General features: G+C 36.4%; 3 protein-coding genes and 1 non-coding gene across 4 annotated transcripts; 3 read left to right on the top strand and 1 right to left on the bottom strand.

Annotated features, from left to right (window-relative positions):
* Positions 1–20,422: 20,422 nt before the first annotated feature.
* On the top strand, positions 20,423–21,800 carry LOC127112073 (uncharacterized; the record flags this gene model as incomplete). Its single annotated transcript, XM_051046263.1, has 5 exons — positions 20,423–20,647; positions 20,730–20,780; positions 20,880–21,013; positions 21,111–21,205; positions 21,363–21,800. Coding segments are annotated over 5 exons (693 nt in total), but the record flags the coding sequence as incomplete, so codon positions are not given.
* An 8-nt stretch (positions 21,801–21,808) lies between these two features.
* Positions 21,809–23,757, top strand: LOC127112068 (ribonuclease 3-like protein 2). Its single transcript, XM_051046262.1, has 3 exons — positions 21,809–21,853; positions 22,082–22,458; positions 23,536–23,757. The coding sequence occupies exons 1-3, from the start codon at positions 21,809–21,811 to the stop codon at positions 23,708–23,710; spliced, it is 597 nt and encodes a 198-aa protein (XP_050902219.1). The 3' UTR covers positions 23,711–23,757.
* A 2,720-nt stretch (positions 23,758–26,477) lies between these two features.
* Positions 26,478–27,308, top strand: LOC127076397 (14 kDa proline-rich protein DC2.15). The gene has a single exon (XM_051018041.1). It carries the CDS (start codon positions 26,518–26,520, stop codon positions 26,905–26,907), a length of 390 nt encoding a protein of 129 aa, XP_050873998.1. The 5' UTR covers positions 26,478–26,517; the 3' UTR covers positions 26,908–27,308.
* A 19,819-nt stretch (positions 27,309–47,127) lies between these two features.
* On the bottom strand, positions 47,128–47,234 carry LOC127116063 (small nucleolar RNA R71). Its single transcript, XR_007801050.1, has one exon. It is a non-coding gene; the product is annotated as a small nucleolar RNA R71 (small nucleolar RNA).
* Between the last annotated feature and the right edge of the window lie 24,855 nt (positions 47,235–72,089).

The following is a 72,089-nucleotide window of genomic DNA, read 5'->3' as shown; positions in this document are numbered from 1 at the left end:
ACTTTCCGCAGTCGCACCAACCTCTATCTAATTCGACTATGTACTGTCCCATCGGCATGCCCTCATTGTGATCCATGAACTCGACAACACTATACCAACCTTTAGTGCAGTCAAACACCGTAACCACATGTGTGTTTGCTTTGGCAGCTTCATGTCTAATGAATTTCATTGAAGCATCACTGAACAACTGCCCAAATTGCAACACTGAACTCCATTTGGAACGTCTGGTCTCAAACAACGTCCCTAGCCTGAAATATGTTGCCTGCACCAAAGCGGTTATAGGTAGGTTAGAGATGCCTTTGAAGACAGAGTTCATTGATTCCACAAGATTTGTTGTCATGTGACCCCAACATTGACCGTTGTCGTATGCCCTAGTCCACTTCTCCAATGGAATATTGTCGATCCACCGTACTGCATATGCGTTTGACAATCTTATTTCTTCGAGGTAGTGTTTGAAAGAAGGTTCTGATAATGCGTAACCTGCGTTGACAACCTTCTTCCGCAACGTCTTATCTTTGATTTCCCGCATGAAATTCTGAGCAATATGTCTAATACAGAAGACATGCGTCGAAGGAGGATTTTTCCAGTCATTATCAATGTTATTATATGCATTGATGATTGAAGGGTGTCTGTCGGAGATCAAACATAAGTTAGGCTGAGGTGCAACGTGCAATTAGAGATTTCTTAGGAAAAAACTCCATCCCTCAGCAGTCTCCCCTTCAACAGGGCAAGAGCGATTGGAAAAATATTGTTGTTGCCATCTTATGCCACTGCCATCAGTAACGTTCCTTTGTGTTTTCCATACAACCATGTACCATCAATTTGTACAATAGGTTTATAGAAAGAAAAACCTATGATGCATGGTTGATACGCCCAGAAGAGACGGTGGAATATTCCATTTCCAATAGCACACGTCCCGTCTGGTGTATACGTGGGGAACGTTTCCAATTTGACAATAGTCCCTGGAGCATATTGTTTTTGAGCCAACAAGTATTTTGGAAGTTGTTTGTAAGACTCCTCCCAATTTCCAAACACTTTCTCAACAACCTTTGTCCTAGCTATTCATGCTTTCCTATATGATGGAGTGTACTGGTATTGTGCTACAATATTCCACCTTCGATATGGGCACTGGTCATGTAATGTTGTGAGGAAGACATTTTTTTAAATCTAACTTTAGTATTTCTTTTGATCTGTATGGGTAATGAAATTGAATGCATTGATATGTTATTCTGATGCACTTAAATAGCGTACACGTTGAATGCATTGATCACACAATTCATCTGCACAGACTTGACCATGCAGAGAAAAGAATGTATGCAGAGACAAGAATACACAATGCATGCGCCTGGTAGAATCTCTGCACACACAATGCATGCGCCTGGACACAAGGAATCTCACAAGAATATCTCTACCCTAATAGTCCAAACAGACGCCCATTCCCTAGGCGCATAAAGCAACCTAGGCGGCAAGACCATGGACACCCCTTCATGAAAAATAAACCAAGGCGCCAAGACCATATTTATTTCGTATATCTTTCTTATCTATGTTTGTCTTATATATTATTTCTTCTTATTGTATTTCTTACTTATGTGTTATTAGGACCCAAAATGTTTTCGATGCCGCGTACATGAATATGTACCCCACGATCCTTTGATAGAACCATATATTAGAGGATATGGATTTAGAAATCTCCTCAACATAGTCTCGTACTCCGTGGACTACAAATTCATTCTTGCTTTGTTGGAGAGATGGAGACCTGAGACTCACACATTTCACCTTCCTTTCGGTGAGTGTACCGTCACACTTGAGGACATATACATGTTGTTGGGTCTCCGTATAGATGGTAAGACCGTGAATGGTAGAGTTAACAAAGACAACTCTATCTGCAACAAATTATTGGGTGCCCCTTTGTGTGACAACCAAACTGAGGGAGAGTCATCCGGTCAAGCTAGGGGGCAAGGTATAAATTTAAAATATCTTAAACAATATTATGCGAGTATAATATTGTCCGAAGAATCAATCGAGTACGAAAAAATAATTAAAGCTCAGTGTTATATTAAGATTTTTTTTGGTAATTTTTTATTTCCAGAAAGTACAGGTAATTGACCGGTCACCATTTCCATTGAATTCCCACCATTAATTCGACGTATTTTCATCACTTTGGTAAGATCTGTGTTTGTTTATAGTTGTTTCAGAGTCATTTATCATGTTTTATTAGTTTGGTATCGCATTTCATTCTATTACATATTTATGTCAAAAAGGTCTCTTTTACGCTTCGTTTTGGTAGTGTTATTGTTACAGGCCGTTGCACAGGTTTAAAAGCACTAATAGTGGAGTTAGGGATACTCAGAAAGGCAAAAATATGAAAATACAACAGTTCAACACGGCACCCGTGTGCCACAACACTGCCCGTGTTGTTGGTCAGGCAGAAAAACAGAGAGTTAACACGGGCACCCGTGTGTAGGAACACGGCCCGTGTTGATGCCCCTGTAACTTAATATGAAAATAATCATGTTGGAAAGCACACACGGGCACCCGTGTGTACACACACGGCCCGTGTGTACACACACGACCCGTGTTGTTGGGCGCGGCTTGGAAACCTAAACTTTTGCTTTGTGAACCTATTCTGCTCATTAAGGGTAGTTTGGACCTTTTGCTTGGAGGAGATTCATCTGAAGCTATAAGAAGGCTTGGAAGGGAAAGGAAAAAACACTTTTTGACGTACGAAAGAAAACACGACATTGAGAAGATAGCTACTACGGAGGATTCGACGACGGCGAGATTCAAGGGTTCCGACCATTGAAGATCCAAATCTCCTAGTTCTTTGTAATGTCTAATTTTCATACTATGATTTCGTTTAATACTATGAGAGGCTAAACCCCCCAATGCTAGGGGGGTGGTCCTGATTTGATCTGATGTTATGAATTCTAACTATGGATTTCCTATTTACTATGTTACGAATTTCAATTCAATTGTGTGATGTGCTTATGCTTTTGTATCGGACAAATACAAATTGATCTATGACTATCAATAACAGGACTGTGATTGTTAGGGTTTTCACACAATTGGGTTTATAATTGTATCACCTAGGACTAGGAACTCTTGTAAATCACCGTAAACCTTGATATTGTTTATGATTAAAACCAATGATTAATTGAATGGATATTTGAGTAAGAATTGGTAGTTTAATAGTTTCTTCCTTAAGGACTTAAGGAAGAACATTCTGAGGTTAGGTGATTGAATGTTTCATATGTATTAAGGAAATTTTGACTGAATTCATAACTGGTTAAATCAACCACTCACCCTAGCATATTTTATCTTAATCAATTATTTCTACTATTTTTTGTGTTTACTATTATAAATTCCAAAACAACCAAACCATTATCTTTTTGTTCTGATAGAATCAAAGTAAAATAAGTATTTCCTACGCAATCCCTGAGATCGATACTTGGAAATAAAACTCCTTATTACTACATCGGTAAAAATAGTACACTTGCTATTTTTCCGATCAGTAATTCAGTAAATATTATGTATTTACCGTTGTTACACAACATTAATAAGGTAAACACATATAGTTGGGGTTCAGATGTGTTGACCCATCTATATAGTGAAATGTGTAAAAATTCCAAAAAAAATACTTGTACGTTTTTTTCATGTGCGTATTTGCTACAAGCATGGGGTTGGTCAAGAATGTTGTCACTCGTCTCGGTAAACGAGAACCCATTCATGTTCCCGTTTGCAACAAAGTAAGTTTAACACTTTACCATTTAATTAATTATACTTTATATCACAAAAACTGTAAATAATGTTTTTCAATTTTTTTTTATCTAGGTGGTCAGTAAGGGGGTTGAACTACAATAGGTGTTCGAAACACGCTATAATAGTCTATCCAATTTATTGGACCACATTGGAGAAGACGATGTAATACTCCTACACAACTCTATTTTAATTTAAAAATACTTATCAAATTATTTATCATCTAATCATGTCGTATTGTTGTACAGTTTATCTGGAGGCCATATCTTGGACTTGATCATCAGGTTAACCATGACGATGCAACAGTTTGGACAACAAAGACACCAGTTATCCGGTTTACTACTGTGGAAATGCACCAGAGTGATCGGGTAAAACTGCAGTTTGACATGCAACAACAGATTCCAGAACCTCCGACGTGTTTGGGGAATTGGCATAAAAAAATAGTTGATGTCCAATGGGATTATTCCGACTAGAGAGACTTTGCAAAAGAGATGCGTCGTCAATTGAGGAATCGATGACAACACATCTTAAACGAACCAGTCATTCATGGTGCAAGACCAACTCAACAATATATGGCATGGTTTAGGTCGGTGACAACGTAATAATTTGTGTCTGAGCCGCGATATTTGATTGATCCACGCCAACTAGCTTCATCATCGTACACCCAACAACAAGTCCCCGTCCAACACCAATGTCAAACCACCCAAACCTAACAACCGAGCTCACACCATAAACCTACCACATACACCCAACTACCAAACACCCAACTTCGCAACCCATTCACGCCATCCACCCAACAACCAAACACCCAACGTCGCAATCCATTCATGCCACCCACCCAACCACAAAACCAAGAATCAAACCCTACGTTGGTGTAAGTCCTAAAAGCAAATACTTTTGGTACTTGTATCGAATTATTTATTAATAATAAAAGGTTTTTTCTTTATTATGTTGGTTTAATAAAGTCCCTAGAATATCTAGTCCGTTTAATGTATCAAGTGTGACTTAATCACGAGATCCCATCAAACATAAGGTCACTATTCTTAAAGTATCCGTAGTCGAGCTTTATTGTAAAGTGGGATAACATTAAAACATCAAGACTATTATGTATATAGACTGATGATCACATCTCATGGATCATGGATAAGGAGTTATCAAGTCTTAAACATAGGTATGAATATTAAGAGTAATATTTATATTGGATTGACTCGCTATGAGAATACTATATAAAATGTTATGCAAAGTGTCATAAGTTATTCTCATGGTGGTAGTGGTGTATACAACCCTTCGACCTGAAACCACTATGGACCCTAGATGTAGAGTCGAGTGCCTTATTGCTGATCAAACATTGTCCGTAACTGGATGACCATAAAGACAGTTGATGGGTACTCCATGAAGCATGCTGAGGGACATGAGTGACCTAGATGAAATTTGCCCATCCTGCATAACAGGATAAATGTCTAAGGGCCCAATATTGAACTGGACAAGGATGGAACAATATATTCCTTGTGTTCAATATAGACATAAGGGCAAAAGGGTAATTATACACATAAATATAATCACAAAAGGATTTGTTAGATCACATGACATTTTTGTGTCTTGGGTAGCAGTGATGTGTTGCTAGATATCGCTCACTGTTTATTATGTTAAATACGTGATTTAATATAATTGCCAATGTCGCGAAAACCTACAGGGTCACATATAAAAGGACGGATTGATGAGAGATAGAGTAAATAAGGAACACCATAAGGTACGGTGCACTTAAGTGAATTGTAGAATATCGTAAGATACGACGTACTTAAGTAGAATACGAAATATGGTAAGGTACCATGCATCCCTTTGAGGATATTGCCTTCTACTTTAGATTATTGGCTTGTGGTTCACGTCTGACATATCCTCATCGTCCTAAGTGAATCATACGGTAGTTCAGACACATGTAGTATATTCCCAGAGACCATTATATGTCTGTTCTTCTCACTATGACATGTAGAGATATGGATGCTACGAGGAGGCACGAAGTAACATAATTCCTAGAGACTAGAGCTATGCAGACGGTTACATCTGGAGGTTCTTCAGGATGTCACGTCTTTATATGATATAAGATGATTCAGGAGATCCATTAAGGCCAGCTCATCAGGAGATACTAGAGGAGGAATAAGTTAGGGTATATCATGTTGTTGATGTGTTGTCTAGATGTTGTTGTATCATGGATATTGGGCATGTGGGTATTGATAGATGACTCTTTCCAGATGGATCTAAGGTTAGGGGTGTTGTAGATTCCATGATGGCAAAGGCACGAGAGACAATGCAGTACATGAGGCAACGTAGGAATAGGGGATCCCGAGTCCGAGTCCATCATATGTAGTAATTTATAGTATTTGTACTATAAAATTATTTTCGGTTTTATTTTATTTTTGACTTATTTCAACTTCATTGTGTACTATGAATTTATTACTTTATATGCCATTTTCTTCATATCGATTATCTGGTCTAATTCATCATAATATAACTTTAATATATTATCAAATTAATATGAGCATCACTAAAACACACTTAAATTGATTGTCTGGTGTGGTTACGGTGATGCATATTCAGATTGTATCTGGTGTGAATACGAAGATGCATCTCTGGAACAATATATGGAAAAAGGGCATTTCAGTGAGGGATGCATGAGGTGTATATTGGATTATTCTGGAGATGCATCTCTAGGTGAAATTTAAAAAATATATTGTACGTGGCTCAGTTTTTATGTTTTGACTGAACCGAATGGCGCGTCCGAAGATGCATCTCCAGAATCTGATGGGCAATTTCGGATTTTTATAGGGTTCTTTTCCACCACTTAGGGTGGGATTAGTAATTCCCTTGAAAAATAAGAAGAATTGGACGATTTTATATGGACTTACGGGTGATCGAGTCAAATTAGGGGTTTGAGTTGAATATTAATGGATGGGTTTGGGTAAATAAAATGTTTATGGGTAAATAAAATTTGTCGGGGTACATAAGCCTTCCTTAGTAGCTTGATATGAAAAATGGTATCCTTTACATTAGTATTAATGAATGGTTATACATTTAACCCTCTTTCGCTCAACACACAAAACATGTTTTCTCCCATTGCTCACATTCACCTTCCCTTATCTAAGAACCCTAGTTGCCATTCATTCACCACCTCTACCACGACCAATAACACCATCTAAGAACTCTATCATTGTGATTAGTATAATAAATAAATAACTATATGATATCTTGAGACACATTTAGTTAGGTCATGTTTAGAAGTTAAGAAATGAAGACTTTTGAAAAAGCAAGAAGAAAAATATAATGGAAGGAATTGTTTCGTAATGTTTGTGTTGTTGATTATTATCTGAGACAAAAATTATGTAGAATAATAAGGATGAATGTATTTGAACTAGGTGTTTAATTAAGACTTAAATGTTAATGAGTAATGTAGTTTTCCGTTTTTGATTAAGGCTCATTCATTATTTCTGTGACGGGTCAACCTAGTTAAAATCTACCTACTCAAAAGGTCAATAATAATGTTGGTGCAACAACAACAAATGCAGCTGGTGGACCTGAATTTGTCAATACTCAAGTTACATTGAAAAGGAAACCTAATGCAAATGGTCCCCAACAACCATTTCCTTGCTAGAAACTCTTTAATCAAATACCTGATGATTTAGTTGATGCACCAATTGCAACTTGTAAACACTGCCACAAAAGATACTTGTTACAATTATGATGGATAAGTAAGGAGAGGGATGAAACACGAAGAACAAAGGAAAATAAGATAAAACTAAAAAAGGCATGCAAATTTCATCACACCTCTATCTTACAATAACATGATTCAACTTCAAATGACCAAAGTGACGCGAGCACATGACAATGATGTAATCGAAACTTCTTTCCTGAAGTGAAAATATAATTCTAATATTAAAGTGCAGTGTTCCCATAGCACATAAACACGATCCCAACTCCGTGCCAATACATGAAAGCATTTTAGGCGATCAATCGCAAAACGACTAAGGCATGGCATGCTTGTGCAAATTCAAAATTTTACTTATAAATATAAAAACATGTTTAGTTAAGTTGAGTCTTATTTTAGAGTGTCTAAGGTGTTTTTTTAGCCAAAGGAAATATAAAATTAAGGCTATCATTATGAGTTTTTTCTTCATCATTTTAAGTATTTTATATTTTCTTTCCATTTGTAAAAACTACAAATATCCTTAGGATGAATGGCTAGGTCCCTTAGATTAGGTTCCTTCTAGATAATTCTACCCCAAACATGTGATTAAATGTAATTCTCCATGAATGCTTTTTTATTATTTTATGATTTTAATTATATAGTTTTATTTGAAATTAATGCTTTCTCACGTCTACGAAATTGAAAGAATTAATCTAGAGCGAAATGAGACTTAACAATAGTTTGTTCATTTGATTGGTGGAACCTTGAGATTGTAATGTTCTTCTGCATTGTGATAGGAATGTTCTCATCCATTAGTCTAGTTTTAGCCGATATATATTTTTTGTCTTAGCGATTGAAGACTCCCAACATTTGGGGCAATGTTTTAAAACCTGGACTGATGATCAGTCTGGTCAATGCACTAGGACATTGGGTTACTAGTTAGACAGGTGAGTCACTGGTCGAACCACACGGTTATTGATCCAATATATAAAAAAATAAAAATATTAATTGACATAAAATTAGGATTATAAAATATTTTAAAAAATATTTATAAAATCTATTTTTTTTTTCAATACACACATTAGTGTCAAACTCAATAACTAAAAAAATCTAATAATCAAATTCATGTAAAGTAAGGATAAATTGTTTTCTAATTGGAGGTAGCACAAAATTATTACTATATAGTCATCATTTCATATCCAAACATTTGATGGAAATTCTTTGATTGACACATACAAACATTTTTAACAATTCAAACATGTGTGTTCGTTCTACAACCCAACTGGTGTATCTACAAGCAATAAGAAATTATTATTGTTCCCGATAACATTGACTAGAAGATCTCAAGATCGGGTTGAGGCGGTGCCCAAAAAACCTATCACCATATGGGTGGAATAAGAAATATGTTTTTGGGAAGATTTTATTCCGTGAGCAACTTTGTTGTTCGAATGACTGCCATAATATAATTCAAACAAAGAGATAACGAGTCTCATTATTATGCATGGGAAATGTATAGATTAATGATTTAACATTGTCCTTTACATAACACTAATGATTTGGGGGAAGGTACAATACTTCACCAAAGGAACCATACTACTTTTGGATGCTTTAATAGGAGGTGCCATGTTGAACAAATCCATGACGATAATAAAATAAATGATTGGTAACATGGTGCATAATGAATTTAGGGCCATATTATACCGAGTTGCTAGCAGAAAAGGAAGCATATATATTAATACTTAGAATGCACAAGTAGATGAAGGCACAAATATACACACCAACCAAGAAAATGGAAGAACCCCAAATGGGGTATCATCAGGTAAAAAGGGTACATAAAACTCTGATGGGTGACTACTACATTGAAGGTCATAAAAATGACCAGTGTAAACCAGGAGGATATGTGGACGAATAAGTCAATTTCATGGGAACTTCCAAATAAATAATCCATTCTCTAGCACTTATACACTAGCATGGATAAATCATCAAAGTTTAAGATGGAGTGAAAATTCTGGTCAGGGTTCAAATCAAGAGAAACCGTACCAGAACTAATACCAAAAATAACCTTAACAAAATCAATACTCAAACTAACAACAACAACCATATTAAAACAACCAAAAAAAAATTTGAATCAACCAAAACAATATGAAAACCAACAACAATCATCACAACAATACTCTCGACCACCTTATATAAGACAACAACAAAGATACCAAAAAGATTAACATCAATAACAATCCCAAGAACATAATCGACAACCTACTCACACGAGGAAGTTTTCCAAAGGAAATGGAATTCTCATTCAATATGTATAATATACACAAGAAAATATCAGGAACATGCATCTAGCGTAAGATACTACCAATAAGAATACAGACAAATCCCTCAAAAATCTAAAAACATAAATTGGGATAATATCATAGAAATTGGAAGCTAAATCATCTAATGGTTGTGAAGGAAATACAGTTGAAAATCCCAAGAAGAATGAAAGATGATATTCTATGAATTTCATATGAAGGAGGATTGCCAAAATTCTAAGGCCCAAGCAATATAGAAAATCATCAATAAAAAAAATGAATTAGGAAGTGATTCGGAGGAGGCAGATATAGAACATAAGGTGAGAAGATGGAAAAAGGTGAGAAATAGGAAGAAGAGAATGAGGAAAATATTGGATAACAAGTAAATATAAAAAAAAAGATACTTGCATGAATAAAAAGAAGAGAGTGTGGAAAAATCACAATATGAGCAAAAGTCTTATAGTAGTATACTTATAAGGTTGAATATTAATAATGGTTGCATGAGTTTGACCAAACATGTGTTGATTGTATGTTATTTATTTATTATGTTAAATAAACTTGGTTGAATCCTCATAAATAAAGATCTATTGGAGCATGGATCAATCTAGTGTTGCATTTAGGCAACTGTTGTTCCTTTTTGATTGAGTGCATTTTGAAAAACAACAACATGGAGAAGTGTTCAAGTTTCCTCAACTAATTCAAGATGATTTTCTGGTGCAGAAGGAACACATGCTAAACGCGATGTCACAACATGTGGATACAACATCTGGGCCTTGCTCAACATGCCAAATTATTGTGTTTTGGTATGAATCTTCTGTTGAAGATTTAGTTAGATTTTATTGCTTTTATTTAGCAATATGATTATATGATTTGTTGGACATCTGTGAAGATTAAATCAGATTTAAATGTGATTTAAATTTAAATTTGAATTAAACCAAATCATATCTTTCAGTTGGAGATATTTAAGGAACAAATAATATTCAACAAACTGTGAAAAGATTATGGATGAAATTAAAGCTAAGATCCAAAGAGAAAAGCCCAAAATAATTTTTCTATATAAGGAGTTCAAAACTTACATGGAACACAAACAATACATTTGAGATATTATAGTGCTAGGATTTAGAGTACTTGTTATTGTTGTATATACACCAAACTATGTTTCATTAACTTGGAATAGTTGTAGGTTTGGTGTATATACAACAATAACAAGTACTCTAAATCAATGGGGTTATAGTGCTAGGATTATAATATCTCAAATGTATATACACAAGGAAACCCAATTATCAACAATATTGTTGTATATACACCAAACTATAGTTATAGTGCTAGGAATAGTTGTATGGCAACACAAGGAAACCGTCAGTGTCTCTTAACTCATGTTCCTCTTAGAGTTTCTTTTAGAAATGATTGGTATTTTTATAGTGGATGTTCATAACATGTGATTGGTGAAAGGAGCTACATTGAAGTGTTAAATCCCTATTCTAATAGTTATGTCACATTTGGTGATGGAAATAGAGAAGAATCAATGGGATAGGCAAGCCGGTGAGTCCAGATTTACCATGTCTTGATGATGTGCTACTAGTAGAAGGATTAACTTCTAACTTGATCAACTTAAGTCAAATATGTGATCAAGGTATGACTGTTAGCTACAACAAGTCAACATGTATTGTCTCCAGAAAGGATGAAATGGTGTTAATGAAAGGTTCAAGATCCAAATACAACTATTATATGTGAATTTCTCTGCCCTCACCCAAGGTTAAAAGTATGAAGAAGATCATATATGAAGATGGTGTCAAAACTAAAGATTGAAGAAAGTAAAATTCATGACACGTGTCAAGTTGGAAAGCAAACCAAGTTGTCATATAAGGTATCTCAATATCTTACTTGTGTTTCAAAAGTACCACTTTTGGGATTTATGAGAATCAAGCAAGGAGTTATCATTGAAGGGAAGGTTGATGGTCAGGCTAAAGGTCTATCCAACAATCAACAACCTATAGTGGTTCAAAAAAAGAAGATAAGGAAGATTAGTGATAATGGCATAATTTTTCATATAGGGGTTGGTTCTCATAATTCTTGAATTTTGATTATTCAAAAGCATGATTGTGGGTTTGGTGAAATTTTAGACAAGATGTTGGAATATTATGTTCAACAAATGCTGTCTGAAATTGAGATGAGTATTGTAGGAAGTTTTACTGACTCTCTTGGTCTACAAGTTAAGCTACTAAGAGATATTTTTACCAAAGCCTTAGATAATGCTCAAATTAAAAAGCTAAAGGGTGCTCTTGGTATTTGGATGTGTGAAATCTTATAGCAATTAATACAAGGGAGGCTTTCAAGAAGAAAGGTTTATGGAAAGAGAATTCTCGCTGCTCCATGGATAATGTGTCATTCAATTCTAAAATCACTGTTCAGAATTGGAAGTATGTCTTCCAAAGAAGAATTGCTTATGAAAGAGAGTTAAGTAAATAAGCTTTTGAGTGTAAAGATATCATGGAATTCATAAAAGTTGTTGGTTCTTGCTATAAAAAGATGGTCAAGGAATTCGTTCCTGAGTGTAATTTTGAAGGTTGCAAGGAGTATAGAAAAGTGTATGATAGAGGAAAGTGTGTGAAGCTTTCACCTCCAATTATTGATGATTATATGGGCAGAATCAAGGTTACCTCTCTTGACAAGATTATGACCAAGGAATAAGAGGAAATTGCAAGTGAGGATGAAGAAGAACATCACGTTGAAGTACTGAAGAATAATGAAATTATGGAGCTTCATAGTGATGCTCAGTTGTTGAAAATAATGTTGATTGTTGGAACATGTTTTCCTACGTCGATGAAGGAGATTTAGGTTAATAATGAATATATTCCTCATGGGTTATTGAATTTCAGTTTCAAGTTGAATGTTGGGAAAAATGTCTCAGACATTGCGTTAAACATCTGTGTAGTGAAACTGATATGTTTTTTGATGGAGAAATGTTGGAGATTTTTCACCTCAACCAGTTATTACTGTTATTACTATTTTGGTGCTCCTTTGATGATTGTGCTCTTGTGTTCTTATTATATGGTACTTGATCCTTTCTTAAGTTTTTTCGGATGAAGATATTCGCTGGTCTGATTGGTTGCTGTTCTTGTCAAGCTTTTATTTTGGATCCTGAAGCTTCTTATTTTGTTTATGGTTCTTTCTATGTACTCTATCTCTTTTGAGGTAAAGAGAGGGAGAAAAAAAAGAAAAGAGAACACTTCTTTGATAATGTTTATCTCTTGAACACTAGTTATGGTGCAATCTTGAAGAAGTCGTTAAATACGTGCTTTGCCTAAAAAATAGCCAAATGAGGAGATTGTTGTTTCTGTGGTTGGCTTTTTTATATAGGCAAAATGGAATTCAAGATGTCTAGAACATGTTATGGGATATTTTGGCGCGCAGACTGCTAGTACTGCATTTGGTTAGAAAAAATGTCTTTTGGATGCAGTTTGTTAATCCAAATCAGTTTGGAAAAAGATTTGGATTTATAATATTTGGAAGACTGAATATGCTTTGAAAGAAGACTTCTCTTCTCTAATATGTTTGGTAGTATTCCTATGGTTTTCTCTCTTTTCATGCATTTTCCAAATTGTGGCAAATGGGGGGAAAAATGGAGTGTGTAGTGGAGTGGCTAACTTAACTATTGACTTTGTGGTGTATAGAGTTCAAAATATGCTACTGACTATGATTTGTACTATCTGGTACAAACTATTGTGATAGGGACTAACTGTTGATGTTTGATATGATCCTGGTATGACTGTGTCCACACATGTTGGAGCATCGAGCAAGACATCTGGCCCTTTTGGAGTGAGATTTTGTGTTAGTAGTATTTTGCATATCCTGATATTAACTACTAACTGTTTGTGTTATGCATGACTGAGTATGTGAATGAATGCATACTTATAATTGTTAGATGGTAGAATGTATGCTACTAACTATGAGATGACTGAGTGCCATGCATAACAAAGTTGTGAATGATTGCATGAATGTATGTCTGATTGATTTTGGATCATTGTTTTGTGTCACATCTGTGATGAATACTACTACTTTTCCGCTTCTGTGCTACAACTCTGCTGAATGTTGTTGTTGAAATTGTATGCTCTGGTAGTCTTCTGCTGAATGCCACTTGTTCTGATTGAATGAGTGCTATCTATCTTGAAGAGTTATTTTTCCATAATTTACCAAAAGGGAAGATTGTGGTTCCTTTTGGATTGACTGCATTTTGCAAAATAATAACATGGAGAAGCGCCCATGTTTTCTCAGCTACTTCAAGATGATTTTCTGGTGCAGAAGGGACACATTCTGTATGCAATGGCACAACATGTGGGTACAACATCCGGGCCTTACTCAACATGCCAAATTATTGCGCTTTGGGACGAGTCTTCTATTGAAGATTCAATTAGATTTTATTGCTTTTATTTAGCAATATAATTATATGGTTTGTTGGACAACTGTGAAGAGAAAATAAGATATAAATGTGATTTTAATTTTAATTTTAATTAAACCAAATCATATCTTTCTGTTGGATATATATATATATAGAACAAATAATATCCAACTGATTATGCAAAGATTCTGGACGAAATTAAAGCTAAGATCCAAAGAGAAAAGCGCAAAATACTTTAGCTATATAAGAAGCTCAAAACCTATATTGAAACGCAAATAATACATTGAAGATGTTAGAGTTATAGGGTTTAGAGTGATTGATATTGATGCATATACACCACACTATGTTTCAGTAACTTGACATAGTTATAGGTTTTTCTATTTGAGTTATCTTGATCTTTGATAATTGGGTTAAACATTAATCACTAGGGTTTAGTGATTGAGAGAAAGTGATAAGAGTTCTCATATTTAGAGAGGGGGGGGGGGGGACCTAAATAGAAAGTCATTGGGTAGTATTAGAAAGAGGCATTGAACAACATATGGTTTGTTGTTGCTTGTAAAACTAATTGTACTAAGCTACTAATAGTTAATTTCCTTTCTTGGGTTGATATCCAACCCTCAAGACATAGGCACTGTTGCATCAAACCGTGTTATCAAATATGTGTTCTTTATTTCTTTTCTATTCCACCATCTTCTACAATTGAATATATGTTAAATGTGGTGATTCTGGTTTAATTTGTTGAACCCATTTTCGAGGGCAACGTGTTCGACAACTGTCCTCTGAGAAATATAATTTCAGCAACACAACGACTAATATGTATGATTACTAGTTTTTGAAATTTGTAATTTAAATATTTATTTTTTATAATGCTATGAAATCCCTTTTATGTGATATTTTTTTCATTTTAGAATTGAGTTTGCTCAATGGGAATTGTAGAAGACGTTGGAAAATAATATGGGTGATTTGTGCAAATATTGGCAAAATATGAATGGCAACATAAAGTTACAACTAGGAAATATTAGAACTTCTTTTTATAGGACTTTTTATGAAGTTGAACATTTAATGAGAAGTTTCTGGATCTATATCCTGAGATACTTTAGAACACATTGATGAAGAGTTTGAGAGAGATGAATATGCCGAAACCGATACCCGGATTTATGGTTGTACTCTTAAAAAAACATATGAGTTTCCTTATGCTTGTGCGTTAGGAAGATATATATTGTGTGGCAAATAGATACCAATAAATTACATATCTATTATAGTTTGACAAGTCCCTAAACAACAATACATATTTTTCCATTACAAGAGTAAAACTCTTATCTGCAAAAATAATACTCTCTACAAGCATAAACATATAACCCCTAATGACACATTTGAATCGACTAACATCACAATGCCCCTCAAATAGGGAATATAGACACTCTTGGCTATACTATGCCCCCTTACAATTATGAATTTGTGATTTGGTCTTATGTATGGTGAAACCCAATATTTCTAACATAAGTGCATTAACACTTTCTTCAGGGATACCCACAATATGATCATAAAACTCACCGATGATCGAAAGGTGAAGTAAACATGCAACATTATCATGAATAATTTTAATTTCACCAAATGACATGTGAAATGTGTTGGAAATGCACCATAATCTATGGAGAATTTCTATCAATCTCGATGAACAAGATTGTTATCACCCAGACAATGACAATAAAATAAAAGAACAATGGAGAAATAAAGAAAGAACGCTGGAGAAGAAGAATATTTTCTGCAGAGTTTCTCTCTGCCCACAACCTGTGGAAAACTTCTTATTCACTTTGCAACTGCAACATTATGTGAATACAATATTATGAATACAACATTCACTTCATTACAAAAATAAGGGTTACTCCCTCTATTTATAGATTTAGGTTAACTTGCTCCCTAAGCCAAAGCCCAAAATTATAAAAGCCTAAAATAGTTAACACTACAAAAAACAGGCCTAAGTCGAAATCCTGTGTGAAACAATATGCTTCGACACTTTGACACACTAATACAACTTAAGACACTAGGTGGTTCAACACTTCCTTGCTTCTGTCGAGCAACCTGCTTCGACACAAGGAATTACAATTCAACACACCACCTAATTCATTGTGTCTAAGCTATCCACATTCATCATAACTCTTAGTCTTCTAAATACTTCGACATGCACTCCATTCGTCATGATGTCTGCAATCTGATTCTCAGTTCTGCAGTGTTCCACATTCATCTTCCCATCTGCTACCTACTTTCAAAGATAATGGAACCTCATATCGATGTGCTTGCTTCGACCATGTGCTATCGGATTCTTTGCCAAATTGATAGCTGACACGCTATCGATCTTCATGGTAATTGCTCCATGACTCTTCGCTGTTATTTCTTTGACCAGATTCACCATCCATGTTGCTTGACATGCACAAAGAGAAGCAGCTATGTATTCTTCTTCGCACGATGATAGTGCCACAATTGGCTCCTTTCTCGAACTCCAAGCAATGAGTGCACAACCTAGCATAAACACATAACCAACTGTGGTTTTTTGATCCTCAACATCACTACACCAACTTGAGTCGGTGTATCCCACTAGTTTGCATTCTTTTCCTTCGTCAGCTGCAGGAAACAAAATGCCATAGCCGAGAGTTCCTTTCAGATACCTTAGTATCCTCTTTATTGCTTCTAGATGTGATACCTTTGGCTTATGCATGAATCTACTCACCATACCTACATTATATGCTAAGTCATGCCTTGTATGATAAAGGTATCGAAGTGACCCAATACGTCTTCTATATTGGGTTGGGTCGACATCATCTTCATCTGAATTTTTCGACAGTTGTAATTTGGGATCAGTTGGAGTCGAAGTTGAGTTGCAATCTCGCATCTCAAATCTCTTGAGGATTTCACATGCATACCTTCTTTGATGCATCTTCAAACCTCTACCACTCTTATAGAATTCGATGCCAAGGAAATATGAAATGTCACCCAGATCTGACATTTCGAATTCCTTGTTGAGATCACCTTTGAAGTCTTCGATCTCCTTCTTGCAGCTACCTGTTATCAACAAGTTATCGACATAGAGACATATTATAAGCAATTCACTCTTGCTTTTTCTTACATATACTCCATGTTCAGTTTTTCACTTCACAAATTCTTTCTCCCTTAGAAAGACATCTATCTTCTTGTTCCAAGCTCTTGGAGCTTGTTTAAGTCCGTACAGGGCTTTATGCAACCTGTACACATTTCTTTCTTTGCCTTGTTTCACAAACCCAACTGGTTGTGCAACATAAACTTCTTCTTCTAATGTGGCCATTAAGGAATGCACATTTCACATCCATCTGGCATATCTGCCAGTTGTTTATGTTTGCTAGACCAGCAACCAACCTAATTATTTCGATCCTAGCAACAGGTGCAAAACTTTATTGAAGTCGATTCATTCTTTCTGAAGAAATCCTTTCGCTACAAGTCTCGCCTTGTGTCGAGTCACTTATCCTTTGGGATTCAACTTCACCTTGTATACCCACTTCACATCGATTGCCTTCTTATATTGGGGAAATTCGACAAGTGACCAAGTATTATTGACTTCAGCTCTTTGTTCATTGCTTTCATCCACTTCGAATATTTCAATGCCTCAGCTGCATTGACTGGTTTGACATCTGCGTAGAAATCATAGTGTACCAGCTCACCTTCTTCATTGACCACATCATCTGATGTAATCACACATTCTTGCAACCTTGCAGGCATGTGTCTTGTTCTTTGAGGTCTGCTTGGGCCTGCTTCACCTCTGACTTCTTGTCGAACTTCTCTTTCGACTTCACTAGTTGATTCATCATATAAGATTCTAATTGAATCCTTCTTAACATTCTCAGTCCAATCCAATTCCTTAAGCTCATATATGATCACATCCCTGCTGATCACCACTTGCTTGTTCACTGGGTCGAACAACTTGTATCCTCCAGTTGAATGATATCCTATCAGGATCATCTGACTCAACTTGTCATCAAGTTTTCTTCTCAATTGATCCGACACATGTCTATGTGCTATATATCCAAACACCTTCAGATGAATCAAGCTAGGCTTGACACCAGACTAACATTCTTCTGGCGTGATTCCTTATAGCTTCTTCGTCGGACATCTCTTCAAGATATATGTTGTTGTCGACACAACTTCTCCCCATAATTATTTGGGTAAATGCTTTCCTTTTTCAACATAATTCTAACCATATTCATGATGGTTTTATTCTTCCTTTCTGCGAATCCATTCTTCTGTGGAGTGTAGGGTGGCACCACCTCATGCACAATCCCTTCTTTCACACATAATGCGTCGAAGTCTTTCGACACATATTCTCCACCACCATCAATCCTTAGAATCTTGATCTTTCGACTGCTTTGTCTTTCGACCATATATTTAAACTTGGCAAATACCTCGATCACTTCACTTTTCTTCTTGATCAGGTAAGTCCAAAGTTTTTGACTGAAATCATCTGTGAATGTAACAAAGTATTTGTTACCTCCAATCGAATCCACCTGGATAAGACCATATACATTAGAGTATATGACTTCAAAATTTCCATCGACCTGCTTCCTGCATCCTTATTAAAGTTGTTCTTGTGCTTCTTCGCTTGCACACATTCTTCACAGAATTCGTTTGGAATGTCGATTTCTAGTAATCCTGAAACCATACTTCTTCTCTTCAAATTTCTGATGTCTTTGAAATTGAGATGGCCAAGTCTATAATGCCATATTCATTCATCTCTGCTGGCTGCTGTTGCAAGACACTTATGCTCCATCACATTTAATTCAATCTTGAAGGTTATATTCTAAGACATTGGAGCCTTCAAGATCAACCTTCCATTTGAGTTGAGAACTCTCATCATCTTGTATTCGATCAACACCTTGTAGTTCTTTTCGACTAACTACCCTATGCTGAGCAAATTGCTCTTCATGCCTGGTATGTACAACACATTTGAAATTACTGACCTCTTGCCATCTTTCCTCATAATCAGAACATCACCAACACCTTCAGCTGCTAGAGTGTTGTCATTTTCAAATTTCACCATATTCTTCATTGAGGGCTTTATGTTGACAAACCAATCTTTCCTTCCAGACATGTGTGATGAGCATCCTTAGTCCAAGTACCACTGGTCCTTGAATCTCTCTTCATCTCTTGTTGTAACCATCAACAACGTCTCATATTCTTCATGTTTCGCCAGCTTTACATAAGTTTCTTGATTCTTCTACTTTTCGGAATAATCACTAGAATAGTGACCATACTTCTGACAATTGTAACACTGAATGTGACTCTTGTCTTGCTTTTGACCACCACCTCTTCCTCTACCTGCAACACCACCTCTTTGGTTGCCTTGATTCCAGGGTTTTCTCTTATTCGACCAGTTTCCTTCTTGCTGATTTCGATCAGTCGAATTGTTGTAACCTCATATGCCTTTGTTGCCAGTCCAACTTCCTTTTCCTTTCCTTTCTTTTACTGATTGCGCCTGTAAAACCATATCACTCTTCGACTTTCCTGCAACTCTTTCAACCATTCTTTGTTCATGAGATTCAAGCGTCCCTTGAAGCTCTTCCTTTGTCAGTTTTGATAAATCTTTCGACTCTTCTATGGCTACTACCACGTGTTCGAACTTTAGAGCCAACGACCTCAAGATCTCTCCAACGACAGATCTTGATGTCAACACTTCTCCACATACCTTGATTTGATTCACTAGTTTCGTAACCTTGGTGAAGAAATCAATTATGCTTTCATTGTCTTCCATATGAAGCAATTCATACGTCCACTACGCCAAAAATGACTTTTAACAGCGCATCTTAGACAGCGCTTTTAAAAGAAAGCGCTGTCTAAGGTTAAAATAAAAATAAAACACGGAAAATGTTCAAAAAAATAATGAAAGCGCTGTCTAAGGGGGGGTCTTAGACAGCGCTTTTGTAAAAGCGCTGTCTAAGACCCCCCCTTAGACAGCGCTTTTAGAAAGCGCTTTTAAATATAGACCTTAGTCAGCGCTTTTGAGAAAGCGCTGTTTAAAGTCTTTCAATTAAAAAAAAATTATCATAATCATCCCACATCATGAACTCCAAAGCCACAACTTTTGTTTTCTGCTTATTTCAATCTCCGAATCTCACACACAACACGTAAAGAGAAGATGAAGATGGAAGCTTCAGTTTCAGCAGTGGAGAAAACTCTTCGTCACCGTGTCAACCACCAAACTCCACAGAGATGCTAACCTCCCTGCGTTTTCAACCTTCAAACCACCCACCCGTTTTTCTAACCTAACCTAACCTCTCCTTCACTAAACCCACCATCAACAACACTCTCTCACTACAACAACCTAACCTCTCCTTCACTAAACCCACCGCACTTCCCAAACTCATCTCTTCTTTCTCCTCCCACTCGCCTCAACCGCCACATTACATCTCCACCGTCGGATCTTCGTCGCTCAACCCCTCCCACTGGAACCTCACCCAACGCCACCTCACTCTCCTCCAAGCCTTCGCCCTCGTGGTACCTTACCCTATCTCTCTCTAATTACAATTTCAATTTGTCGATTCCTCAATTGATTTTAGTTTTTTTTTTATCGTCTCAGACGGCGATATTTACAACGTGGCTTTTTGGTTATGCAATTCCCACGATTCTGGTTTGTGTTTCTCTAAAGCCTTGTTTGGTAGTAAACAATTGTTTCTGAAATAGCTTAATTTAAAATCTGATATAATGAGAGTGATTAATAATAACACAGGCTTTCAAGAAAGCGGCAGAATCACTTGAGAAGGTTATGGATACAGCAAGAGAGGAACTTCCTGATACCATGGCTGCAGTTAAATTATCAGCCATGGAAATCAGTGACTTAACCACCGAGCTCACTGATTTTGGGTAATTTCTTTTTTTTTCTTTCTTAATGTAAATGACATTAAAGTTTAAAATTAGAATAACAAAACATTGGTTGGTTTTTGTTTCTGTGATGATGCAGACAAGAGATTACCCAAGGTGTTAGAAGCTCCACTCGCGCGGTTCGCTCGGTGGAGCAGGGGCTTCGCGGTTTGACCACTATGCCTTCTTCTTCAGGTTACTTACTAAATTATGAGTATGAGTCTTAACTAGTAGTTAGATTTCTATAATTTGAGTTTGTAGATGAATTGTAAAACTATTATATTGTGGCTGCAATTGCTGGTAATTTAAAACTATGCCTTTTAAGCAATGTTGTTCATTCTGTTATATATAGCTTCTTTGCAGGGAATGGAATACAGCCCCTATACTGAGGCTGATTCGGGTGCACTTTCGGTGGGAAGAAATGCAAGGGGCATGAAAGAGGGTATTATTAAGGGTCGTTCTATGTTGAAGATGTTTTTCTCCCTTGCCAAATTTTCAAGTTTTGCTCTCAACTTCATCACCAGACGTGGAAAAAGGTAGAGGTAGAGGCAGAGGCAGAGAAGTTGCTTGATTTCTTCAGTGGGAGCCCTGAGCAGCACCAAGGTTCTCTTCTCTATTGTGTTATATGAGCTTCTGTTTGTTGGCTGTGTACTTTTGACTTTTTTCTCTTGTTATGTATTGCAATAGAGATGTTTCCCTTTCATTGAGGCTATAGGGTAGTGTTATCAATAATGTGCATAGAAACCTAATAGGAAGAACATATTCTGTCTTTGGTTGAGTCAACGATGACATATTATCATGACCATTGCAAGTATGCAACTGATGTTTTTTAGGCACTGTTTGGTAAATATGTTTGGTGCATTTGAGTTAATGACCATGTTTTTTAGGCACATTTTGTAAATATGTTAGATGATTTTATGTTTGGTACATGATGAGTTTATGCATTATTCATGTTGTTTAAACTTGAACCTATTCTTGCTTAATATTGTGCACTTAATATGAAATTGTGTAGTTGTTTTGACCCAACAACTTTGTCACTGCCTGATAAATGCTTGTAATTTTTGTTGGCAGATAATAAGAGGTGTTTTGGAGCCGATAGTTACTTTGCAAGATCTGGAACAAAAACCGCAACCGGTGACAATGCTTTACAAGATCTGCCAAAAGAATGGTAAAAAAGTTGACATAGAACAACAGAGAAATGGTGCCAAAAGCACGGCCAATGTCTATGTTGACGGAGAGTTGGTTGCATCCGCTTCCTCAGACCAAAAGGATATTGCAAGGCTTGAAGCTGCCAAGGCTGCCTTGCATAAACTAGAACGCTTACTGCCTGCCACTACCATGATACGTGACTGTTATGTCGGCATTGATGGTACCTTTGAAGTTGAAGCTGCAAAGCAGAAGTTATATGCAATTTGTGGGATAAAAAAGTGGCCTAAACCAGTATACAGGTAAACACGGCTAGCTTGGCACTATAATTCATTTATAGTCTTGATTTCATTTTCTATGTATAAAAGTGTGTCTACCTGTCTTTTGGTTTCCTTGCTAGAATAACTTGAAGTTATATGGCAGGTTTGAGAAACCAAAAAATGACGAGGATGAAGAGTGTATTATTTTTTTAAAAATAGTGTTTTTGTTAGCTGGGACAGTTAAGTTATTGCTTGCATTTGAAGATTGCCTTCATATACCTAGTCACAAGGTCTAGGACACAGTAGAAACCTGCCTGTGGCATACAACTCAAATTGAAATATTATTGATCCCTTCCGGTGAATGGTTCACATCCATTTATAAAATCTGCCTTAATTATAAGAAAAATCAGATATTATTTCATCTAACCAAAAGGAGACAAACTTCAAATCATAGGATCAATAGTGAATTCTTCATAAATTTGGTTAATTTCTAAGTATTCAAAAGTAAATAAGAAACTTGATATATGCAACAATAATGTATATAACTGATGCTATTTTTTTCCTTCTTCAGTTCTTAACTGTAATAGATGATCAATGCTACATTGTTCTTTACTCTGAGTATATTGCTTAACACTGAGAGAAATTACTTTAGTCATGCCCGATATATAACTTGAGTACCAATCAACCTAATATTTTGAATTCATTCATAAGAAAAGTCTGTACTCCTTTTTAATCTGAATCAAAGTAGTTGTAAGCTATATAAACAAGATTCAATTATTCTTTACCTTAAATGTTATATACAGGAGGTTCTCCTAAACAATTTGTACTCTGATGCTCCTGGCCTGGCCTACATAACGCCTTTATTAGGTGTAATCCTAATTGGATCCTGGTGGCTGGGTGTTTGGTTCTCTACATCCTTATCCATGACTGAGAGATTTAGTTATGCCTCTGCCCTCTTTTGGGCTATTAGTTTTATACATCTACAAAGAGAAACTCAACAATAATTGTTTTGGGGAGTTGAAATTTTCTACTATCTAATTAATCTTCCTTGTTATTTAAGTTGATTTGCTTGTGTCGAGCTTGTAAACTGATTTCTTGCTTCTCTATGATGTTTTACAGCATTGTGAAAGATGAAGGTACTCCTCAAGATAAGAAATTTGTCACTGCTGTACAAATAGCTACTCCATCTGCCACACTCCAAATGTCTGGAGATGAGAAATCTCGGGTGAAGGATGCAGAGAACTCTGCAGCTTCTTTGATGATTCGGGCCTTACAACAACACAAGTATGTGTGACAATTGTGGCCTCCCAAAGTAGTGGTTCTAAGTCTATGTTAGTTTTTGATTTGTGAGAAATAGATACCTGAGTGTAGTTGTAATTGTAGTCTATGTATAGTAAAATTTGATTTTGAATTATTCAATTTTATAAAATTGATTTTATTTATAAAATTATAAATTTGTATATATTTTGATACATTTAAGGCAAAATTGGTTTGAATTGGTATATATATATATATTTGTTAGCCAAAAATTGGTAGAAAAAAGGCCAAAATGGCATATATAAAATGTGATAATTGTCTGTCAAAATCTGGTTGAAAACAGGTAGAAATTCTGGTTTATAAACCTGGAAAAAATGTGGTTTAAAACAAAAGCTTCAAAAATTTTCGTATACCTTAGACAGCGCTTTTGTAAAAAGCGCTGTCTAAGGGGGGGGGGGGGGGGGGGGCTTAGACAGCGCTTTTTGAAAAGCGCTGTCTAAGGTATACCTAAAAAATTTAAAATAAGAGGGTCTTATAAAGCGCTTTTGGCCAAAGCGCTGTCTAGGGGGGGGGGGGGGGGGGGGCTTAGACAGCGCTTTTAAGATTTAAAAAAGCGCTGTCTAAACCTTTAGCAGCGGAGGTTTAGACAGCGCTTTAAAGCGCTGTCTAAGGCTAAAAAAAGCGCTGTCTAAGGTCTTGTTTGTTGTAGTGGTCCTTTTGTGAGTTTGTAACCTCACCTCTTTCACCTTCTCCCCGCTTCCAAACGACTTCTCCAGAATTTTCCATGCTTCTTTCGCTGACTCTACATCACTAGCCTTTTCAAAGTTATCTGCATCAACACATTGATGGATTATAAAGAGAACTTTATAATCTTTCTTCTTCAATTCTTTATGTGCAGCATTTTCTTAATCTATCGCATTTTCTGCAAGCGTTGTTACTCCTTCCTTCACAAGATCCCAAAGATCTTGATAACATAACACAACCTTTATCTGCTTGCACCAATTCTCATAATTGTTGTTCTTGAGAATCAGAAGATTTGCTGAAAAATGCTCGTTTGGATGATTCATTGTCATGGTGATTTTCTTCCTACGAATCGTTTAAATTGGAGCTTTTAATACCAGATGTTGAAAATCCACCACAACCTATGGATAATTTCTATCAATCTTGATGAATAAGATTGTTATCACCCACACAATGACAATAAAATAAAAGAACAACGGAGAAAGAAAGAAAGAACGATGGAGAAGAAGAATATTTTCTGCAGAGTTTCTCTCTATCCACAACTTGTGAAAAACTTCTTATTCACTTTGCAACTGTAAAATTATGTGAATACAATGTTATGAATACATCATTCACTTCATTACAAGAATAAGAGTTACTCTCTCTATTTATAGATTTAGGTTAACTTACTCCCCAAGACAAAACCCAAAATTATAAAAGTCCAAAATAATTAACACTACAAAAAATAGACATAAGTCGAAATCCTGTATGAAACAATATGTTTTGACACACTAATATAACTTAAGACACTAGGTGATTCGACATTCCTTACTTTTGTCGAGCAATCTGCTTCAATACAAGGAATTACAATTCAACAAAAAAAATCTCTAAATGTGATCTCTCCATAAATGACGTTATAAGCTCAATTCTCAATTCTCTTCAAAATGATGAACACCATCCGATCAATCTTTGTATCATAAGGGTGATACTATGGGTGCCATATAATATTTTTCTTCCGTATTGATATCTTTAACTCCTTCTTCAAGTCACACTCTTGAAAATATTTTAAATATAAATTATAAAATAAATAAAGTAATTAAAAATTATAAAATTATAAAATAAATAAAAATGAATTACTTCCCAATGCCATGCCATAATCGGTGATCAACATGATACTCGAACTATGTTAAAAAAAAGTGAAAAAGTGATGTTGTTGCTCCTGAAGTATGGCTTGCTCCTACTGCTGTGCATCCATAACCTGTTGTGCTTTGAAATTGAAGATGATTTTGTTTTCAAGCACTTTACACTACACCACTGAAAACATATTGAAAAAACAATAAATACATTAAACTAAAAACAAATTCCTTTTTAATAATTTTAGTATACGAGTATATATATATGAAGAGAAATCATTGAAAAATATAGTGGTGAAGATAAAATTATTAAGGCATAGAGTAAAATTTTCCAAATATTAACTTATAAAATATAGTGGTGAAGATAAAATTATTAAGGTATTGGATAAAATTTTCCAAATATTAACTTTGTAATCACATGATAAGGAATAATAATAGCACAAACATATAATACTCAATATTAAAGACTTGTGAAAAACTTAATTATACTCTTGACTATTAATTTGACATTGAATGACATGGTTATTCTCTTTGCTTTTGCAATGGTAGTGGTCCAGCTAGTTTCTTTTTGATTTATGCGATTACTCTATCTTATATTTGTAACCTTCTGATTTATTAATACATATATCAAAATATTCATGTACTATATTTAATATATTTTATTCATACAGATTATTTACATATACCATCCAAAAAAACCTACTATACACATTTGATGCTACAGTTAATTTATACTAAACAACAAAATTTCACACAATTATCATATAACCTCGTGTTGCCTTACCAGGGTGCCAGCTTGATAATTAAGCATCTCTAATCTCAATTATACTCCACCATTATGTGTTCACGGGTTCACTTAATTAATTAATTTTTAATTAACATTTTATAATCCAAACACATATAAATCCCCTCTAACCTCACTAATTTTTCATCAGTCAAATTAATACTAATCCTCAAGCATATCTTATAGCAAAACTAATAGTTTTTTGAAATGGCTTCTAAGATTATTAGTGTTGCATTTTTCCTATGTCTCAATTTTTTCTTCATCACTATAGTGAACTCCAACTATGTTATCCCTGAAATTCCAGTGCCAATTCCAAACCCAACAATTGACCCTTATCCAAAGGCTACATGTCCTATAAATGCACTTAAATTAGGTGTGTGTGCAAATGTGTTGAACTTGGTGAAAGCTAAAGTGGGGTCTCCACCAACACTCCCTTGTTGCACCCTAATTAAAGGTCTTGCTAATCTTGAAGTTGCAGCATGCCTTTGCACTGCCCTTAAAGCTAATGTCCTTGGTCTTCACCTTGATGTTCCTATTGCTTTGAGTGTCATTCTCAACAATTGTGGATTGAACAACTCTGGTTTTCAATGCCCTTAGAATATTAATTTTTCATTGGCACCATATTTATAATTTCATGTGTTTCTTTGTCATATTTGTGTACTTTGTGTGTGTGTGTTTTTGTTGCAATATTCTTGACTTCTTACTCCTTCATTATTGTTCTTCTATTATATGGAAGATTATAAATCTTCTCCATCTGCTTTATCTATTGTATTAAAGATTTAGTACAAATAAAACTTTGTGGTTGACAAATTTCTCAATTGTATACCTTGGTTCTAAAGAAAATAAATTATTGTGAAAAAAAATGAAATTATAAAAATGTACTAGAAAAGTACATCTATGTATCTAATTTTATTAGCGAGAGAGCTAGTAAAGTTTGAATCGGATCCTCAGTGAATTTGTCTCTAAATAAATTATATATCTTTTTTTCTTTGAGATAATCTCCTTATATATAACTCCAACTCATTTCACATTTATTGTGATCTAGAATTGAATTTATTGGTTGTCTATTTAATTGCACAAGTTTGAAAAAACATTTCTCTTCAAAGAGATCCATTTATTTGGTGTTTCCTAATAGTTGTATCTAGAGTCTAGTTTGGCATGATTTGTGAATTTTTTAAAAGAAGAAAAATTAGGAGTCAAATATAATTTAGTTCAACTCTTCTAATTATATACTATAAAGATTTTCGTGGAAAACATGTTAAATTACAAAGACATGTATGATCCTATTGAGGAAAAGAAATGCTAAACTTAGTGATAAGTTTGATGTTGACTAGAAGAAGATTAATAGAAAGACAATTCATATAATTAGATCCGCATGTTGAAATCAAAACTAATACTAAAAATATATGGAATTAATTGAAAGAGTTATATGAGTGTAAGAACTTACGAAATAAAACATGTTTGATCCTAAAGTTGATTAATAGGAAATAGAAAGATGACAACTCAATGACATAACATACAAGTGTGTTTTAGAAGTCTGTGTATTAATTGATATGTATTGATATTAATTTGAATAGCATGTTGTAAGCCTTATTATTGCTTAATTACTTTTCTAATAATTGAGAAGTTCTTGTTGTAACATATAAAATTCAACTCCAAATGGGAAGATGAAAATTTTAAATGTTTAAAGATAACATGCTTAATGAATAAGCTAGAATAAAGTAGCATGATTTGATTGTTACTTATTTCATTCTAAAGCTCTAGTTACATAGTCATGAGAGCGAAGCTATACAAAAAAATTTCATAAGCTTAAAAAATCTCAGAATTACGACAAGTTAAGAACTAGAAAAGAAGTTACATTAGAAAATTATGACAAAGTGGAACACATAAAACTAAAAGGAAAATTCTTTAAGAGAGAATATTCAAGGAAAAGAGATGAAAATACAGAGAAGAAACCTAATAAAAGATACAACTGCAATTGCACGTGATAGTGAATTCTCCATTGTTTATGTTGATAATTTCATAAATCTCGCATGTTAGGATTTAAATTAAATTATTGATTATGGAGTCTCGTACCATATTACTCTTAGACGTTATTTCTTCTCATCTTGTATTGTTGTTGATTTTGACACAATAATAATAAGAAATAAAGAAGTTTTTAAGATTATTGGTATGAGAGATGTTTAGGTTAATATTGGTATTAGATGCAAGCTTCAATTGAAGAATGTTAGACATATTTATGATATTAGTGTCAACTTGATTTTTGTCAAAGCCTTAGGTGTTGAGGGTTATCACACTTACTCAGTCCACAAAAGGACCACTAGTGGTAGCAAAGGAAAAAACTTGCAGTATTCGTTAAACGATGCATATATAACTAAACCATAAACCCTAAAACTTAGTTGTACAAGGAGATACAAAGGAAGTTGAAGACATATCTAGTGATTTATGGCATACAAAGGTATATGCGGAGAGTATTGCAAATAACATTGAATAAATCTTAATAATACTGTTTCCATGACAGTGCTACAAAAAGTTTGATTATTTCATAAAGAATAATGGGTATGGTATATCTATTAGTGACTAGTGTGTGTTTGTGAATGAATTATCAAATGTTGATTCTTTTATTCTCTTGTTATATATTAATAACACATTGATTGTTGGTCATGACACTAAGAAGATTCAAAATTTAGAGAAAAACTTAAGCAAGTCGGTAGTAATGAATGACTTGGAACCTAGACAAAATATTTGGGGAGTGATGATTTATTATGATAGTAAGAATGGTAAATCATACCTGTCTCAACATAATTACATTGAGAAGGTGTTAGTGTCATACCCCAATTTCGTCCGGGTAAGAAAAATCTTTCACCAACATTCACAACCAGAAGTCATAAGGCATAAACTCTATCTTAGGGTTTCTCAGCCCTAAACTACTCCAAACTCCCCATCCTTCCTAAAGGCACATTCAATACTCACATGTTCATTCTAAAGAAAACTCCCAGTGTCATCAAACTTTCAACAATTCTTTCAGTGGCGTTTCATCTGTTAAGTTCCTTGTTCATGACCCAAAACATCTGTTGCGTCTGTCTCTTATAGCTGCTACTAAAGCATGGGATGGTATACGCATTTTTGGGACTTGTTGGTTAAAAGGCCCATTTTAGTTATCCATGAGACCTTTTGGTTTAAAAGCCCACTCCTATCAACATGTCCACAATTAATATTGCCAGTTCAAATCTTTTTTACACATACTAGTCCAAGTCCACTTTCTTATTAGCAAGTATTAAAAGCCATTTTTACTTGTGATGATCACTTGATTAGCCCAAGTTTGCAAGCCCATTTTTACATCCCAAATATTTGTGCCAAATCCTTCATAAGTGTCTAAATTCAAGTTGCATTTTTGAAGCATGTATATGATTGTTTTAATCTAAGGTTAATTATAGGAAGAAACTATTATGATGAATAACATTTTAAGGCTCTCGTATTTAGACCTATGCACCATGATCTTTTATTGGCTTCATACTGGAGTTAAGCTTTCAATGCTTTGACGTATGTTTCATTTTATTCCTTTGGTTATGTTTTTATTTGACCGATAATAGTATACAAACAATCACTCTTTTATTTTATAGTGGCCCAAACAGTTTTCAAATGAGATATTACTCTAAGACTTGAGCATTTTAATTGTTACATAAACAAAGTTCTAAGCTTAGGGCCTTACATACATTATAAGATAGTCCAAAAGTTAATACATATTATCAAAAAGTGTACAAGCATACATCCTATCCTAATGTATGAATAATCAAGGTTGCTGCAAATCCAGCTGTTGAAAACAGATTTTTCAAAGAAACCATTGCCAAAACCATCCTTTGGATTGAAGCGCCCTAATTCCAACTCCTTCATGAAGCTGGTACAACGGACTGTCCTTCCCACTTGGACGTGCCATTGTGACTTGCGGAAAACAATAGCTTAAGTCAGAAGTCTTATCACCGAAAGCACTTAAAAGCTGAAGAATAATTAATAATTTAATAAGGTAAACACTTTGCACAGAGGACCACAAGGAACACCAAGAGCGTATTCGTTACAGACAAACAAATTCATCAGTAATGAATTCACAAAATTTGGATCCCACGAAATCTGGGATAAGCAAAAGATATCCTGACGGATTTATCCTAGGATATACTAGCTTATCATTAAAAGGATAGACTTCACAATCTCACTATAAGTACCCAGCTATGAAACTAAGTAAAAGACGACCGTTAATTCTGCAAAAAAATCTAAATAACCTTTCCATTAACACAACCATCCATAGCATTCAAGAGGAGAAGAGAACAGAGGAAGACGAAGAGAGATTTAAAGAAAAGGAGGAAACTTATCTGAATCGCGCCGGAGAAAGCATCGCCGCCAGACTGGCTCCGACTGAGTAGTTTTCTTCTCTCTCCTTTGCTTGAAATCTGCATACCATCTCATTCGCCTTTCCAAACTGAGTAAAAACCCCCCAATATTTTCTTTAAATCGCAACTGTAGAGGCTTTAATTTTGGAATTAGGGTTTACTATTTGAACTGTTTTTTTGTTGTTATTTGGTTTTGTCTTGTTGGTTAGGATGGTTGGTAGTGGTAAAAGTTGGACGGAGAGTTGAGTCCTCATCTTATTGAGGGCGTCGATCCGGTCGGAGGAGGACTTTTTCGCTTAATCTGAAGTCGGAGTCCTGGTCACCAGCAAAATTTAGGTAGGGTTAATGTTTGAAGTTTGGGTGTTTAGCGGTGGTTCGCCGGAGAAGAAGGTGACACGCCGCCGTTAGCCGGCAACCACCACCTTCTCTGGCAGGTCGCGACCGGAGGGGAAGATTTTCTTTTTGCAGAGCGTTTTTGGAGTTTAGATTGAAGAGAGAGAATTGAGTGTACCATTTAAGCTCTCTCTCTCTGAAGGAGGGCTTTTATCCATCTTGGTTTGGCCGCGCATGCAGGCCATGTGGCTTGGCTTTAGGTCTGCCACGTGTGGTTGACCGGTGGGTCAACCAGGGGATACCATGCGGATCCCCCCACCGTATGAAGGTGGTCCTCAGGTCTGCTTGTTAGTTAGATTTTTTTGATTAGGTTAGTATGGGGATCGAACGGTCAGGTCCCATTGGTCTAGGTCAACATGTTTGACCAGGAGTTTTTTTGGTTTTTCCTTGATAACGGGCCTCCGAATTGGGCCTGGTTGAAATTTATTTCCTGCACCCCTTTTTCTTTACAGTAGGCGCCCTAATGGGCCTCATTGGCTTCAAGGGCCCATCCTCCTCTTTTTTTGGACATTTTATTCATTTCTTTTGTTTAGTATAGTTTTGATTTGAATTTAGTTAATTAAAAACATGATTTTATTTATGAGTTAAAACTTTATCATAATTAACTAATTATATAATTTTAATTAATTAATATGTTGTATTATCATTATTTATTATTTAACATAAATTTATTTACTTTAGGGATTTATACGAAATATTATTTTATGCTTGTTTATTTAGTTGTGCAAATTCCTGAATACATATGTATGGTGTGCCACAATCATGACAAGCCACCTCAATTTCACCGATTTAAAATCATTCAAACCAATTTCGAAAATAAAATCACATATTTCTCGATTCAACGTCGAGCCCATTTTTCACACCCTTGTAAGTCGATTGCTTTTAAAGCATCGCCATCAACCCCACATAGCTTACTCTTGGGCTTTCTTACAATGAGACCTATTCGATTCTTATTTAATCGAGTAGAAGAACAATACACTAAAATAAAATTCATTTCATTCATAAATACCAAATTCAAAACCTCGATCCAATGTCGAGTATTTTATCCAAATCAAATTAACGTATCCAATCACAATCAAATACCATTTCATTTGCGAAATGAAAAGGGAGATGGTTTTGAGTTTTCAACTCCTCTCCTCGATTATTTGAATACGAGTTCTCTTACTCGGTTAGTCAAATAGTCGTCACTTCCATCCACCTAAGCACAAACAAATCGAATCCTTTTACAATAAGAAACGAAAAGGGAGATGACTTTGAGTCTTCAACTTCTCTCCTCAATTGTTTGAATACGAGTTCTCTTACTCGGTCAGTCAAATAATTGTCATTCCTCTATAAACTTCCAAACTCTGATTAAATCAAAACACTTTCATAATAAGCTAAAATGAAAAGGGAGATGACTTTGAGCCTTCAACTTCTCTCCTCATTTGTTTGAATACGAGTTCTCTTACTCGGTTAGTCAAACAACTGTCATTTTTCCGTAAATCAATCAAAACTGTACGAATAGGAAGATGGTATTGAGTTTTCAATTCCTCTTCTCAAATTCTTGGATATGAGTTGTCTTATTCAGTCATTCAAGTACTTGTCGTTCATTCTAAAATATGTCAACCATACGCAAACTTATTTTCATAATCACTCAGATGAAAAAGAAAGCGGTCTCGAGTCTTCTATTCCCTTTCCCGATTATTAGGATACGAGTTGTCTTACTCGATTATCTGAGTATTCGTCATCCATTCAAAACACCTTAATTATTATCAAATCCTTCCTATAATTAAGGATGAAAAATAAATTGGTCTAGAGTCTTATATTCCCTTTCCCAACTGTTAGGATACGAGTTGTCTTACTCGGCTATCCGAGTAATCGTCATCCAACCAAAAACATCTCAACCAATCAAAACATCTAACATATTATTCCAACTTGTCACCCCCGTGTGACCAAAACTCTTTTCAAAAAAAGACGCTGTTTATTCCCTTCTAACGCGCATAACAAACTAGTGTTCAAGCCTCCGCCGAGAGTAGACAAGCCAACGTTTAACCTTTAGGACGCGATCTAAAACAGTCGTTCACTAAAATACACCAACCAACCGTAGTTCCCTAAACTACGAATGCTCTGATTTCCTTATTGCACCATAAGGATATGTAGGTAGGAGATTGTTGTATCTTCGCGAGCACACTAATAAAAAAACCTCCCTTTTCCCCTTTCTGAGGTTCCCATCCATCTCTATTCAATTTTATTATCATTCGAAGAAAACAAACAACATTAACTAACATTCAATATGCAAATTCAACTAAAAGGTTCCCGTTGAGTACAACGGACGTGAGGGGTGCTAATACCTTCCCCTTGCGTAATCAACTCCCGAACCCGAATATGGTTGCGACGATCATTATTCTATTTTCTTAAACATTTTATCGATATTTTCCTATTCCTTCGTTGGGATAAATAAAGTTCGGTGGAGACTCTGTTCGAACATTAAGTTTTTTCCACGACCATCGCGAGGAATCGTATTTTTCAAGATGCAACAGTTAGAGATTAACATGTTCGCTTCAAAATATGTTATTGGATTAAAAATAGATGTTGTAGTAATAATGCCAATAAAAACCACAATATGACAAGTTAAATTATCATATCCAGAAGGATTATATTAACTTCGTACAAGGACAAGGTGATCCAGCTTGTGAATTTAACGCAATTAGTGTGTAACGATTACATGGTATGTACAAAACGCGATTGGTTAGTCTGTGTGTTTGGTAGTAAATCTAAAAATGCTAACTAAGAGTGAACATATATAATTATAAAAGCAATTAAGTTTTCATTTTGAGTCATCTACCCATATATGTGAATATTCACATGACTAAGGGCCTGTTTGATTTGATTTTGTAAAACTGTTTTTTAGTTTTTAAAATTTGAAAATAAGAAAATTTGTTTGGTAGTCTAATTTTATAAAATTGTTTTTGAAAACTATTCTCTATTGAGAGTTTTAAAAACTAAAAAACTAAAACAGGTTTTAGAGGTTTTGGTTTTTGGTTTTTAGTTTTGGAAAGTATGATGAGGAAAAAACAAGGAAAAGTGGTACATTTTTTAAAACGATTTTTAAAAGTAGAATTACCAAACATGTTTTATTTTATTGTTTTTCTTCAAAACTCTTTTAAAATTGATTTATAAAATAGTTTTTAAAAACTATAAATTTTTCAATTTTTAGATTTTAGAAACCAAAAACAATTTCTCCAAACAAGTTTTTAACTTTTAAATTTTTAAAAAGATTTTTAAAAACAGAGCTACCAAACAGATTTTATTCCATTAGTTTTTTTAAAAACAATTTTTTAAAACTGATTTATAAAATCATTTTTAAAAATAAAAAATCAAAACTCAATCAAACGAGCTCTAAACCTTTAATGACCCCGTTTTAATTATGAGTTTTTACAAAACACATAATCACAATCTCGCAACTCACTATATACAAGGAGTCTGTAATTTCAAAGAGACTCACTTTGTCAGAAGAGACCTCCCATATATTAGGAGTCTCCAATCACAACGTCAAAGATTTTATGGTACATAAAATAAGAAGATAATTTCTTAAAATACAAAATTACAACCTTACAAACCCCATATACTAGGAGTCTCAAATAACAAGGCAACCTACTTTGTCTGAAGTAACCCTCCATATTCATGTACATTGCATCTCATTTCATGATCATTAATCATCATTAAATTTTTTTGAATTAATTCCTTTGGTGGGTTACGTTTTTTTCATTAAATACTTTTTTCTCATTAAAATTTGTTTGTTAAAAATATATTTATGTGTACATTGCTATTATGTTTGAATACTTTTGCTGGTAATTGGTTATACCCGTGTTTTTGGATATTTTGTTTGGTCATATGTGTTTTTTTTTTCTTTTGTTTATATCGTTCCTCTCATATCTTCTTATTCTTCTGAAATTGCTTGAGTGTTTATCTGATAATTGTTGAGATGTGGCATGTTTGAAATTAATGTGTAAAATCACATGTTAGTTATCCTTCTATATTGTTGTATAGTATATCATCCTCATATGTGCAATGTTGTTACATATCTCATTTTATTAGTCTCTTCCTTTTTTATTTTGTAAAAGGGGGAGAAGTTTTGTGAGATTATATCATGCCCATGAGCTTAGCTTTGTGATATGACTCAAATACGCATTTTTGCCAAGCTTTAAAAATGGGGAGATTGAAGTTGCTCATTTGATAAATGTGTCTGTTAAATTGTTATGATGCTTTATCATAAGTTAATTTTATCGTATCTGAGTTCCTCGTACAAGTCCTACACTCATACTAGTTCAAAAATCAATTTTCATGCATAATACGATAGTTTGACTAAAGCCAACTTTAATTATATCGAGTCAAGAATATTGTTGAATCGATTAAATCACTTTTGTCAACATGAATCGAGTGACACAATTATGTGAATTAAATTATGATAATTATATTTTCAAAGACTTAGGGCCTGTTTGATATGGTTTTGGAAAACTGTTTTTTAGTTTTTAAAAATTAAAAATTATAAAATTTGTTTGGTAGTCTAATTTTATAAAACTATTTCTCAAAACTATTTTTTATTTGTGAGTTTTTAAAACTAAAAATCTAAAATAGATTTTAGAGGTTTTGATTTTTTGGTTTTTAGTTTTGGAAATTAGGAAGAGGACGAAACAAGGAAAAATGGTACTATATTCATCAATGACAAATTTGTAACGTTGTTCAACTTTAAAACAATTTTTAAAAATTAGATTACCAAACATGTTTTTTCCTCAAAACTTTTTTTTAAAACTTAATTTTCAAAATAATTTTTAAAAACTAAAAACTAAAACTCATTCAAACGGACCCTTAGTTTTTGAAAACATGACTAGAGTCATGCTTATCATTGAATTGAGTTAAGTTAATTTTTATGAATAACATTTCAATTCGGGAGATGTGACTTGATTCAAGGTTAGCCACTAATTGATTCATAAATATATTTTTCAATTTCGTTTTCAGTTATGGAAACGTGAATGAGTTATATGATTTTATGAATCAAGTCAAATGACTTGACTCATGGCTCGAGTCACATCTTGAAAGATTTAGTTGTTTTTGTTACTTAATTTGATTCATTACATGTTGTTAACTCGAATCATTAATTAATTTTTACATTATTTTTATGTCTTTTCTCAAGCACATATAAAAGGCTTTAATGTCATTTTACTAAACAGTGAGATTTTACTTCTGAAAATTCTTATTCCTCAAGAATTGGAAACATTACAATGTTTGATTGTTGCGTAACTTAGAGAATGGAAACTTATGAGATGAATCACTAATATTATAATGTGTTTGTGAATTGTTCAAAGAAGAAGATGATTTAGAAATCTTGTGTTTGATTTTCCAAAGAAGAAAAACAAGTGTCTTCTTCACAAGTGTTGAAGTTTATTGCTTTCATCTTCCAATGAAGGACCTGATTTAAGGTTGTAGAGTAAAATTTGAAGATATTGTCGCTGCTGAAGTGGAGATTATGATCTTGAATGATTATGTTGAAGTTAGGGTCAAGAAAAGATCATGACTTAATTTAAAGTTTGGTTAGTTGAGTTGTAAATTGAAGAAGATCTCAAAAGAACACTAGATTTCTTAAGTGTTGAGTATTTTTGAGTAATTTATGTGATATTCTTATTGTAACCAAACATATATGTATCAAAAACTAAAATAGTAGAAGACAGTTTTTAATGATTATTCATCAGAGTCACGATTAGATTCCTAGCAAGGACGAAAACATTTAACAATATAAATTTTAGTGCACTAAGGGCCTGTTTGATATGGTTTTGGAAAACTGTTTTTTAGTTTTTAAAAATTAAAAATTATAAAATTTGTTTGGTAGTCTAATTTTATAAAACTATTTCTCAAAACTATTTTTTATTTGTGAGTTTTTAAAACTAAAAATCTAAAATAGGTTTTAGAAGTTTTGATTTTTTGATTTTTAGTTTTGGAAATTAGAAAGAGGACAAAACAAGAAATTAGGTACTATATTCATCAATGACAAATTTGTAACATTGATCAACTTTAAAACAATTTTTAAAAATTAGTTTACCAAACATGTTTTTTCTTCAAAAGTCTTTTTTAAAATTAATTTTTAAAATAGTTTTTAAAAACTAAAAACTAAAACTCATTCAAACGGGCCCTAAGTCTTTCTGTCTTTAATTTCTTATTTAGTTTTTGCATGTGGTCGGTTTTTTTTTATATGATTAGTGTACCCTTTTTAGATTTTTTTGTCTTGTTCATAGTAACTTAGTTCTTAAGTGCACGTCTTGTTAGATCTAGTATAAGAAGTTATCTATTAGATGATAAATCTATAAAATATGTAATATTAGATTGTTTAATAAACTGATATAAAAAAATCAAATTTCTCCATTTGAATTGAGTTAGATTGATATCCAAATTGCTACTTCATCATCACTATTCTTAATTTCAGAATCAATGTATTCAATGCTTTCCACGGTGAAAACCACTTTTTAAATGCTTGTATCAATTTAGCTTCCTTGAAAAGAATTATGTTTTTGAACTTTAGAAAATAGAGAATAAAGTGTATTCAACCTCCTTCTAGTCCATTCTACCACCATACTCAACCAACAATGAAAATTTAGATGATTGTAATGATGTCTTGCTATCAACTTTGTTATTAAATATTGAGATTCTTATTCATTTTTTGAACTACTTAATTCATACCGTGTTAGTTTTAGAAAAAATTACACCAGATGTCCTTTAATTTTTTTTTAATAGGTTGGTCCTTTAAGTTATTTTTGTAACAACTTGGTCCTTTAAGTTAACAAACGTGTTGAATTAGGATCTTGCTTTATATATTTCAGATGCTACTTTATGTATTTAGGATGCTACTTTCTCCATTTTAGTGCAACTTTATGTATTTTGGATGATTGGTTTAATCAAAGATTTAAGAAAAGGGTAACGACGCATACATTTGTTAAGTTAAAAGACCAACTTGTTACAAAATAAAACTTAAATAACAATCTATTACAAAAATAAAATAACTTAAAGGCCCTCCGACATAATTATATCTTAGTTTTATTTCCATATCTTTTAGTCTTTATTTCAAATATATTCATGAATATATATATATATATATATATATATATATATATATATATATATATATATATATATATATATATATATATATATATATATATATATATATATATATATATATATATATATATATATATATATATATATATATATATATATATATATATATATATATATATATAAAAGCCAATGATAAAATGAAGAAACTATGTGGTTGTTTTCTTCGATCACATTTGTCTTATATTTTATGAGTGTTATGTTATGTGCTTTTTGTCATGGAGCAAAAAGAAAACTTCAATACACTACTACAAAATATATATATATTTGTCAATATTATATTATTATTGCCGTTTAAGTAGATGTAGTAATAACTCATCTTAACGTGCCTAAATTTATTTTTATTTTATTAAAAGATATTTTATCACGGTTCATAATAAAAACCGTGATGATAGATGAAAGATTACATGCTTCGTTTCAACACCAATATTTTTTTTCGTTAGAAAAATGACTTGTCCATATACTCTTATAAATATATTAAAATTTAAATACATATCACCAATGTTAGTACCAGAAACCATTATGAGTAATACTAACATTTTATCACGGTTTTTATTAACACACACACACGCACACGCACACGCGCACGCACACGCATACGCACACGCACGCACGCACACACACACACACACACACACACACACACATAAGTGAAGTTATCAAACTTCAACAAAGAATAGTCATCTCGCTCAAAACATAATACCCTAACTCCTCTCTCTTCCACATCCAGCGAACTCGTCTCTCTTCTTCTTTCACAAATCTCATATTTCTTCTTCTTCATACTAAAAGATAATCAAGTTCAACATCGTTTCTTCTTTATCTTTCTTCTCGTTCTTCTTCTTCTTCTTCTTCTTCTTCTTCTTCTTCTTCTTCTTCTTCTAAAAGGTAATCATGTTATTCATTCCCTTTATTCCATTTTTTTGTATAGGTTCAAATATTCATACTTTTGTAGAACTTTCAAGGTACGTCATTCCTCCATACACTTTTTTCTATTTTAGTTTCTCATGATTTTTGTGTTTTTTAGGTTGTCTTTACTTGGATCTTTATTTTTTAAATGGTTAATTCGTGTTTAACAGATCAAAAGACAATTCACGCTTTTGGATCTTTGCTTACCTCAATTTTCTTATTTGAAACCCTCAAATATCTCAATCCAATTTACAATTCAATCAACCTAAATTGAACGTTAACAACCCCAATTCTAGATGACACTCAAACAAAGGATGATAATGTATAGTTTTTGTGTGTGTATTCATCGAATGAGGTTGAAAATGATGAAAATGCTTTGAAATCCTAGTTTCATGTAGGTTTACACTAGAAAACCCTGATAGAAATGATTCTTGCATGAAGTATATATATGAAAGCAAGTTTAAAGCAAAAGGAATGCAAAAGGAATAGAAAACAATGCAAAATTTCAAGAAACTATGTGGTTGTTTTCTTCAATCACATTTGTCTTATATTTTATGAGTGTTATGTTATGTGCTTTTTGTCATGGAGCAAAAAGAAAACTTTAATACACTACTACAAAATATATATTTGTCAATATTATATTATTATTATCGTTTAAGCAGATGTAGTAATAACTCATCTTAACGTGCCTAAATTTATTTTTATTTTATTAAAAGATATTTTATCACGGTTCATAATAAAAACCGTGGTGATAGATGAAAGATTACATGCTTCGTTTCAACACCAATATTTTTTTTCGTTAGAAAAAGGACTTGTCCATATACTCTTATAAATATATTAAAATTTAAATACATATCACCAATGTTAGTACCAGAAACCATTATGAATAATACTAACATTTTATCACGGTTTTGATTAACACACACACACACACACACACACACACACACACACACACACGCACACACACACACGCAGACGCATACGCACACACACACACACACACACACGCACACACACACACACACACACGCACACGCACACGCACACGCACACGCACACGCACACGCACATGCATACGCACACACACACATACACACACACACAAGCGAAGTTATCAAGCTTCAACAAAGAATAGTCATCTCGCTCAAAACATAATACCCTAACTCCTCTCTCTTCCACATCCAGCGAACTCGTCTCTCTTCTTCTTTCACAAATCTCATATTTCTTCTTCTTCATACTAAAAGATAATCAAGTTCAACATCGTTTCTTCTTTATCTTTCTTCTCGTTCTTCTTCTTCTTCTTCTTCTTCTTCTTCTTCTTCTAAAAGGTAATCATGTTATTCATTCCCTTTATTCCATTTTTTTATATAGGTTCAAATATTCATACTTTTGTAGAACTTTCAAGGTACGTCATTCCTCCATACACTTTTTTCTATTTTAGTTTCACATGATTTTTGTGTTTTTTGGGTTGTCTTTACTTGGATCTTTATTTTTGAAATGGTTAATTCGCGTTTAACAGATCAAAAGACAATTCACGCTTTTGGATCTTTGCTTACCTCAATTTTCTTATTTGAAACCCTCAAATATCTCAATCCAATTTACAATTCAATCAACCTAAATTGAACGTTATCAACCACGATTCTAGATGACACTCAAACAAAGGATGATAATGTATAGTTTTTGTGTGTGTATTCATCGAATGAGGTTGAAGATGATGAAAATGCTTTGAAATCCTAGTTTCATGTAGGCTTACACTAGAAAACCCTGATAGAAATGATTCTTGCATGAAGTATATATATGAAAGCAAGTTTAAAGCAAAAGGAATGCAAAAGGCATAGAAAGCAATGCAAAACTTCAAGAAACTATGTGGTTGTTTTCTTCAATCACATTTGTCTTATATTTTATGAGTGTTATGTTATGTGCTTTTTGTCATGGAGCAAAAAGAAAACTTTAATACACTACTACAAAATATATATTTGTCAATATTATATTATTATTGCCGTTTAAGCAGATGTAGTAATAACTCATCTTAACGTGCCTAAATTTATTTTTATTTTATTAAAAGATATTTTATCACGGTTCATAATAAAAACCGTGGTGATAGATGAAAGATTACATGCTTCGTTTCAACACCAATATTTTTTTTCGTTAGAAAAAGGACTTGTCCATATACTCTTATAAATATATTAAAATTTAAATACATATCACAAATGTTAGTACCAGAAACCATTATGAATAATACTAACATTTTATCACGGTTTTTATTAACACACACACACACACACGCACACGCATACGCACACACACACACATACACGCACACACACACACACACACACACACACACACACACACACGCACACACACGTACACGCACACGCACACGCACACGCACACACACAGACACACACACAAGCGAAGTTATCAAGCTTCAACAAAGAATAGTCATCTTGCTCAAAACATAATACCCTAACTCCTCTCTCTTCCACATCCAGCGAACTCGTCTCTCTTCTTCTTTCACAAATCTCATATTTCTTCTTTTTCATACTAAAAGATAATCAAGTTCAACATCGCTTCTTCTTTATCTTTCTTCTCGTTCTTCTTCTTCTTCTTCTTCTTCTAAAAGGTAATCATGTTATTCATTCCCTTTATTCCATTTTTTTATATAGGTTCAAATATTCATACTTTTGTAGAACTTTCAAGGTACGTCATTCCTCCATACACTTTTTTCTATTTTAGTTTCACATGATTTTTGTGTTTTTTGGGTTGTCTTTACTTGGATCTTTATTTTTGAAATGGTTAATTCGTGTTTAACAGATCAAAAGACAATTCATGCTTTTGGATATTTGCTTACCTCAGTTTTCTTATTTGAAACCCTCAAATATCTCAATCCAATTTACAATTCAATCAACCTAAATTGAACGTTATGAACCCCAATTCTAGATGACACTCAAACAAAGGATGATAATGTATAGTTTTGTGTGTGTATTCATCGAATGAGGTTGAAGATGATGAAAATGCTTTGAAATCCTAGTTTCATGTAGGTTTACACTAGAAAACCCTGATAGAAATGATTCTTGCATGAAGTATATATATGAAAGCAAGTTTAAAGCAAAAGGAATGCAAAAGGAATAGAAAACAATGCAAAATTTCAAGATTTTTAATGTATATATCGGCCTATGCAAGTCATGTGTCGACACATACGATGTATGTGCCGATCTTTAGAGGCGACACATCAAACATAGCCTACAAGCCTTAAAATTACAGTACATGAACCGACCTAAAAAACGAATATGTCGACCTGTAGAGAAAATTCATGTCTGTGTGTCGACCTATAATGCGTATGTGTCGACACATAGCTGTTTTTCACATAAAAAATAGTTTTTGATGCATAAAACCTTTTCTTTGATGCTTGAATATTTTCCAAACCTTTTCCAACATATTGTTATGCTTCATAATGCTAAAATGTACAAATACACAACTAGAGTCAGAGGATACCGTCCAATGTACATAAACGCTAAAGTATCCTAGTTTTGACATTATACAAAATATATCTAACGGAAAGTTGCACTCACATACTCTCCATTTTTTATGATGACAAAACTTTAGATGATACATTTCGTGTCTTCATGAAGGATCCCCCTGAATGTATGCATCATTGCTTCATAACTGCATATGCTTATCACCGTTTGGCAACATGAAAAAGAGACACAACAAGCTATTAGTAGTATCACATAGATACAACATATACAATATACCATACATAGGCGTTTTCAAAGATAAGAACATGCACTTACATACGTGAAGATATACAATAAAAATTAACATAACATAAATAACAATAAAACAACATTACACAATTGTCATCCAAGGAAATACACAAAGTAAAATCATTGTCTCATATTCAAACAAATAGTAACATTGTCAAGACATAACTAAAAGAAAAACAAAACAACAAACAACAATGCATGATGACTCAAAGAAATTCTCCACAAGACATGAGACTCAAAGACACAACACCATAACACTTCATCATCCTCCACGGCCCCTAGGCATTGGTCTTAGGTATGGCAACGGGGTGGGTCGAGGACGGTTTTTACCTCCCCCAAACCCAAACCCGAATCCCCAAACAATCCCCGTTCCCCGCCCCAAATCCAAACGAATATGGAGAATCAAAACCCAAACCCGTCCCAAACGGATTCGGGTATCCCCGCCCCGCCACCATTCATTTAGTGGAATCAATTTTTTTAATAAAAATATTTATTTTTTCCAAAACAAAATTACATTAGAAATAATAAAATAAAAAAGTCTAAAAAAATCCATACATATATTTTAAATAATAAATTCAAATTAAAATATTAAAATATTGACCACATATTTAATATTCTAAATTATCAAAAATAAATAATAACGTACATAATAAAATAAACGGGGCGGGTTCGGGGATGGGTTCGGGGTGGGTACTAGCGTCCCCATTACCCGACCCGTCCCCATATTTTATAATCGGGGAAAATCCAAACCCAAACCCAAACCCAGTTAAAGCGGATTTTCCCCGTCAACTTCGGGGCGGGTTCGAGTGGATACCCGCGGGTACGGGTTATGTTGCCATGCCTAATTGGTCTCACTCCCCTATGTCATCCTTGTTCATTATTACCATATGATGATCCAAGAAATCATACATTTCTCGGTAAAATTGAGCATAATGATAATGATTTTCATTTTTGGACGAGATCATATGGTTAATCCTAGCAATCATAGCTGCATGATTTGCATCCATCTCATTACGCATAGACACAAGACTTTCTGTCACATAAGAAGCAAAAGCTTCAAATTTTGCATCTTTTGAAGTCATGTGCTCTTGCATTATACATAATCTCTCCACTTGATAAGCCTCAAAGGCATCTCACCTCCTACAATCTTCCTCATAACGTTCATCTTGCCTCAGCTACATATTCTGAAGAATAGTCATGATGGAAGACATATCACCAAATCCAACACCAAAGTTATTACCATGAGCCTCCCCATGCGTAACATCTTGCATAAAAGCATAACCCTTAGGAACATCATGAGACGTACCAATTGGTTGATCATCATCCATATGTGTCTCAGCAGCAGCATCACCAAACTCTGCAGGATTATCGAAATTATAAATCTTCCTACCATTCTTACCCATACGGAAGTAGTACGCCCGATAATTTATGTCCCAAAAGTAACCCATGTTGGTTAGGGTATGTTGAGATAACTCTTGAGCCTGGCCTGTATATCTATACTGAAGATTAGGCATCCCAATTGTCATACCCCAAAATTTTCCCTACCTTTTTTTACCTAGCTTACAACTTTATTCATCTGCATGCATTTAAGAAGCATTCATATCATTCATCATGCATATGTTAGGTTTCATTTATTTCATCTGCATACATTGTATATTTCATCATCCCACCTTTATTTACCAAAGTCAGGTCAAAGGCTCTTTAATGATGATGTTTTTGCTTAAACCAGGAAGTACTTTGAATTTGGAAAATGGAAAGTAAATAGGTGGTTGAATTTTAGTTAATAGGGTCGACACTGTTAATCAGGCGTTTGATCACTATCTTAGACATTCCTAAACATATCCATCCTCCCTCTTTAATTCATTACATCGTGTACAAAAGGAAGGTACCATGTGCATGACACTGATAACACTAAAATTTACCATATTTTCGACTCTGATTTCACATGCATTCTAGTTGTTTTATTATCATTTTGTTGTGTTATTGCTATGTTTTTCTTTGTTTTCAGGTTTTTACTTTAATCGGAGCCCCGATCGAGAAAAGGAGCGAAAAAGAGCCAAAAACCCTAAAATTCAGCATTTTGTTCTTGTGGCCTACCCCATGGCTGGCGCCATAGACCCTGCCATGACGTGTCCAAGCTCAACTTCCCTCAACTTCCACGTTCCCCACTACTTCCACTAAGGCGCCTCTTTTGTGCTTGTGGCGGGCGCCATGGCCTTGTGGCGGGCGCCACAAGAGGAAAATAGTTTCCCTCCCATTTTCAAGTTGAAGGGCATCCTTGTCATTTCCATCTTTTTACTTGCTTATAAATAGAAACTCGAAATCACTTTTACAATCATCCAAATTTAGAGCAGAGGTAAACTCAGAGCAACTTCGTTTCACTTAGGCATATATTCAGTATTATAAAGTCGTAATCGCTTCGTATTGGAGTGTTACCACAATTGTGTAATCGAGTCTGTGATAGAGTCTGTAATCGAGTTTGGAGCACTTTGGAAGGAAGTTAGTCCTGCCGCCATTTTCATTTCCGCTTTGCAATTTACTCAACCCTCCGATTGGAGCAGGTTTTTATTACTTGTCTTTATCTTATTTATTTTCTCGCACTCGCTTTACTTTTATTTATTTCCTCGCACTCGCTTTACTTTATTTATTTCCTCGCACTCGCTTTACTTTTATTTATTTCCTCGCACTCGCTTTACTTTTATTTATTTCCTCGCACTCGCTTTACTTTATTTATTTCCTCGCACTCGCTTTAAATTATTTATTTCCTCGCACTCGCTTTAAATTATTTATTTCCTCGCACTCGCTTTAAATTATTTACTTTCCGCACTCGCACTACTTTTATTTATTTTAATGCACTTTTACTTTACCATGTCTAACTAAATTTATAAGGTTAGAATGTAAGGATCGTAATTGAACCGATAATCCCTACAATTGTTCGTAGAAACACTTAAGGGCTATTTTAACTTTCAACTTAAGTTTTCCCGCACTTCAATTCCGTTGGGTAAGATCGAAAGCCGTCCAACGTCTTTTTAAACTTAATTGTTTTTAACTATTTCAAAAACAGCGAAAGCGCTTTGTTTAGTTCATTAGGAGATTTTAACATTAAGAATAAAAGAGATTTTAAAACTATTTCCGGACGCGTTTATAAGTTTAGAGTCTGGTTCGTGAGAACCTCTTTTGGTTAAGAAATCCAAGTTATAATACTTTTCAACTTAGTCAAGATACTATATTTCTTAAAAATAGGTTTACTACTCTAACGTAATGCGCGCCTTTTTATAAGTGACAATAAGAGAGTTTGATTAGGGAGTACAACTCGGTTATGAATACGCGAAAGCGACAGTTCCTGTTAAATTAGTTCTTTTTAAAGTAGGAAACACTGCCCATAAGTAGCTCTACTAGCAAGTACTTGGATTATTAATTGATTACGTGAATTACATTCGACCCTGTCTTTATTAATTAATCTTTGTTCAACACTTTACTTTTCATTGCACACTCCAAAAAAAAACACCTATTTTGATTGCCTTTGATAAACACCATAACAATAGATAACGATAGATTGACACTTGGTCTCTGTGGATTCGACAATCTTTTATATTACTCTGACGCGTTCGTATACTTGCGAAACACCGCATCAAGTTTTTAGCGTCGTTGTCGGGGACCAATTTCGTCAAATTTCATTTTCCTGTTGTTATATCGTTTAGACTTAGGCTATTTCCCGCCGATCAATGCGAAGAACTCGCAGCACCGGAAGTTTAAGCTTAGTATATCCTCTGGCGGAACCTGAACGTTACGCTCGCGCACGTTTATTCTTTCATAGAATTAAGAGAGCTATGGCCGAAGATCAAAACCAAAGACCTATTAAGGATTTCGCTCAACCATCAAATGAAGAACCTAGTTCTATTATAGTAAACCCAACCATCCCAGCTAATAATTTTGAACTTAAACCATCCCTGTTGCAACTAGTGCAACAGAGACAATTCGCAGGTCTCGCTACTGAGAACCCAAACCAACATTTAAAAATATTTCTTCAATTAGCAGATACTTTTAAAACCAATGGAGCTTCTCCCGAGGCAATACGTTTAAGATTATTTCCTTTTTCCCTCAGAGATAAAGCCCTATCATGGTTAGATTCCCTTCCACCCAATTCCATTACGACTTGGGATAACCTTAGAAGAGTTTTTCTTGCTAGATATTTTCCCCCGAGTAAAACCGCCGTTCTTCGAAACCATATAACTAGATTTACCCAAAACCAAGGAGAATCGCTGTTCGAAGCTTGGGAGAGATATAAAGAGTTGTTACGAGCATGCCCACATCAAGGTTTAGAAAATTGGTTAATCATTCAAACCTTCTATAATGAACTTCATTACAACACAAAGATGACCATCGACGCTGCCGCAGGCGGTGCTCTGATGAACAAACCTTATCCTGAAGCTAGTGCCCTCATCGAAGATATGGCTCAAAACCATCAATCATGGGGAGTCGAACGAGCGACAGTTGAGAAGAAGGAAGCCCAAATAGGAGTGCATGAACTAAGCTCTATAGACATGATGCAAGCTAAAATGGATGCATTAGCCCTTAAGGTCGAGCATATGTGCATAAACCCGAATACTGTAGCCGCAGTTTCGTCAGATTGTGAGATATGTGGAACCAAAGGACACCAATCTGCAGAATGCAGTCTATTAAACGAAACCCACTCTGAGCAAGTGAACTACACCAAAGGGAACCCATATTCGAATACCTATAACCCTGGATGGAGGAATCACCCGAACTTCTCCTATAAAAACAATAACCCTATTCAAAATAATGCACCTCCGAGACCTAGTTATCAATCCCCTAGATCAAATCAACCTATGCAACCTGTACCACCAAAGTCGAGCCTTGAGAAAATTATGGAAAATTTTATCACCGCTCAAACCCAACAAAACAAGGAATTCATGAACAAAAACATTCATGTTAACGAATTGATTACTCAGTTAGGAACCAAGGTTGACCAAATAGTTACTCATACCAAGATGCTTGAAAGCCAGATCTCTCAGGTAGCTTTAAACCAAGCCCCTCATACTACACCTAGAGGACAATTCCCTGGACAACCTCAACAAAATCCGAGAGGACAAGCCAATGCCATTACCCTACAAAGTGGGAACGCTTATGATGAGCCACCAAACCCTAGATTGAGTGAACCCGAAACTTCTAAGGAATGTACCAAACCCACGGACGAAGTAAAGGAATCAGAAAACCAGGAAGGTCGAGAAGAAGGAGAAGAACCTAAAGATAAAACTTACGTACCACCCCCGCCATATAAACCACATATACCATATCCGCAAAGACTCAAACAAACCCAGATCAATAAACAGTATCAAAAATTTATTAAAGTTATAGAAAAAATTCATGTAGAAATCCCTTTCACAGAAGCCATCACCCAAATACCTTCTTATGCAAAGTTTCTCAAAGACATCCTTACCAACAAACGTAGACTTGACGATCCGAAGCCTTTGGAATGTAATGCTATTTCCGAGGACAAATTAGCAAAGAAAGATAAAGATCCTGGAAATTTCTCCATTCCTTGCCTTTTGGGTAATCATGTCATCGAAAAAGCTTTTCTAGACTTAGGAGCTAGTGTGAGCCTAATGCCTTTAGCAGTTTGTGAGAGGTTAAACTTAGGAGAATTACAACCCACTAAGATGTCACTTCAGTTAGCCGATAGATCTGTTAAGTATCCGATAGACATTTTAGAAGATGTTCCTGTTAGGATAGGTCAGTTATTTATCCCTACTGATTTTGTTGTCATGGACATCAAAGAGGACAATGATATACCAATCATTCTAGGTAGACCATTCTTATCGACTGCATGAGCCATAATAGATGTAAAGAAAGGAAAGTTGACATTTGAGGTAGGTGACGAGAAAATAGAATTTATACTTTTGAAATTTCTTATGGCACCTGTGATGAGAGATTCGTGTTATGCCTTAGATATCATTGATGAATGTGTTAGAGAATTAGAACAAAACAAAAATTATAAAAACAGTTAAGTTACCATCAACTCTCATAAGGGAAGACGATGACTTTAAGAAACCCTACATCGATGATAACCTTTACGAATGTTTATCCCTTACCCCAGATCCTATGCCATACCCTAAGAAACCAACCTTAGAACTTAAGGAACTGCCTAAGAACCTGAGATATGAGTTCCTCAATGAAAAGATGAACCGTCCAGTTATAGTTAGTGCTACCTAGAGCCAAGAGGAAACGAACCAACTTTTAGACATTTTACGAAGATATCCCTCAGCCTTAGGATATAATATCTCTGACCTGAAAGGTATAAGTCCATCCGTATGCATGCATCGGATTTCGCTCGAAGAAGATTCAGAACCCTCTAGGGAACATCAGAGAAGAATAAACCCTATAATGAGTGATGTTGTTAAAAAGGAAGTTCTTAAGTTACTTGAGGCAGGTATCATCTACCAGATCTCGGATAGTAAGTGGGTGAGCCCTGTGCATGTAGTACCTAAAAAGGGAGGTATCACAGTCGTGCAAAACTATAAAAGCGAACATGTAGCAAAACGTTTAGAAGGAGGATGGCGGATGTGTATAGATTATAGAAAATTAAATAAAGAAACTAGGAAGGACCCTTTACCATTTATAGACCAGATGTTGGAGCGTCTAGCCAGACACTCTTACTTCTGCTATCTAGATGGATACTCTGGATTATTCCAAATACCTATCCACCCGAAGATCAAGAAAAAACTACCTTTACATGCCCTTATGGAACTTTTTCCTATAGACGAATGTCGTTCGGCCTCTGTAATGCCCCAGCTACTTTCCAACGCTGCATGATGTCAATCTTCGCAGATTACCTAGATGGTATCATGGAAGTGTTTATGGATGATTTCTCGGTTTGCGGATTTGATTTCCACAATTGTCTTGCTAACCTTGAGAAAATCCTGGAGAGATGCGTGAAGGTGAACCTCGTGCTAAACTGGGAAAAATGTCATTTCATGGTGACCGAAGGAATAATTTTAGGACATATAGTTTCTGAAAAAGGTATAGTGGTAGATAAAGCTAAAATAGAAGTTATAGAAAACCTAAAACCACCAAAAACCATCAGAGAAGTCCGAAGCTTCCTTGGACACGCTGGATTCTACCGGCGTTTCATTGAAGACTTCTCCAAAATAACTAAAACTTTAACTGGACTTTTAATGAAAGATGTTGAATTCATTTTCGATGAAAAATGTAATGACGCATTTAATCTTTTAAAACAAGCGTTAGTATCGGCACCCATTATGAAACCACCCGATTGGTCGGAACCTTTTGAGATAATGTGCGATGCTAGTGATTATGCAGTTGGAGTTGTTCTAGGACAAAGGAAAGATAAAAAATTACATGCCATTTATTATGCCAGTAGAACCCTAGATGCTGCCCAACTTAACTACGCAACAACTGAAAAAGAATTACTCGCTGTAGTTTTCGCTATAGACAAATTTAGATCTTATCTAGTAGGAGCAAAAATTATAGTTTACACTGATCATGCTGCCATTCGTTACCTATTAAGTAAAAAAATGCCAAGCCCAGATTACTCCGATGGATTCTATTACTACAAGAGTTTGATTTAGATATAAGAGATAAAAAAGGCACTGAAAATGTAGTAGCCGGTCACTTTTCTAGGCTAGAACATCTAAAACCAGAACTAGTACCCATAAATGATGATTTTGCCTATGATAGAGTGATCGCTAGAGTAGAAACCATTGAAGATAATAACCTAGATCCTTATGAGCACTCCCAAAATTACTTAGCAATAAGTAACGTACCCTGGTATGCAGATTTCGTTAATTACCTAGCTGCTGATATAGTACCCCCTGATCTTGACTACCACCGCAAGAAGAAATTCTTCCATGATGTGAGAAACTTCTATTGGAACGAACCGCTCCTTTTCAAAAGGGGTAAAGATGGCATTTTTCTCCGTTGCGTTCCAGAAGAAGAGGTAAATAATATTATCGAGCATTGTCATTCTACACCTTATGGTGGACATGTAAGCACCTCTAAGACATACGCCAAGATTCTTCAAGCTGGCATATTCTGGCCTACCATGTGGCGCGATGTCTATGCTTGCATTGTCAAGTGTGATAGATGCCAATGCACTGGAAACATTTCAAGGCGTGATGAAATGCCTCTAAGAAACATTCAGGAAGTAGAACTCTTTGATGTATGGGGTATAGATTTCATGGGATCTTTCCCACCATCCGTAGGAAATAGGTATATCTTAGTAGTTGTAGACTATGTGTCTAAGTGGATTGAAGCTATAGCTACACCCGCAAACGACACTAGGGTAGTAATCAAACTATTTAAAAACTATATATTCCCTAGATTTGGAACACCATGTTTAGTCTTAAGCGATGGAGGATCACACTTTATATCGAGAATATTTGATAAACTTTTAAGAAAATATGGAGTTAGGCATAGAGTAGCAACACCATACCACCCACAGACTAGTGGCCAAGTAGAAGTATCTAATAGGGAGATAAAACAAATCCTAGAGAAAACTGTTTCTATTTCTAGGAGAGACTGGTCTCAGAAGCTTCAAGAAGCATTATGGGCCTATAGAGCCGCTTTCAAAACCCCTATAGGAACTACTCCTTATCAACTAGTTTATGGAAAATCTTATAACTTACCTTTTGAATTAGAGCATAAGGCCTATTGGGATATTAAAACTTTGAATTTAGAGTACCTAGCCGCTGAAGAAAAGCGTACCCTAGACATTCATAAATTAGAAGAACTTAGGCAATCTGCCTACGAGAATGCAAAAATATATAAAGAGAGGACAAAAGCCTATCACGACAAAAGAATAGTAAAGAAAGACTTCAATATAGGCGATCATGTTCTCCTTTTCAACTCTAGGTTACGACTCTTCCCTGGAAAGCTACGTTCAAGATGGACTGGTCCTTTCGAAGTATCCAAGATTCTGAGATCCGAAGCCGTAGAAATCAAGAACGATACCTGTAGTCCATTCATTGTAAATGGACAAAGACTGAAGCTCTACGAAGGAGGAGACATTCCAGCATACTACTCAAGCCACACCCTGATTGATCCACCGATTCCTACAACTACAGGTGTATAAATTCTAATCGTCAAGCTATTGACGTTAAACAAGCACTGCGTGGGAGGCAACCCATGGTTTTTCTTTCATTTTACTTTTTCGCGTTTATTTAATTTTATTTTTTATTTTATTTTATCATATTTCGCATTGAGACTAAGATTTGAATGGTTTGTATTTTCAGGATCACTTTCTTAACTTTGACAGGATGCAAGATTTTGATGACATGTACGTGGCCTATAGAGATAATGCTCAGAAGGAGCGCTACATCGCTCTGTATCAGCGTCCTATGGCACCCACACAATATCCTGATCAGCACTGTATGAAGGCACTGGGTATCGAGCCGAGTATCCGATTCCTTAGCCACCAGCTTCACTGGGACGAGTTTGTTGATGACTTGAGTAACACCTACAGGAACCTGACTTTGGAGTTCCTGAGTTCATTCGACTATGACCCATACTCTGGACCAGATGGGTATGCTGCTTTCAGGCTTTTCGGAGTTGAGTACTCCTTCAGCCAGAAAGAGTTCAGCGACTTATTGGGTTTCCAGACCACTCCTGATGCTATCCCGGAGACACCTATGGGATATTTCCTAGGTAAGGAGGTGGAGAAGTTTTGAAGTGATATATCGGGTGGCGGAAGCCAAGATCTATCTACGCAGCTATCTCATGTCATACATAACCCCGCCTTCAGATGCTTTCAGATGATATTAGCACATTCCTTCCTAGGAAAACCGGATGCAGAGACACTACTGAGTGAAGAGGAGATCTTCCTATTATTTTGTGCATCCCAGTCTCGCCCAGTAGCATGTGGGAACTTTTTATTATACAGTCTCAACGGTATCTCCAGATCTACCGAAGGAGTCATTCATGTTGGCGGAATCATCACGCAGATTGCTGTCGCTTTAGGTCTGTCTCGCAAGCTGTTACATCTTCGGACCTACTGTGAGTACACTACCATGGACATCGAATTCTGTTTGACCAGAGGGTTGATGAGGAAAGCCTCTTTCCATCCATGTCAGTTCCGATTTCTAGTCGACAGTGAGGCTATCCATTATTTCACACTGCCATATCCTATGATGACCAGTGTGCATGATCCAGCAAATTAGAGTTATGCTCTAGAGGGACAGGGAGAGACCGTTGAGGAACCGAGATCACCACCCATTGCTGAATACACGCCTACACCACAATCTCCCAAAATCATTGTTTTCTCTAATAATCTTTCATTGCAGACACCTGACATCCGCACTCAGATTGCTGAGTGTCGTAGAGAGATCGCAGAGCTTAGACAGGAGGTGGCTGACCTCACTTTACAGATGGGAGTGTCTGATCTCACCCATGCTAATGAAGCCGACTGTCTATATCAGGAGATCGCAGAGCTCAAGCAAGAAGTAGCCATGCTCCGTGGTTCCTCTCAGGAAGATGACATCCCCACTATATGATCTCACCATTCCATCTTATTTTATCTTTCTTTTATTTTATTTTTCTCATATTTACATAACTCATCTTATATTATGGCATTTGGAATATTATATAAACTACATCTATACATCGGTATTTCTATTTTTATCTATATATGTCTTATTTTTGTTTTATTTGCATTTTAATTTTTCAGTTATTTATTTATTCATTAGTCTAATATTTAATTTTTTGTTTTTGTTTCATTTTTATTTTTATTTTTACTTTTATAAAATTATGCAAGCCAATGATGCTAGGAAAATCACAAAACAAATGCTATCCGGACCCCTCAAAGCCAAAAGACAAGAGAAGCCCAAGCCAAAGGACCAAAATTTGGCCCAACCATATTTTGCCTTGTGGCGCCCGCCATAGACCCTGTGGCGCCCGCCACAGCGTCTATAAAAGGTTGGGGAAGAACCCCTTTCTTCACCATTTTTGCAACTTACAACCTTCCAAACCCATTTTTTCACCTTGGAAAAACATCCTTGAACCCACAAAAAGCTCATACTTTTCTAACCACCACACCACACAAATCATTATTCCAATTTCCATTTTTGATTTCATCCGTCGGATTTTGTAAAAATCCAACCTTTTCACAAACCACTTCATCTTCTTCATCACTTTTCAAGAGCTTTTCAAATGGAGTTTAACGGATTCATTCTTCGAGGAGGGAAACCGGGGGATAGACAAAGAAAAATTATTGAACGGTTGCAAAATCGGGAAATCCTCCCGACAAGGTATGTTGATGACAACTGTCTCTACACTTTAGGTATCTATCATAGCATATTTCATTTATTAGATAATTTAGGTTTGCATAATTTCTTTTCCAATAAAGAACCTACCTATGAGCGGTTGACAATTGAATTTTTGAGTTCCTTAATTTATATTGTCAACCCTAACACTGCTAGCACAGTTGGTACTGTCAAATTTAGAATGTTTGCTGTTGAATACCAATTCAGTATCGACGAACTAGCCAACTTGTTAGGAATCCCTCATGGGGACGATGCTATTTGTGAGGCCCCTTTGGATTCCGAATGGTCTGTTGAGGTATTTTCCTTTTGGGAGCGTCTATCAAATACTTCCATAAACTCTTTTGAAGGAGTTCTTGCCTCAACTATCCATAACCCGGCCATCAGAGTTTTTCGATATCTGTTGGCATGCACTATTTTTAGCCGGGAGAATCCAAATAAGGTTAATGCTAGCGAGCTTCTATTTTTACAAGGAAGCCTCACAAATAGACGTATTAATTCGGTCCCATTCATGCTTGCTCATATGACTTTAACTTTGAATAAAGCGGGACCGATTTCTTTTGGTGGATTGATTACATCTATTGCTCGGGCGCTTAACCTGAACGATGAGATGGCTACCCTAGACCCCTTACCTCCTTGCACAATTAACCTAAAATTTCTGAGAGACATGAAATTGTGCCGCTCGAGGAGAGAAGGAGGCTATATGCTTATGGTTCATGGTGTAGCCATCCCATCTGTTGTTTTACCGTGCACTAGACATACAAATGTACGAGATGAAAGGAATTGGACCTACGCTTTAGATGCCCCACCTGTTTTGGGTCCTCTTCTTCCTAGCATTTCTGATGAGGCGGGACATGACACTGATGATGAATATGATCGGAGAGAGAGATCTCCCGTGCCCCATGTGTCCCCCCATCATCCTTCACCACCACACACCGCACCATCTTCTTCTTCTACAGGTACCACTCCTGGCTTCTATATTACAGAGGAGATGTGGCGTGACCACATGGCTAGAGAGCAAAGGCGTGACGACCTACTCTCTACCATCCAGCAACAAATGGCAGATAACATGCGCTTCATGCAAGAGTCGCAGCGGAGGACAGACAGGTCCTACGACACTATTTTACAGTCCCTGCAAACGATCACAGATACACAAGCCCGTCAGCAAAACTACCACCAGAGACACATGGCACTCTGTTCGCTGTGAATTTTGGCGAACAACCTCTGGTTTACCAAAACTTGTAGAATTGGGTTACTTGCAGGATCAACCACACAAATCCTAGGACATGTGCAGATCTAAATGACTCTGAAGATATCTGGAACAACTTTCATCTCTTTCATTTTTGGTTCTCTAAATATTTTATGTCGAAAGATATTGATTAAAACGTTTAAACAGATGTAAATTTGACAAGATAAGATAAATGGCAGAAAGTAACTGACGAAAACATAAAGCGTCGAAAAGAAAGTGCAGAAAGATAATTGACTGGAAAACGTAAAAGGAATTTGTAAAGAACTTTAAACTTTACAAAATATAACTTTGAAAGAATTGGTGTTTGTTTACACATACATGTTCCAAATATGACTCTTTTCTCTCACACGGGTACTTTGAGTATTTTCAGGAATTTTGTACAAGTAAATTTTCACACCCTTTTTCGATAACAACTACCCTATTTATATACAAATAACATAACTGTTACTAACGACCAAATCCTAAAATTGTGACAAATGGATTTCTTCTTTTCGCCAGATGCTTCCACGCGTCTTCTGCCAAACGTTACAACTCTTCTGAATTTGAATATTTACATTTTACGTCGAAATGACGTCTCTCTCCAGACTTTGTCGAATTGTCGAAATACTACAACATCCTCCACATCTGTCAAAGGTACCTTTCCAGCTGCAGATATCTTGTTGAAATGTCGAAGCTTCAATTTTTGTCGAAGTGTCGAACAACACTTATCAACCAAACCGTTTATCCCATGTCGTCATTTGTCGAAAGAACCATTCTGCATACCAAATCTCATGGCGTCGAAAACGCATGTATACAAATTTCCCCCCAGCAAAGACGTTTCGACTGTTTTTCTGGAGAAACAGTCATTTGTTGTCAACCAGTGTTTTGATGCCATGTCAATTAATCTTTATTAAATCCAAGTCTGATAATCTCAATTCCCAACACAAATTCATCATTACACTTTCTCCAAAATGTCACATCTAGCCCACGTTCAGAGTTCACTTCCATCATTTCCTCGCATCATGATCTCTTTTCAACTTCCACCTCTCTAACACTCCCATCAGAATCGGCCACGTGTCCCACTACCATCATTACCGTTCTAAAGCGTTTCACCATCTTCTTCGTATAAATACCCATAAACCTTTTTCTTTAAACCCTTTTTCACTTCAGATTACTTTTCTTCATACCTATTTCTTAAGCTTTCATACTCTCCTGAGAAAAATCCCTAAGTTCTTCCTAACAATGGCGCCCCAAAAACCTTCAAGCAGCAAACATTCCAAGAAGAAACAAGACCCAGCTTTCTCTCCTGTGCATGATTTAAAAGAACCAATGACCATTGGAAATCAACAGTATGTTCCAGAACCTCCAAATGAGAAAGAGAAAGAATGCATCTATAAATCCCAGGTATTAATCCCTATTCTTATTTCTAGAAACTGTCATGCTATGTTAGGTCCCCTTCCAAATTTAGAGATTAAACCAGATCGCTTAAAAGAATTTTTCCCATCTTACTTCCACACAAAACCCATAGGCGCTGGAAGAAAACCTCAGCCTAAAGAGAAAGTTGTAGAACAAAATGACCCACCGAGTTCGACGGATACTAGAGAGTTGGACTTAGCCTATTTGAACTACCCCAGGATATTTAGAACTTGTCCATGGTCGAAAGACCCTTCTGACTACGTATCTTGGCTGGATAAAATCGAAAAAGTTAAAGGGGCTTTTTGGAAAGAGGTAGGCATTTTCGACCTTATTCAGTTGTCGAGAGTAAGACCCAATATCTGTCCAAATATGCTTTTGACTTCTCTCTACTTCTGGGATAGTACCTACAACACCTTTCACCTCCCTTGTGGGATGGTTACGCCCACTCTTTTCGACGCGACAGCCATTGTTGGCCTTCACCCCAATGGTATAGACTTCGACCCTACTGTCTTAAATGAAGATACCATCGCTTTCGAGACTAGCCTCGCCCCATACTCCTTATTTATGTCCTATTATCATGACAAGAGTACTACTGAAGTTTTAGATGTCGAACACATAGCTTTTCTAACACTGTGGTTATCCAAATATGTGTTTTGCTCTCGCTCCCTCCAGGTTGCTAAGAGATTCATTACCATAGCCAATCAGCTTCATGCAGGCACAAAACTATGCTTGAGCGAAATGATTCTGGCGAACCTTTATGAATCTCTGAGTGAGAGCGTACATCTTTTGAAAAACGCCAAAACTCAAGGTAAAATCAACTTATCAGGACCTTTTTGGTTCTTGCAATTATGGCTCAATGCCACATTTGAAGCTAATCTTCCTGTAGCACCAGAAGTAGATGAAGAAGAAGTAAAAAATAGGACTGTCGAATGGCCAAGGTTGGTGCTAATAACGCCAACTGATGAAGGAATCAACCTTCGACAAGCTTTCAAAAGCTATGTCATGATGTTTGCCAAGAGGTATCAGTTTTCTTCGAACATGGAACCTTTTGCTGATAGAAAAATTGGACCTAAGTGGTTTACCCAACAACTGCCTTTGGAGATGCAGAAGGATGAAAACATATTTCTGAATTTTTGGGAATCATTCTTAACCCCTAGGCTCCTTTTTTCTTACCGTAACACCACTAAAAACCAAATTGCTCTGATAGTTTATCAACCCAACCTTGTTTCTAGACAGTTTGGCCTAATCCAGATAAAACCTCGACCTATATTTCCCAAGAAAGGATCCATCATCTTTTATAACTCCCTTCATACTGAAGACGAGGGCAAAGAGCTGTCGAAGAAACTGGCTGATGATTCTCTCGACATTCGACCAGTTATATTTCGACCATCATTCCTATGTACTTCTGAGTTTGACGAATGGTGGAAAGATTATTATTCCAACAGATTTTTCGACGTAGCTGCCTTTGCTACACATTTGACAAATGCTTTCGCTTTTGTGCAGGATCGGACCAAAAAAGGTATTCAAAGACACATTAGGGAAATACAGAAATTTCAAAAGTATTTCGAAACTGCGTATAGACCTGATGATCTTAGTCGAACCATACACGAAGCAGCAGCAAAATTGAAACGCAAACTGACGGAGAAGTTTGAAAAACTGTCATTGCCTTCAAACCTTCGACCAGAGGCGCGCTATGACCTGGCTTTCAGTTGTCATCCACCAAAATTCCCTCCTTTGCCAACCGCTGAATTTGGCGTGGCATTTAGCCCTCCATTTCCAGATTGGTTTGTTTGTGGGGACTTTATGAAAATTCTCCGTCAACAGTACAAAAAACCTGCTGAGCGTGTGGTTCCGACTAAGTATCATCTGGGCGAATACCCAGGACACCTTCATATTGGAATAGAACACGTTCGCGTGGAGGATCCCATTCTTGAAGGTGTTCACAGAAAAACATGATTTTTTTCCTTTTGTTATTCTAACTGTATTATCATGTATTTCTTATATTTGTTTCTGAATCTTCTTTCTTTCCCTAGCCGTGAGGATTCCTGCCAAGAAAACGTCTGTGGAAGCGTCGCCCAGTGCTGCTAAGAAGCATTCGACAAAGGTACAACACATCACTTCTTCTCATTTATTTGTTTCCTTTTAAGAAACTAACTGGCTTTGGTTTGCATGACTAGGCAAGTCGAAAACCCCCAACAATCCAAAAGAGAAAGAGTGAAGAGGAGAAAGAAGAGGATAAAGTCCCTAATGAAGAGTCTGGTGACGAATCTCCAGAGTTAATCCCTCCCCCTCAGAAGAAGAAGAAACTCACGAAGGTCTCTTCCCAAAGGTCCATCGTTAAATCAACTAGGAAGGATTCTGCAAGTACTCCCCCTGCTAAGCCTCAGTCGAAAGACACGGAGAATGCGAAATCCAGTTTCAACACTGAGATTCCTGAGGTAAGTTTTTTTTTATTTCGACAGTATATATTCACCTTTCCTGCACCTTTTCTTCTAAACCTTATAATTATTTTCAGGAACAAGTGGCTGTCGAAAGGACCCCTGAGAAAATTCTGGAGGAAACAGTCCTAGAAGAAGATATCCCTACAAGTGATCTTGTCAGACAAACTGTAGCAGAATTCGACGCTACAGTGGGTGAAGCTTTTGAAGATGAATCTCCTCTTCATCCAGGATTAAATGTTGCACCTCAGGGTGATGACATTGACATGGAGGCTGGGGTCGAAGATGATCATGAAGACGAAGCTGCCAAAGATGGGGGTAACCAGTCGAAACACACAGAGGCTGAGCAAACTTTAGAGCGAAACACTCCACCTGCTCCTGACCAGACCCAAGGGAGGGGCAAATCAACTGGTTTGACTAGTTTCTCTCGCGAGGAGCTTGAAAATCTCAAAGTGCAGAGACCCTTAGAGTATCTGAAGGCCATGCTTAGCTCCCGTTTTAATTTCCAAGATTCTTCACAGAGCAGTTCGACTACTTCTGGGGCCACTTCTGAAGCGCCATCCCTTGGAAACATCTTGACCAAAATTAAAACGAAAATCCTTGATGTTGATTTGTTCAAAATTTTGGAAGAGAACTCCCTTGCTCATCTTGAACTTAAGAAAATTTTGAAGCAAGTGAATGTCTTGGAAGCTTCTGCTGAGGTTGGAAGTTTTGTGATGGAGCTGATGACCCTTATTGACTTGGCCACTGCAGATCTTCATCGTCAAAGAGATCTTACCAATCAAATCTCTTCAAAGTCTGAAACTCAAACTCCTGAATGGGATGCTGTTTCGACTTCGACTGACAAAGTTTCAAAATTGCAAAAGCTTTCTGAAACTTATGTCAAAGAAGTTGCTGCTTATGATGACAATATCCAAAAATGGGAGAAACAGATAGCAGGACTTCAAGAAAAGATCTCTCAAGAGGAAAAACGTAAGGCATCCATACAGCAACCCAAGCAGAGCGAGATTGACGAAGAGTTGAGGGTGGGTATTCGACATCTTGAGAAGGCCCAGCAACTTAGTCAAGAGATTGAGACTCTTTCTACTCACAAAAGTCTTTGTGATCATCGACTCCAGTTCCAGAGGCAGACGTTCGCCACTTTGAAGGAAACTTTTGCCAGTATTAATTTGTAGTCGAATTGATTTAACAATTCTCAGCCCTTTGAGGCTTTCTTTGTAATGACTTTAATGCCATTTTTATTTGGCAAATCTTATCACAATTATGTTTGCAATTATTCTATCATTATTTTTACTTCCTGCAATATTGGCTTATATTTTTTCAAATACTTGCCATTTATCTTTAGGATTCTGTCATCCTTCCCTATTTCTTCTATCTCATACGCGCCATTTGAAAATATTTTCAAAATCTGGAAAGGTCCTTCCCACTTAGGAGACCACTTTCCCATTAACTTATCCTTTCGATCCATAGGAAGGATTACTTTCCAAACGAGATCACCAATTAAGAAGGTCTTGAATTTTACTCTCTTATTGTAAAACTTTTCGACTCTTTCTTTTTGTCTTCTTATTAGATCTAGCGCACGTAGTCTTTCTTCGTCCAGATCGACCAATTCATCCATCATCATACTCCAATATATATCCGATGGGATTTTATGATGCCTTTGCACTCTAACTGACTGCAAATATATTTCGACTGGTAAAACTGCATCATGTCCATAAGTCAACTTAAATGGAGTCGAATTCGTTGCTTCTTTAGGAGACGTTCGACAAGCCCACAAGACTTGATCTAGAGTCTTATGCCAGTTTCTAGGTTTTTTCCCTACATGCTTCTTGATCAAATTTATCACTACCTTGTTGGCTGCTTCAACCTGCCCATTGGCTTGAGCATAGTAAGGTGTCGAAGTAAGGAATTTAAGACCTGTTTCTTGTGCAAATTTCTGCATGTTTTTACCAGTGAACACAAATCCTTGATCTGTTGTTATTGTTTCAGGTATCCCAAATCTGTAAATTATGTATTTTTGGATAAAGTCTATGACTTCTTCTTGATCCATATTTACCAATGGTATAGCTTCAATCCATTTAGTGAAATAGTCTATCCCAACCAAAATGTACCTTTGTCCTTTTGAAGAGGCTGGTCGAATTTCCCCAATCAAGTCTAAAGCCCATCCTCTATATGGCCAAGGCTTTATAATTGAATGCAGCTCACTTGTAGGAACATGAGGTATGCCCGCATGTACTTGACACTCCTGACATCCTTTTGCAAATTCGACACAGTCCTTCAGCATTGTTGGCCAATACATTCCTTGTCGAAATAATAACCATTTCATTTTGTGACCTGCTTGGTGTGCGCCACACGCTCCACTGTGTACATTCGACAAGGCTATGTAGGCTTCGTCTTCACCTAAGCATTTCAACAAGACTCCTTCTGCAGTCTTTTTGAACAATTCATTTCCCAAAAGTACATAACTCAAAGCTCTGTATTTTATCTTTCTTTCTGCTTTCTGATTTGGGTCTTGTAGATAATTCTTGATAGGCTTTCTCCAGTCTGTAATTCCTGAGTCGTCTATGTTGAATATCTCGAAGTTTTCTTCGTCACCGTATCCTAATCTTATCGACTCCAGATCTGATGGGGACAACTTGGTGGATACGACTCATCCTCTGACTTCAATGGCTTCTTCTAACTTTTCCTTTGACACTTTATATCCAGATGCTAGTTGAGCAATATCGTTCGCTTCTTGATTCTCCAACCTGGGAATGTGCCTGAAGACCACATTGTCGAACTCCTTGAGAAGTCTATTGGCTATTACAAAGTACATGATTAAATTTTCCTTCACGCATTTATACTCTTTAGTCAACTGCTTTATCACCAGTTCGGAGTCGCCCATTATTTCGACTCTTGTTGCCCCCAATTTAAACAAGATTTCAAGTCCAGCAATCAAAGCTTCATATTCTGCTTCATTATTTGAACACAGACTTTCAACTTTGTACTTGAATTTTGTTGGAATTCTGTCAGGAGAAATAATTAACATCCCCACGCCCGTTCCATTTTTATGACTGGAACCGTCGAAATACAATTACCAAGGTTCTATTTCGACATATTCCACATCTTCGTCTATAGAGTGGTTGGCTATGAAATCAGCGACCACTTGTCCTTTCACAGCTTTTAAAGGCAGATATTTCAAGGAGTATTCTGTTAAAGCTAAAGCCCATTTTCCAATTCAACTATGTAAAATAGATTTAGATAACATATACTTTATTACGTCGAAATGGGAGGAAATATATACATCAACAGGTTTTATATACTGCTTTAACTTCATACAAGAGAAGTATACACATAGACATAGCTTTTCTATAATACTATATCTAGTTTCAGCATCATTCAGGACTCTACTGAGATAATAAATGGCTCTTTCGACGCCATTCTCATCTTCTTGACACAACATACTTCCTAATGTTTTGTCTGATGCCGAAATATACAACCTCATACTTCTTTTCCTGTAAGGAGACATCAGGATTGGGGGACTAGCCAGGTATTCCTTGATTTTGTCGAAAGCCGCTTGTTGTTCTTGCCCCCATGCGAAGTCTTCCTTCTTTAGTCGAAGTAGAGGAGAGAAAGCTTGTGTCTTCCCACTGAGGTTGGAGATGAATCTTCTGCGAAAGTTGATTTTCCCTAGCAGAGACTGCAACCCCTTTTTGGTTGATGGCGCTTTCGCTTCCATTATGGCTTTGGCTTTGTTTTCATTTATTTCGATCCCTTTCTTGTGGACCACAAAACCTAATAAATCACCCGCCTGCACACCAAAAGATCATTTAAGTGGGTTCATTTTCAAACCAAACTTCCTCATCCTTTCAAAGGATTGTCGAAGATGATCTATATGACTTCTCCCTGACACAGACTTAATCACAATATCGTCAATATATACTTGCATGAAAGTCTCAATAAAGTCATGAAAAATGGAATTCATAGCACGTTGGTAAGTTGCTCCAGCGTTCTTTAAACCAAAAGGCATTACTACCCATTCGTATGTTCCTATTGCTCCAGGACAACGGAAAGCCGTTTTAGGAACATCTTCTTCAGCGATAAAAATTTGGTTATAACCAGAGTATCCGTCTAACATACTTAAGTACTCATGGCCGGCTGCAGAATCTATGAGCATTTCTGCCACTGGCATAGGATATTCATCCTTTGGGGTAGCCGCGTTTAAGTCTCGAAAAATCAATGCATACCCTAAGTTTGCCATTTTTCTTAATTACTGGAACAATATTTGCAATCCATTCGACATACCTGGTTGTGCGGATGAACTTGCATTTTAGAAGTCTTTCGACCTCTTCTTTTATTTTCGACAGGATTTCTGGTGCGAAGCGTCTCGGAGTCTGCTTTACTGGCTTCTTTCCTTCCATTATTGGCAACTGCATTTCGACCAAACTTCTGTAAAGATCAGGCATCTCGTCATAATCCCATGCGAAACAGTCTTTGAACTCTTTTAGAAACTGGACTATTTCGACCTTGAACTGGGGGTCCATTGTTGCGCTTATGTAGGTTGGTCTATGTTCTTCCCCCACTCCTAAGTTTATTTCTTCTAACGGATCATGCGCCACCATCTTCTGCGTCCAGCTTTTGCCATTCGCCCATTTGGTTGTTATCATGATCTTCTGCAACGTCTTTTTGGGGACATTGTTTGTTGGAGTTTTCTTTGCTGGCTTCGACAGCCAAGTATTTTACTTCAGCCTCAAGGGCCTCTTTGAGCTTGTTTTCGGCTATGTAAGCTGTAATCTTTTCGAGCGCTGATTGTTTACTCGTCATCGTCAAATTTGCTTCCCCATCCCGTTGGCGCTATATGAGTAGTTCCCCACATGTAAGTTTTGCCAATTACTTCTTTATCCCACTGGAAACCATGTGTAGGATGAAGGTACATAGAGTAGTAGGCATTGTCTGTCGCCTTTAAGTCGAATTCGGCTGGACTGCATGGAGGTATGTGAGCCAGGTTCTTGTCGAAACTTTGACTGTTGACATTGTTTATCTCTGTCATGAAGTAGCTTTGATCAGCCTCAATGTTTTCGACGATCCCGTCTGGCCTCCATATGGCTATTCGCTGATGCATTAAAGAGGGTACGACTCCTACGCCATGAATCCACTCCCTTCCAAGCAGTAGGTTGTAGTTCGCCCTTGAAGCAATGACCATAAACATTGTTGGCCTTGTTATGGTTCCAACGGTCAGATTCACCTGGATAACGCTCATGGTGGTTCCTACTTTTCCTTCATAATTCGACAACACCATGTTGTGGGGTTTCGCGTCTGAGTCGTCTTTCCCTATCTTCTTCAGCATGAAATGGGGCATCGAATTCACTACTGCTCCCCCATCCACCGGTATCTTATTCACACCAACATTCTCCACCTTTCCTTTTATGAACAAAGGCTTCAAATGCGCTTTCATTGAGTCATCTGGTCTTTCGAAGAAAGCGTTCTGCTCTTCGACGCATCCATTATTCATAACATAGTAGCAAACGGGCCTGTGTGCCATTGTTTCCTCTTCCATCTCGTCTTCTTCGTCTTCGACCTCCATAACTCTATCATAGTCTCTAGGGAGAACAGAGACCACGTTGCAGATCACATTGAAGGATGATTCTGAATCAGATTCGAAGTTGTCCGTTATTTCGTCGTCCTCCTGCATCTTCTCTTTCGACGCCACAGGTTCGACAATGCCGCCAGGATTGATCTGGAGGGGAACCTCTTTTCTGCTCCTTATCTGGTGATTGTTACTAGACTCTGTTATATCTTTGCTGTCAGTGTCTTTTCCATTCACGCTCTTTTCTGTAGCCTCTTTTTCTGCCCTCTTCTGCCTCTGGAATCTCCTCCATTGGGATCTGGACATGGGGTTTTTGCCTTTGTAATTCTCTGAAGGATATGGCCTTGGCTTGTGCTTTTCCATTTCCTTCTTGCCTTCCATCGAAGCGCTTCTCTGAACCTCAAACTTTCCCCATCTATTCTGCCCCTGGGCGTCTCTAATGGGTTAAACCCATTTGTCGTCTGTTGCTTTATTAGATGGTTTATAGGTGTTATGGCGTCTTTCTCCATGCCTCCACTGGTGGTGATCACTTCTCCTTGGGTCATATCTTATTGTTCCCCAATTCTCTTTCCTCTTGGCTTTATCCACTGCTTCCAGGTTGGTTGCTGCCTTCCCGTCGAAGATTGCACTGCAGCGTGGGCATAGCATTACTTCGGTATTCATCCTTTGGCACCTCTTGATGAATTCTATTAAATTTTCCTCCTCTTTAGGATACGCCAGCCTTTGGTGCTCCTTTCGACGATGATCTTCGCCCACTTCGGCCTGGTCCCTCTGAGATATTTCCACCATGTTTACCCCAACACTTCGTTCGTTAGTGATGCTTAATTCGTTCATCTTTCTAATGAGTCTCTCCTTTTCGCCTTCGACACCTTTTGGTGCTTGGTCGAACTCTCTTGCTGGGCAGCAGCACCAAGATATACTCCTGGGGCCATGTTTACAACAACATTTGTTCCAATTCCTTTTGGGGTCTTCCATTACCCTACGCAGAATCCCACTGACCACGGGCTTCAAAGGACCATTAACAGCTTCCGCTTTAATTTTTGTGACTTCTTCACTGAAAGGCCCCATAGTGTTGACGCAGTTTGCGACATCACCTGTCTTTGTTTGATCAAGATCAAGGCCTTCAGTAGCCTTGTTTTCGATAATGAGGTCTTCAATAACCTTCTTTTTCGTATTAGGGGGATGCTCAATTGCCTCAACTGTTTCTTCATTGTTGTCTAAAGAAACATCTCCCCAACCACTTGGTTGGATTGTGTTGATGTCGATCTGAGAGCTTTCCGGCGCATTGTACTTCACAAGATAATCATACTTCCCACTTGGCTGTCCCAAGCGGTCCCAATTTTCCTCTTGTCGAAACTTCACATCTTCGACAGTATCGTCACCGTCCTTCTTGTCGAAACCTTCAGTAGTTTCCATCCTTTTCTGGTTGTCGAAGCCTTCAGTAACTTCAACTTCATTCTGGCTTGCGAGATCATCAGCAATCTCAACCATGTTGATGTTTGTGTCGAAACTTCCAGGGGCCTCTACCATTTCCAAATTGCCATCAGGAGCAACTTCGACCTCCACCATGTTCACGATGGATGGTTCAGCGTAGTGGGCTTCGACTGTCTGCATAGGATTCGAATCGATCCTCATCTGTTGTTTTGGTTTGTCACCAAACTTCAGTCTTCCGTCACGGATAGCATTTTGAACGAGATCCCTGAAAAGGAAACACCGAGACGTTTTATGGCCCAGAAAATTATGGTATTTACAAAAACCTCTCTTTTTCTGTTGTTCCATAGGCGGTTCTTTAGCGCCTGGAGGTTTTATTAATTGACCATCCTTAACCAACAGATCGAAAATTTCGTCACATTTGGTGATGTCGAACGTATAAGTCCTTTTGGGGAACTTATCGTTGGTTTCGACTGGGTTTCCGTTCGACGGAGTTAGTACTTTGCACGAATAAGGTGGGCCTTGCTTTAGTTCTGCTAGGTCAATCTCTTGTTCGTCGAAGTTACTTGGTTCGTTTTCGTCGTACTCATCATCTTGGCGAACCCCTACGTAGGCCACCCTTTCTTTTTTATTCTTATTTGCTCTGAATTTTTCGTCCCTTAACCTTTCGACCTGTCTCACTCTATTTGCTAATTGTGCCATATCCCTCAGATATTGGGTATCTAGTTTCTTCCTTATAGAATAATCTAGTCCCCCTGCTGCCATTTCGACCAACTCATGTTCTGGAACCGGAGTGAAACATCTAGCCTTTAGCAATCTGAACCTATTTAAATAATCATCTATTGGTTCTGAGTGTTTTCTCTTAACACTGGCTAATTCTTTCAGACTTATTTTTGTTTGTCCCATGTAAAATTGCTCATGGAACAATCTTTCTAATTGGGTCCACGTATATACTGAGTTTGCAGGCAAAAATGTAAACCAAGTAAACGCGTTTTTCGTTAAGGAACTAGGGAAATATTTTATTTTCAAATTTTCATTACGGGCTATTTCCCCCGCTTCGATCAGAATACGTGCCACATGTTCTATGGTGGACTCACTAGTGTCCCCTGAGAACTTTGTGAACTTAGGAACTTTCCACCTTGGTGGCAGTTCTTCCTGCAGAATATATTCCGATAGTGGGGAAGTGTAACTGGGCCTTTGTAATCCCATGTTCATCCCATTTTGTGCCATTATCGTTTCGACCATGGCCGCTAAATTATTTTCGACAGGAGGGTTATTATACCGGATTCGCTGTTGCAACACAGCATCCGCGTCTTGGCCTCTCTGGATTACTATCCTTCTGGGCTCTTGTGGAACAGGGATTTCGACACGAGGCTGTTCGACTACATCCTCTTGGTTTTTGACGTTTGTTTGAGGATTGTCTAACGGTATTTGGTTTATCGTAGGCTCTTCCTGGACCGCTACCACTGGGTTATGAACCACTTGTTCTCTGTGTCGAGTTTGAGGGACTCCAAAGAAATCAGCAATGCGCGTCATTTGCGCTGCCAACAATTGGTTTGTTTGGGTGGTGTTTTGTATTAGAGGATTAAACACCGCTCCCATTTGTTGTGTCAACATTTGGACCATATCATGATTACTCTCATCCATTTGTTGTCTAATTACCTGCGCAGAATTATTTGTTATCGGTGGCACGTAAAGTGGTTGTTGATTTAGTCTACTCATGTTTCCGCCATATCCTGACCCTTGTAAGGGTGAAGACATATTGGCCATAGAATCAGAATATACTACAGGGGAATTGTGTAGATTTGCCATTACTGAAGTTGGCATTCCAAATGGTTGTTCCCTACCAGGCAGAGGCATGGTGAAATTTGTCACAAAAGGCCTAGAAGTGTTTCCCATAGGAGGGGGTGTCCCAACAGGCATTTGTTGTGCCCTAATGGACGAACTAGGCACACTTTGTGATATTGAAACCGTTGGTATTGACCCTGTTGACGAAGGTACAGCCTCAGACACAGGGACTGATCCTACATTGCCTCCCGTCGAAGGGACAGGGTTGGATACTGGGATGGATTCGTTTGGATTATTTGGCTGGTTCGCCATTCTCCTTACTCTCGTTCTTTTAGGTATTTCTACGTCGGATACGGCTAATTTACCGCTTCTTAGTCTCATACAACGAAGAAAAACTTTGACTAACGATTATCTAAGTTTTAGATTTCTGCACTGTCCCACTGGGCGTGCCAATTTGTTCTGTGAATTTTGGCGAACAACCTCTGGTTTACCAAAACTTGTAGAATTGGGTTACTTGCAGGATCAACCACACAAATCCTAGGACATGTGCAGATCTAAATGACTCTGAAGATATCTGGAACAACTTTCATCTCTTTCATTTTTGGTTCTCTAAATATTTTATGTCGAAAGATGTTGATTAAAACGTTTAAACAGATGTAAATTTGACAAGATAAGATAAATGGCAGAAAGTAACTGACGAAAACATAAAGCGTCGAAAAGAAAGTGCAGAAAGATAATTGACTGGAAAACGTAAAAGGAATTTGTAAAGAACTTTAAACTTTACAAAATATAACTTTGAAAGAATTGGTGTTTGTTTACACATACATGTTCCAAATATGACTCTTTTCTCTCACACGGGTACTTTGAGTATTTTCAGGAATTTTGTACAAGTAAATTTTCACACCCTTTTTCGATAACAACTACCCTATTTATATACAAATAACATAACTGTTACTAACGACCAAATCCTAAAACTGTGACAAATGGATTTCTTCTTTTCTCCAGATGCTTCCACGCGTCTTCTGCCAAACGTTACAACTCTTCTGAATTTGAATATTTACATTTTACGTCGAATTGTCGAAATACTACAACATCCTCCACGTCTGTCAAAGGTACCTTTCCAGCTGCAGATATCTTGTCGAAATGTCGAAGCTTCAATTTTTGTCGAAGTGTCGAACAACACTTATCAACCAAACCGTTTATCCCATGTCGTCATTTGTCGAAAGAACCATTCTGCATACCAAATCTCATGGCGTCGAAAACGCATGTATACACACTCATTGAAGCCACTCAAGGTTCCATTATAGATAAACTTCGAGAGGTGAGGACCGCTCAGAATGCCCTGCAGGCGAGGATGGATCAGAGAGACCGTCGTCGTACTCGATCCCGTCGTCTACCTCAGGATGGCGAGGGCACTAGTGGTCAGCAATAGGTTGTCAGGTAACTCTTCCCTTATCTTATTTCGAAACATTGGGGACAATGTTCGATTTAAGTGTGGGAGGAGACTCTATCGTCTTTTCTTTATCGCTTTTCTCGTTTTTCCTTTATCGTTTTTCTTTGCTGTTTTTAGATAGTTTATTTCCTTTTAGTTGTTTATTTTGCTTTTTAGTATAATGCATGAGTTTGACGAGTCACCAAATACAGTAGATCTTTAGTATAACCCTACCTCCCCATACCTTTAGCCCCACCCGAATTTTTTTTTTCAAAAGAAAATAGTGTTATTTCGAAAGTTTTCAGGTTTTAAAGACATGTTTTGAGTAAGGATGTGGTGACTTGGGAGAACTTTGCGAAACATCAGTATCTGTTTTAGCACCATAAACTTCGTAAATATAGGAACCATTCCCGAAACCCCATATACCATGGCCTTAATCATCATTTCCGTATAAGTCACCAGTAGTTTATCTCAGCAGTCAGCTTCGGCCTACGCATCCTCTACGTAGGCGACCGATGCAAATAAGTGAATGATCCAGAAAAACAAAACAAAAAAAAAAGCAAAAAGGCAACTCCGGTATAGGTGACCCTCACAAAGTCATTTAAACCAAAGAATTGTAAAAAATTGCTACAAAAAGAAAAAGAAAAAGAAAAAGAAAAACTTACCCACTGTTAGTTGGTTCAGAGGTATCTGGCACTGAACTCGGTAGGGCGGATTACGATCCGATCCCCCACGACTACAGTTGGGTCCAATAAAAGGGTTTACACATAATTATATGCCAGAAACCCCATGCTCAGATCATAATCACTAACAGGCCACTCTACTATGAAGCATGTACGGATAACGGGCTTAATGCGATTGCGCCTGAATGAAAAGGACACAAAAAGAGATGAAGAGGCAGGCCTAGGTATTGTGGGATAATATGGGTTGGTTAATATAGGAATGAAGTTTATGTCCGTATTTGCGGATTAGTGTCATCATGATACCCTTAGTTCACTCAGTTAGTACCTATCACTGCATCCCGACTTGAACTTAGAATTTTTACCTAAAACACTCGTTTACATAAATTTTCTTTTACGAGCTTTTTAATGTTTTGCTTGAGGACAAGCAAAGGTTTAAGTGTGGGAGAGTTTGATAACACTAAAATTTACCGTATTTTCGACTCCGATTTCACATGCATTCTAGTTGTTTTATTATCATTTTGTTGTGTTATTGCTATGTTTTTCTTTGTTTTCAGGTTTTTACTTTAATCGGAGCCCCGATCGAGAAAAGGAGCGAAAAAGAGCCAAAAACCCTAAAATTCAGCAGTTTGTTCTTGTGGCCTACCCCATGGCTGGCGCCATAGACCCTGCCATGACGTGTCCAAGCTCAACTTCCCTCAACTTCCACGTTCCCCACTACTTCCACTAAGGCGCCTCATTTTGTGCTTGTGGCGGGCGCCATGGCCTTGTGGCGGGCGCCACAAGAGGAAAATAGTTTCCCTCCCATTTTCAAGTTGAAGGGCATCCTTGTCATTTCCATCTTTTTACTTGCTTATAAATAGAAACTCGAAATCACTTTTACAATCATCCAAAGTTAGAGCAGAGGCAAACTCAGAGCAACTTCGTTTCACTTAGGCATATATTCAGTATTATAAAGTCGTAATCGCTTCGCACTGGAGTGTTACCATAATTGTGTAATCGAGTCTGTGATAGAGTCTGTAATCGAGTTTGGAGCACTTTGGAAGGAAGTTAATCCTGCCGCCATTTTCATTTCCGCTTTGCAATTTACTCAACCCTCCGATTGGAGCAGGTTTTTATTACTTGTCTTTATCTTATTTATTTTCTCGCACTCGCTTTACTTTTATTTATTTCCTCGCACTCACTTTACTTTATTTATTTCCTCACACTCGCTTTACTTTTATTTATTTCCTCGCACTCGCTTTACTTTTATTTATTTCCTCGCACTCGCTTTACTTTATTTATTTCCTCGCACTCGCTTTAAATTATTTATTTCCTCGCACTCGCTTTAAATTATTTATTTCCTCGCACTCGCTTTAAATTATTTACTTTCCGCACTCGCACTACTTTTATTTATTTTAATGCACTTTTACTTTACCATGTCTAACTAAATTTATAAGGTTAGAATGTAAGGATCGTAATTGAACCGATAATCCGTACAATTGTTCATAGAAACACTTAAGGGCTATTTTAACTTTCAACTTAAGTTTTCCCGCACTTCAATTCCGTTGGGTAAGATCGAAAGCCGTCCAACGTCTTTTTAAACTTAATTGTTTTTAACTATTTCAAAAACAGCGAAAGCGCTTTGTTTAGTTCATTAGGAGATTTTAACATTGAGAAGAAAAGAGATTTTAAAACTATTTTCGGACGCGTTTATAAGTTTAGAGTCTGGTTCGTGAGAACCTCTTTTGGTTAAGAAATCCAAGTTATAATACTTTTCAACTTAGTCAAGATATTATATTTCTTAAAAATAGGTTTACTACTCTAACGCAATGCGCGCCTTTTTATAAGTGACAATAAGAGGGTTTGATTAGGGAGTACAACTCGGTTCTGAATACGCGAAAGCGACAGTTCCTGTTAAATT

The sequence above is a fragment of the Lathyrus oleraceus genome, chromosome 1 (assembly GCF_024323335.1).
Source record: "Lathyrus oleraceus cultivar Zhongwan6 chromosome 1, CAAS_Psat_ZW6_1.0, whole genome shotgun sequence".
In the NCBI taxonomy this organism is placed as follows: domain Eukaryota; kingdom Viridiplantae; phylum Streptophyta; class Magnoliopsida; order Fabales; family Fabaceae; genus Lathyrus; species Lathyrus oleraceus.
Note: the sequence above shows the minus strand (reverse complement) of the source record. Positions and strands in the feature narration are given on the sequence as shown.

What these genes read in the sequence shown, in the direction of transcription:
- LOC127112068 (XM_051046262.1), top strand. Translation starts at nt 21,809, where the DNA reads ATGACCATTGCAAGTATGCAACTGATGTTTTTTAGGCACTGTTTG. An exon ending in TGTTTTTTAGGCACTGTTTG is followed by an intron (nt 21,854 to 22,081) that starts GTAAATATGTTT and finishes TTTTGTTGGCAG; the next exon opens with ATAATAAGAGGTGTTTTGGA. An exon ending in TGGCCTAAACCAGTATACAG is followed by an intron (nt 22,459 to 23,535) that starts GTAAACACGGCT and finishes GATGTTTTACAG; the next exon opens with CATTGTGAAAGATGAAGGTA.
- LOC127076397 (XM_051018041.1), top strand. Translation starts at nt 26,518, where the DNA reads ATGGCTTCTAAGATTATTAGTGTTGCATTTTTCCTATGTCTCAATTTT.